The following is a 72,089-nucleotide window of genomic DNA, read 5'->3' as shown; positions in this document are numbered from 1 at the left end:
AACATTTTTCTCCCCCAACAAGTCCCTAAAATACCTTATGTCATCCAATTTATCGTGGCGAACTCAGGGTTCCTCTGAATCTTTGTGGCCACGGAACCAAAGCATTGACTTTGGATAAAGCTTACTCCCAAAGCACATTCTTTCCCATGTAAATGCACGGAAAGAGGCTGCTTGTGTCCGAAATAAATTGAGTTCCCGGCAAGATCCGCCGGAGCGATGCAGTGAGCCTGTATTCAGGACAGTGTCATCAGGATGTGTTTATTAGAACCGATGTCCATTAACCGTAATCAACAATCGAATCACGAGCGAGTTCAGGCATCGACAGAGTTATTTAGTATTCTTATGTAAGAACAACTCGAGACTTCGGGTGCATACACAGTAACTCATCTACTGTTTTATCTTGCTTCTAATATGCCACTCGGATTGCTCTCGAATTAGCTCGTCCAACCTCCATTCCGTGGAAAAAACAAAACAATCGACCCCATGTCATCTACCGCGACGCGCAATCCTGTAATACCCGATCGCATTCCATCATGCGATCGAGCATCGGACAGGAAACACTCGAACACTCAGAAACCAAGTAATTTCAGTCAACGAGTCGCCGGCTGATCGGCGGCGCACCTCATTCCTCACGACGCGGACGATAAATAGGAGCACAAAAAACATCATCATGCTCCACCAGAGAATCTACCGAAACAACGTCCAGAACGACGGAATCGAAGCGAGCAACAGCACGACGATGCTCCGGTCGCATAATTCCCATTCGAGACGAACAACGGAAAAAACGCAAGCCGAGTTTATGAGGCGCTCGCTGGGAGCGACCGTACCGTGGCGAGCCGGATTGCCGCGACCGGGGGCGAATCGAGGAGCGGGAGCGGGACGCGAGGAGAGCTTGAGGATGCGACGAGCCGAAGCTCTCCACCCGTCCATCTTCATCGTCTTCCTTCCTCCCCACCCAACTTGGAGGACTACTTTCTCGTCGGGACTTTGCAGAGCCCGAGCTCTCAGTGGCGTCCACGACGAGTGAGATTCCTACTGCCGTCCGGGAAGAGACGAAACGAGGGGATGAAATGACCGCAACGCCCCCTTCTATTTGGATTTTTACCCGAAGCCGGACAAAAGAAATCATTTTCAGCAGGCCGTCAGGTTGCAGCAGCAGGAATTAGCGGCGGCAGATGATGATGATGGGCCCCACGCATGCAACGGCCGGCAAATCCTTTTCAGTCCATGTGCAGCCAATGTCCACCCGCAGAGTGCGGTGCCCGTGCAGTACTGAGCTAGAGTATAGTTTAATACAATATATTGAAAATTTCACAACTTCATTTTTTTCACTTTACACTTATTATGATATTTAAGACGCTCTTTTTCTTCTTCTTTTTTTTTTTTTTTCGAGAAATTTTTGCAACGCCAATTGAAATAGGCCATGCTTGCTCCACGAAGGTGTCGCGACACCAACCGAATAGGCCGCATCGCTCTTGTTTCTCCACAGAGTCTGCAACTTCAGTTGTCACTAAAGTGACTTCCAGTGCTTGTTTCGTGACCGAACGTCGCCACCACTTACCACCTTCTCAGACCCATCAAAGTCGAATATTGTAAGTCTATTTCGGATATATTGACAACACAAGACCATAAATAGGTTCTTCGTCGCTCAAGGAATCCAGCCAGCAAAATTGCGCTACCAAACAACGCCACGCTCGCCCACACACGCCACCCGAAGACTCTGCACGAGAGATCTACACACCCACGAGCGTCTCAAGTGATCAAAGCCGGCCATGTATTGCTAACGTCATCATTGTGTCATCCTAACATCAACCGCCGCTTCGTATGCCACGTCACATGTCATGTCATTGCCACGTCACTTGCCACATCATCTAGCGCATCACTCGCCATGTCATCTATTGACCACCGTGACCTGTGCTAACCATTGTTCACTGACGTTGACCAAATCAGTTTACTAAGGCGTGCATGTTTATGTTCTTTTTTCTTGTCTATCAACAAAAATTTTGTTTTTCTGTTCTCGAGAACAAAAAAAGAATAGAAACGCGTTTGTTTGTGTTTTTGTTCAAAATCTTTTTTTTTGTTCTCGAACAAAATTGGAACGAAAATAAAAACAAAAAAGTTATTTTTGTTTCAAAACACTTTTGAAGAACAAATTTTCTCTCTTTTTCTTTTCTTCTCTCTTTTTTTTTTTTTCTTCTTCTTTTTTTTGGTCGGTCGCCAGCATCGGCCATGGCCAACAACTGGCCATTGAGGGCCGGTGACGCCGTCAAGGGCCGGCGACCTCACCGGAGCGTCGCCGGTGTGAGCGAGGCTCAGGGCGAGCTCGGGCTCGCCTAGATCCGGCAAGGCCGAGCCTCGCCCGGGCCGGCGACACTTTGCCTTGTCAAATCTGGCGAGCCTCGCCGTGGCCGGGCAAGGCTGCCGGCCGTCCAGGGCCGGTCACGGCCTCGACATGGCGGGCAACCAGCCAAAAGAAGAAAAAAAGAAAAAAAGAAAGAAAAGGAAAAGCAAAATAAAAATATTAAAAAATTAAAAGAAACAAAAAAAGAATATAAATTTACCAAACGCGTTTCTATTCATTTTTTATTCCCTAACAAAGTTTACAAATGCGTCTTTCGATCAAAATTGTTCCCGTAACGTAAATAATTTTTCTATTTCTATTCCCTAACAATTTTTAAACACAAACACAAACAAACGCACCTACCAACCCGATTGGTTCTTCACATTTTTTATTGGTTCTTGAGGTATTTAGACATCCTAAATCTATTTTTTGCCTTATTTTATGCATATCAACTTTGGAAGTGCCGATTTTCTTTGAACTATACTATTTTATTGCATATTATGGAAAAATTGGAAGTTACCTATACAGGCCATTTTAAATGGTTCCAATTATATTTTATTAGCTCAAGAAATATCCAATTTTTTCAAAGGATGCCAACTCTGGCGCTATGTCACCAGTGATATTCATGAACCTACTCAAACTATTGGTACAACTAAGGACAAGTTTAATGAACGCTTAGAGGATTGGGATAGCAAAAACTATCAGATCCTTACATGGTTTCGCAACAATTCAATCTCTCTATTAGACCTCACTTTGATCATCTTAATATGACCAAGGAAGCATGGGACTTATTTGCTAGTTAATATTCGACTTCGGATATTGCCCGTCAGTATTAGCTATTATGGAATCTACATTGCATGCATCAAAGGCAGATCAATCTATTAATGATTTTTTATCATCAATGCATGCTATCTAGGATCACTGGCATTACTTGAAGATGCTTGCAAGTTTGCTGAATATCACGATTGCATACGGGTTATGCAATTTGTTATGGCACTTAATGATGTATTTGAACCTATGTGAGCTTCACTTCTATATTGAGATCCACTACCTCATCTTGAGCTAGTTGTCTCAGAGTTGTTAACCGAAGAGACTAGACTTGCTACCTTGACAATGCAACACTTTATATCCTCACCTATAGACACAGTACTTGCAACTCCTAGTTCTTCCTCCATATGCAAACAATATTGCAATAATTGCCATCGATATGGTCATCTTGCATTCAATTGTTATTGACCGCAGTCCAAGCAACCTACAGGGACAAAACAACCAATCCCCATACAGAGGTCCATCTCAACCTGCACGTCAATCCACTGTTGCTGTCATGGAGGGTTCCGCCAAAGACTCATCTGTTACTCTATCATTAAAGGATTTCATTCTATTCTTCGAGAATCTAGTAATTCTCGCTCCATTGTCCCTAGCACTTCCGCTCCATCGGTCACTCAAGTTACTCCCGATTCATAGTTCTTTGATTCTACCTACAGTAATCACATGACTTTTAATTCCAATCTATTTAAGTCAAAATCATTTTGACACTAAAATTGTCCTTATCTAACACATTCTTAGTTCCTAAACTTTCTTTAAACTTGATATATATGGGGCAATTATGTAAACTTAGTTTTGACATTCATTTCTCTTCAAATGGTTGTCATGTGTAGGATCCACGAATGGGACAAATAATTGGGACATGCCGTAAAGTGGGACGTTTGTTTGAACTTGTCTCCTTTCAACTTCTAAACTAATTCATTAGTTGTGCTGTCACAATTTCTTCTGAAACTTGGCATTATCATTTGGGTCATTGCTTCTATCTCTAAATTAGGTCTTTTGATTTCCAGTGGTTATCTAGGTTCTGTTGACAATAAAAATTTTGATTGCTTATCTTGTAAGTAGGAAAACATCATGTTTTATCGGTTGATCTCAATAACTCCATCTCTCGTGCTCCTTTTGATCTTAATCACTCCAATATTTGAGGGCCATCTCCTAGTCCCACTGTGGGAGGATCTCATTATTTTGTGATTTTTGTTTGATGATCACTCTCATTATACATGGCTTTGTCTTATGAAAAATCGCTCTAAACTTATTAATATCTATCATGATTTTGTTGCCATGATCAAAACACAATTTTCTCAAGATATCAAGGTTTTTCGTACCGATAATGTTGTGGAATATAAAGATACGGAGTTTCTTAAAATTATCTCTCAAAATAGTATTGTCATGTATTGTTCTTGTCGAGGAACTTCGCAACAAAATGTTGAGCAAAGTGAAAACATAGACATACCTTAGATGTTGTTCACACTCTCCTCATCTCTTCCTCTTGTGTAGAACAGTTTTAGGGAGAAGCTTGTCACACTACCATGTACACTATCAATCGTATTCCATCACCTACTCTAGGTAACGTATCTCCTTATGAATGCTTATACGGCAATGTTCCAAATTACAATCCTCTTCGAGTCTTTGGCAATGCATATTTTGTGCATCTACTTCCTAATGAACGCACGGAGTTAGAACCTTGTGCTCAATTATGTTGCTTTCTTGGGTGTGGCATTGAGCACAAAAAGTATAGATGTAGGGATTCATTATCTAACCATCTACGTGTGTCTCATCATGTTACTTTTTGGGAACACTAGATATTCTCATCTCTCCATCCTTTTGAGTCATCCCTAACCATTTGTTTCTATAACAATCCTTTGGTGGAACTATTTCCTAAAGATGACACATTTGTATCTTCCTCTTTGGAGTTGTCCTCTTGTAGTCTTAATGCAAATACATCCGGTGATCTCATTTCAGCAATTTCTGACATATCCATGCCATTTGTGGATTCTCTACCCTCATAAATATCTTCTTCTCATATTTGCCATTCTACCTATGTTAGTCAACCTTCTATTCAGTTTTGTTACTTTAATTGTTACTCTACTATTGCCTCTTTCCACGAGTCTCACACATATAGGGAAGCTCGTACCAATCCTTTTTGGCAACAAGCAATGGTGGATGAGTTACAAGCATTAGATAAATCTCAGATTTAAGAGTATAGGATTGATTATGATGAAACGTTTGCTCCAGTTGCATGTCTTACGTCCGTTCGAAGCCTTCTTGCCATCTTACTTAGGAGTATCTGTCTAATTGCAGTATCTGTCAGATTTTGAGTATCTCTCGTATCATAATCTTGTTATTTTGATTTATTGTAATATTATATTACTATAAATAGTCATTATGTAATGTCTATAAATAAGCTCATGTATAGTTCAATACAATATATTGAAAATTTCATAACTTTATTTTTTTCGCTTTAAACTTATCATGGTATCAGAGCCTCTTTCCTAAGAAGCTCTTTTTTTCCTTTCAGAAATTTTTGCAACGCCAGTCGAATGGGCCTCATTTGCTCCACAAAGATGTCTCGGCGCCAACTGAATAGGCCGCATTGCTATCATTTCTCCACGAGGCCCACAACTTCAATTGCCATTAAAGCAACGTTTGCTGCTTATTTCATCATCGATCGCTACCACCACACGCCACCTTCTCGGACCCATCAATGCCAAATACTGTAAGTCTATTTCAGACATATAGCTGGTTGTATTAACAACACAAGACCACAAATAGATTCCCCATTACTTAAGGAATCCAGCCAGCCAAACCACACCCCCAAATGATGCCACACGCGTCCACACGTGCCACCCGTAGACTCTACATATGAGATCCATGTACCCTCGTACATATCACATAATCGAAGCCAGCCATATATTGTTGACGTCATTGTTACGTCATCCTAACATCACCCGCTGCTTCGTCCACCACATCGCTTGCCGCGTCATTGCCATGTCATTGCCATGTCACTTGCCACATCATCTACCACGTCATCTTTTGACAAGAGTTGACCATTGACCGCTCTTAACCATCGTTGGCCTCATTGATTGGCATTGACTAGACCGGTTTGCCTGCCAATCTAACCGATATACCACTAATCTTGTTTCTCGAGCAAGACTCATTGATAACAAGATTGCTATAGCTCCCATTGAGAGTAATGTCAAAATTAACAACAAAGATGGGACTCCTCTTCCGAATCCTACTCTATATCGATAGCTAGTTGGCAATCTTATATACCTCACTATGACGATAGCCTATGTCGTTGACATTGTTAGTTCATGACTATATTATAAACCACTCATTCTACTATAGTTCTTCGCATTCTTCTCTATGGTAAAGGCACCTTATTTCATAGTCTTCACTTCTCTACTTAATCTACCTTGGAGTTGAAGGCTTACCCTAATGTTAATTGGGTTGAAGACCTCTTGATCGTCACTCCACCACTAGCTATTGCTTCTTTCTAGGTAGAGGTGGCAAATGACCAATTTTGCACCCATATTTTTCACAAATGGGTCGAATGTGGGTTATGAAGTTGTAATGGGCCATAACCCACATTTGACCCATTTTAAGTTCAGTTTTATATGAGATTCGAAAATGGGTCATACATTCTGACCCATTTTCGACCCATTTTTAAAACCTAAAAAACATGAACTTCACCTTCTTCAGCCCTTCGACAGCCCTCCGCCGCTTGCCTCCAAGCCGCCTCTGCCACTCGCTGCCATAGCTCACCTCCGAGTCCCCTTTGCCGCCCACCTCCGAGGCTCGCCTCCGCCGCTCCCTCGAAGGTCGTCGACAACTAAGCCCGCCAACAACTAGCGAGGCTCAAGCTCGCCGGCGTCGAGCAGAGCCTCAGCCTTGTCAAATCAGCGAGATCAAGCCTCGCTCGAGCCGACGAGCTCAAGTCCCGCCAGATTCGATGAGGCTTAGCCTCGCCAACAATTAGCGAGGCTCGAGCTCACTGTGGCTGCTCGCCGGTCGGCCATCGTCGTGGCCAGCAGCCGGCTGAAGAAGAAGAAAAATAATAATATTAAATTAAAAATGATATTTTAAAAAATAAAAATTATAAAAATTATTTAAAAATTAAAAATTCGATTTTTAAAAAACATTTTTAAATGAATTATAAAAAATTTCTATTAAATTTGTATTGCATAAAATATTTTAACAATAAGTAGGTTTTAGCAATACGGGTCGGGTTTGGTATGGGTCAGGTATGGGTTATTAGATTTACATTACAAGAATATGGGTCAAAACGGGTGAAATGAGTCCAATATGGGTTGACCCATTTTCGACCCGACCCATACCCAACTCGACCCACCCGTTTGCCACCCTTATTTCTAGGTAACTCACTAATCTTATGGCTTAGTAAGAAACAAATTGTTGTTGCTCGATCTAGTACAAAAAGCACGATATCATGTTTTTGCTTATACAATAGCATAATTATTATGGTTACGATGGTTATTAGAGGAAATGGGTGTCCATCATAACGGTGGGACAATACTTTACTGTGACAATCGGAGTGATATCCAAATAGAACATAATGATGTTTTTCATGAATGCACCAAGAATATCGAGATAGATTGTCATTTTGTACATTCTTACGTGCATCAAGGCACCGTTCATCTTGTCTCCACTTCATCAGTTAATGTAATTGCCAATGTATTTTTGAAGGCACATCCACAAGATGTTTTCACAATCTCTTCTCCAAACTACAGTTGACTTCCTTCATGTCACCTTGAGTTTGAGGGGATGTTAGAAATATATTTTGATATCTATATGAGTCCGCTTCCAAATATTATTCTGAGTATCTATTTGATTGCAATATCCATTAGATTCTGAGTATCTCTCATATCATAATCTTGTTATTCTGATTTATTGTAATATTATGTTACTATAGATTGTCATTCTGTGAAGTTTATAAATAGGCTCATGTATGGTTCAATACAATATACTGAAAATTCCACAACTTTATTATTTTCACTTTACACTTATCAATGCCAACAATTGGAAATAATGTCTCTAGACCGCAATTCTTCAAGCCTGCTGGATTACTTTTACCGTCGTACATTTCTCATGCTCAAAGACAATTTGTATGCAAGTGGGAAATGTTCAAAATGGAACACTTTGTGAATGGTTACCATTAGGAAATCGCAAACGTGTACCTACTAATCCTTCCACGAGATACCGCGTTATTTGATAGAGACGGGTTTGTCACTTGAAGCATTGACCGAAGGATTTCAAATTTCACATCACAAGTTTAGGGCATCATCCTTCGAGCTTGGCACTTGGATGTCTATGGGGAATTTGCAAGGAGCCTACTCATCTCTCTTGTTGATATCATTGTCCCCCTTCCTGGGTTTATTACTCCAACGTGCCTTTAAAGTGCAATTAGTAAGTGGTGCTTAGCTTGGAGTTTTAAAGTTTTTGTTACCTTCACATTTGGATTCATTTTCTGATACTGAAGTGTGCTATTTTCGATAGTCGTTCCGTTGCTACATCGGTTAATTTAGTCTGGCAAGACATCCAGCATATCTTGAGATCAGCAAAACTTGAAGAAGAAAATGCACTGAGCCAGTGCTCTACTTTACTTGAATCCATCTTATCTAGATCACAATTTCACTGCCAAGAGAAAAATTGGCATTTAGTTTACACTCGCGCATTTACATCCACTCCTTAAAAGTTTGTTTCACAGCACGGAAACAACATGATGGATCAGTAAAACAATTGTTTCATTGCATTTCATGCTTCAGAGACAAACACTAGATTGCAAGCCTACTGAGCAATATTGCCAATTAATCTAGAACTAGCTCCACATTTAAGTAAAATTGAAGTGAAATATAAGAAGAAAAGCATGAACTGAATATAATCACAAATCGAATTTACTTAATAATAGTTGTACATGATATAAATGCCCCATCTAAAAGTCATTAAAGCACAATACAAGTGGTGCTCTCTCCCCCTTCCACAAGTAGTCATCTTCATTCTTCACACTGAATGAAGGCATCATATACCTACGGTATAATAATTTTATTTCTTGTCTGATTATTAAGATGAAAATGCAAGTGCAAATACAAGCACGACTATGAAATATTTCTATTAAAAAAATAATACTCTCCAAGAAATAAGTCTAGACAATTCGAATAATATTTGTAAATATTGTATTTTGATATTACATAAATCTACAAAGCATATTGACTACATTCATTATCCTAAAACAAGTATTCAATAGCATTTGGAAAGTTTGTAAGCATCATATCACTTTATGATGACAAATAATTAGGATTCATCCTAGCGTTGACCATTCATGCCGACGTCTATTATAAAAACAAACTAATATTTGAAATGACAAATGGAATGTTAAGCATGGAAAATCATGTTGAGTTTTACAGGTACGATTGCTCCAAAATTGAAGTCATAATAAAATGTTGATTGTAGATACAAAGAATGACATACTTTTCATCAAGGAGAGGATACAAAAGAGCAACACAATGGAATATATCATAAAACTAACCCGCACTGCTATTTAACAAAGACGCATTGTTCATCTCATAGTGGCAAGTCCTGTCAATGCTAAAAGGTAGATTAAGCTGCACGAATACACGGTACTTCTGCACACACCATTGTTAATGATATCGCTGGCCATGCGTGCCATAACCTAGGATGGAAGCAATAACTCTAAAATTAACCGAGTCTCATTTGTAGCTAACCATGCCAAAACCCTTAACGTGGAGATTTTGCCTGGTAGTAAGTTCCAAATGTCTAGAATGATAAATTTTGACGGACTTCTATAGAACTTCTATAGGCAAAAACGAGCGTGGCTTTAATCATCAACCAATAACTCGCCCATCAACAAATTATTCGTGCACTAGGAATAGAAACTGCAACAATCAACTTGGATCTTATTCGATTGAAGCCTTCATTCCTAAGCTGCTAAGTTCTAATAGCAAACACAACATCTACCCTTGAGCACAAGTGTAAGAGGAACTACCTGACTAAGAATCAGTACCTAGCAAAGGCAGTATGATTCGTCGGGCGGCAACGTAAAGGGAGAGATAGAGCGAGTCGAGAGAGACGAAGATAACACGGCATCTTTCAGCGTGGTTTCATCGAATGGCAAAGACATCAGACGCGGTAGCGTGCTTCATTGGGTGGCGAAGGTGAGAATAGAGAGGGGGAAAAACCTTGAATCGCAATAAAACAAAAAGTATGCAATGTTGGAGTAAATGTAAGAAAATTAGTACCTAAATGGAGGTAGAAGGCGGAGCCGGAGAGGGTGAGACAAAGTGAGTCGAAGAGAGACGAAGAGAACACATGATGTCGTTTGGTGTGATTTCCGTGAACGGCGGAGGCAATAGACGAGGCAGATGTGGAAGCGGCGACAGCGGCAGCTTGGTTCGTCGGACGGCGAGCTCCGTCATGAGTCGGAGAAAGAGCAACACGAAGCGAGGGGGAGAGCAAACGGAAGAGAGAGTTGAGAGAGGAAGTCCCTCTTTGCTGAGCAACACATGTTGCCCAATGAACGGGTTGGAATTTTCACATGCCGGCATCCCGGCAGTACTTAATTTTTTCTCCGGAGATCCTCCTATGGTCCAAGAAGAGCCAAATGACAGGATGAAATGACCGCAACGCCCTTTTTATTTTGATTTTTGCCCAAAATAGGAGAAAAAGAAAATTCATTTTCAGGTACTCATACTCAATTTCTTGATTTTGATAATCCAGAGAAAGAAATAACGGACACAGAAATCTGATTATTTGGAATTTGATACCAATTTCAAAAGAGGTCGATATTACGTTAGTTTGGCAAATAGAAAATGACACAAGTAATATCTGAACTTAGACTTATCATATAATGTGATGTCTAAATTCTTAATTTAAACTTTTGGTATATGTTCAATTTAATCACTAAATTCCGACCTTAAATTAATGAAAAGACTAGTTCAAAGATTATATTAAACTTAATACTAAAAAGTTTCAGAGAACATAATAAGCAAATTAAATATTTATGAACAACATTGAACATCCGTATTAAACAAATTAAAAATTCATAAATCACATTACATATTATGCTAAAATTTAAAAAATTATTTGTGTCATTATCCCTTTGGTAAAGAGAATATCGTTCGCCAATTGACTTTATAACCCCTACAATAGCTCATCTCCAAGCTCACCAGGTTCCGCCACATTCCCTGTCCATCCTCTTTCCCCCTCTCTCTCTCTAACTGCAACTGCACTGTCGTCTTCCTGACGTCGCTCTCCTCCATCAAAATCCCCCACCCGCCGTTGCCGGTTCACGCTCCGGCATCGACACGTGTCGCGCTATTCGCCTCTGGGCCGCTGCTTGGCTCTGCGACCGCCCGGGGCTTTGCAGAGCCAAGCAGCGGCCGTGTTCTGGGCAAATGCTCCCAGCTGCGTAAAACCCTGGTTGTGTCTCCAAGCGTCTGATTTTTTTTTTTGTGTCTACTGTGAAGGGATGTTCGGATGGTACAATGTTGTGAAGTGCAGCAGTTATGTTGGGACTAGTTCATTCGCATCGACACGTGTCGCTAGCGAGCCCACGTTTAAGAACAGTTTCAAGTCCCTCTCTCTCTCCTTGGTTTCTCTTTTCTTTACTGATTCTTTCATCCTTTGCTTTTTGCCTTATGGGATCTTATGGGACCATGGACGATGCTCGATTGCAGTGGCGAGCCATGGATGAACCGCTCACAAGTATGCCACCGCTCATCTATGGCCGTCACCGACATCGTTCGGGCATTCTATTGATCCTCAGATATCCATCTTTTCCATCCAGCCATGGACGAATGGCTCATGAGCAACGTTGATGCTCATCACATGTTGTCGGCCACCCCCGCAACTGTTGTCCCGCAACTGTCGTCGGAACCTTGCCAGATCCAAACGTCCATCACCTCCCAAAACCTCACAAAATCTAGCAAGAGTGACCCTAATCTTGGCCACCAAGGTTGAGCCCTCCCCGAATTGGACAAAAGCAATCCTTACCAGCCACAGGCAAGGGCCAAGACCTCCTCACCGGCTTTGACTTGTGCCCGGCTGCTAGCCATAGGCCTAAAGGAAAGGAAAAAAAAAATACAAGAGCAAAAAAAAGGAGAAAGGAAAGAAAGAGAATAGATTTGAAGCTTTTCTTAAAAGTGGGTCCACATGTGACACATGTCGCTTGCAAAATAGATTAGTGCATTACTAAGGTCGCTGTGAAGAAGAGCAAGATTACAGATGAATGCTATTGAAGAAGATGATTCCTTATTCTCTTCTGTATTATGGTGTATTCACCTCAAAAATACAGAGCACCTTTTCAATGGAGTATTCTCCTCTCTGTTCTCTCATAGACGGTTACAATTAATCAATGTTTGAAGAAGAAGTCGCTCTTTATCTATATACAACAGAAGCTTAATGAAAAAACCGAATGCTAGCTGTCAACGTAAAGACTTTAAACAGAAAAGAACTTATTTCACAAAGGCTAAGCTAACAGAATTAACTGCCTCTCTTTTCCTTCTGGAAATTGTTCACGTGATATCTTTTCTTCACCGACTTATCTTCACCGTCTTATGTAGATACACAGCTGGCCTTATTTGACAGCATTACTGGTTACACAATTGCGAATTCTACTTCTTCCAAGCTTCTCCAATGACAGCCATAGACTTGTCTTGATGCAGTCTAACTTCTCATTTCAAGCTTCCTCTCTGTTCCGAGCTTCAAAGAATGAATGTTCTTAACATCCCCCTCAAATTGGGAGGGGATGAAAATCCCATGCCCAATTTGGTACGAAGATTAATATGAACAAAACGTGTCAAAGGTTTTGTAAAAATATCTGCAAGTTGAAGATGGCTAGGAACATAACTAATACGGAGAGATCCTGAGGAGACTTTCTCCCGAACAAAATGGAAGTCTACCTCTATATGTTTAGTTCGGGCATGAAGAATTGGATTGGCTGTAAGAGATATAGCAGACTTATTGTCACAAAATAGGAGAGTAGGAGACAGAAGAGATATACCAATATCACGCAAAACAAAAGCAATCCAAGTAAGATCGGTGAAGTAGATGCAAGAGCTCGGTATTCGGCTTCGTGGAAGAACGAGAAACAGTTGGTTGTTTCTTAGCTGACCAGAAAGGAGATTTGATCCAAGATATGTACAGAGCGTTGTGGATCTTTGGTGTCGCACACCCGGCCAAAGATCCGAGAAGCCATAGAGAGCTGTGGAGCTACGTGAATGAAGAAAAAGACCAAGATGAGTAGTGCCTTTGACATAGCGAAGTACTCTTTTTAATCGATGAAGATCCGCAATTGTTGGATGCTGCAATTTTTGGCACAAGGTATTTGTTGCATAAGCAAGATCGGGTCGAGTAATTGTTAAGTATTGAAGCCCTCCCACAAGGCTTCTATACTCAAGAGGGTTCGAGAGCAAAGTAGTATCATCGTCATAGGAGTTACTCGAAGTGGAAGAGGAGTTGATACAGGCTTACAGGCTGGTCATATGAGCTCTTGTTAATAGATCAATGGCATATTTGGTTTGACAGAGAAATAGATCATAAGGAGAGCGTTTGACTTCAATGCCGAGAAAGTAGTGAAGATGGCCCAAATCTTTCATGTGAAAGTGACGGCTCAAAGTAACTCAATCAAAGTGGTTAGTAAGCGAGCCGAGCTTCTGTCGAACTATGTCATCAACATATAGTAGTAGTAACCGTGTCTCGAACCAGAGTGAAGCACGAAGAGAGACGGGTCAGCGCAAAGATCTACGAAGAAACCATTCTCCAGAGAAAGTTGCTAAATTTGTCAAACCATGCTCGTGGTGCTTGACGAAGGCCATATAGGGATTTCTTAAGTAAACATACACAATGAGATTGTTGAGGATCAACAAAACCAGGGGCTGCTCCATGTAAACTGTTTCATTCAATGTACCATGGAGAAAAGCATTTTTAACATCTAGCTGGTGTATAGTCCACTTCTTCATTATTGCAAATGAAAGGACTATCCGAATAGTGGCATGCTTGATGACCGGACTAAATGTTTCAAGTAAAATCAACCCCGCTTCTTGATGAAATCCCTTTGCAACTAAACGAGCTTTTAATCTTTCTAGACTGCCATTAGGTGTTAGTTTAGTTTTAAACACCCACTTACACCTATAACATGCATCTCGCTTTGTTCTAGGAACTAAGAGCCATGTCGATTCTCATACAAGGCATCCATTTCCTCCTTCATGGCTTGATACCATCCTTTATCAGCTAAGGCTGTTTTGACTGATTTTGGTTCCAAAGGTACTTTATAGTCAGCCAAATATGCATATTTGGGGTTAGGTTTGATGATACCGGACTTCAATCGAGTTTGCATATAATGGACGGGGAGAAGTACACGAAGAAGTGGCTGTTAAGTCCGGTTGAACTTGATTAAAGATAAGTTCCCGACTCGGCAATTTGAGATAGAGCATCTTGTTGCTCAGCAATCGAGTCCGATTCTTGAGGAGAAGTTGATATATGTGGAACACCCTCATATTGTGATATATGAGTGCGATCGATTGTTACGGAAGGAGGTAGTTGAAATGTTTGTTGTATGATTAGTGGAAGGGTTGTCCACCGAGGTTGTATTTGTGGAATCAAGAAGATTAACCACATCTCGCCCATTGATTATACAAAGTTGTGTACGATCATAGTCGATATTACCTTCCTTTTAAATGGAAAGAAGGTTTCATCAAAGACCACATGGCGACTAACATAAATTCGGCCATTAGTAGGTACAAGGCAACGATACCCCTTATGCCTTTCACTATAGCCCGAGAAAAACACAAGTGAGAGATCTAGGGTCGAACTTGTGTTGAGCATAGGATCGAAGACACGGGTAACAAGCACACCCAAACACCTTGAGATGGTCATAGCTAGGCTGCTTATTAAAAAGTCGGAATAAGGAGAAGCCATTTGTAATTTCGGTGTAGGAAGAATGTTGACAATATAGTTGGCTGTTATGAAGGAATCTACCCAGAATTTCAAAGGAACTCGAGAATGATACATCATGGCTAACCCCAACTCGACTATATGGCGATGTTTCCTCCTCGCAATTCCATTCTCCATTCGGTGTATGAGGGCAAGATGACTCGCTTTATGCCACAATTCTGTAAATGACTTTGAAACCTTTTACTAGTAAACTCTCCTCCACCATCACAATGAAACATTTTGATTTGATGATCAAACTGTTTCTCGACTAGTTTCTGAAACATGACAAAGATGTCATAAAAGTCGGACTTTAGCTTCATTGGATAGACCCAGCTGTGCAGCGAGAAAAAGTATCTACAAATATGACATAATACTGAAAGTTCTGTGAAGATTTCACTGGTGAGGGACCCCAGATGTCACAATGTATCTTTTCTAATGGTATAGTAGATGTAGAGTCTGATAATGGGAAAGGTAAGGCTGCACTTTTGCAACTTGACAGCTGCTGCAAATGGATTCAGACTTTGTATTACAGGAAATCAAGTCTTTATTCTGCAAATGCTTTACTATATTGAAGTTTGCGTGGCCAATCTTTGATGCCACATCTCTGCTGTTATTGCTCTATGTCTTCGAGTAAAGTATGCTGCTGTAGTTTGAGGATCCACACAAAGTAAAGTCCTCTAAGTTTCCTTCCGAGCATCTCTGTCTTGTTGGTTTGGTTGTCCTTTATATAGACACCAATTTTATCAAAAATAAAAGAACAGGGATAGTCATCAATCGGTTTTTGAAACAGAGAGGAGGTTCTTTTTTGATTTCGAGGCACAATCAAGACATCATTTAGGGTAACGTGTTATTTTCGTATTCAAGCGAGTATTACCAAGTATAAGTAATAGGTAAACAAGAGCCATTACCTATCATAACTGTGTCATTTCCAAAGTATATCGAGTAGAGTTGAGAAGAATACCGGGATCAGCACTAATATGTCTTTGTTGCTCAGTATCGGGATACCACTCACTTCCTCTTGGATCCTCTAGATGAAGCGCCGCCAAAGCAAGTTGGAATTTCTTCAGCCCGATATGAGTTATCGAAACGATACCAGCACCGAAGAGCACGTGTCCTGGTCTTTTACAAATCGACATTCTAAGGATGCTTTCTGTTGGTTTCTCATTTTGCACATGTTTCTGTGGCATCAAGACTTGAGTCGGATAGGATTTAGTGTCTTGATACCTTTGTGAATAACTGGCATATGGACGAAACCCCTATCCAGGACTAGAATAATCAATCCTCTGCTTGAATTGTTGATCGTTCGTTCTGATTCAAATTGTTTGGTCCGTAGTCTGATTTCTTCGAGTATCCATAACTCCGGCCTGCATTATTCATTGCACGGCTTCGACCAAAAAAGCGTCCTCCTCTGTTGCCACCTCTTTGACTTCCAAAACTTGAAGTCTGAAAACTGTATTCTCTTTCAGAATTTCCTTTCAGTTGTGTTTCAGAACTTCTTTGTCCCAAGTAAGCCAGATTAGGGTTAAATTGATTCATCGAATATGTCTTTAATCTTGTTTCAAATCGTTCAAGCTGTGCTATCACTTCATCATAGTCTGGCTGGGGTTTCAAACAGTAGATAGTAGTTCTGAAATTCTCATACTCAGGCCCTAAACCCTCAAGAACACCAAACATTTTAGTTATCTCATCTATAGGTTTTCCAATCGCATTCAGCTGATCACAAATGGACTTATACTCCCTCAGATAAACGAAAGCGCTCTATCTCGTTTTTGACATGCTCGTAACTTTCCTCTTAGTTCAAACTCTCGAGCTACCGATTTCCCGAGTAAAACGATTAAGAAGGGTCTGCCATACCTCATAAGAAGTTTCTAAACCAATAATCAAGCTCGAATATTCTCGATACAGCTCCACCGATCCAGGATGAAACTAACCGATCAGTCCTTGTCCAATCAGTATAACTGATTTATGACTTCTGTTTCACAATCTTGATTTCGGTGTTTAGGATTCGAGGAGGTGAAGATATTTCACCATTGATGAAACCGAAGAGTTCTTGACTTCGAAGGAACTGTGGCAGAAACCTGCTTGCCACAATAGGAAATTATCTTCAGCAAGTTTAATCGTGACAAAATTGGAGATGTTAACATGTATTGGAAATGGATACTTCGTGTCCTTCCCTGCCATTGCTGCACTTTGAGAGATTTTTGATGACAGAAATCGATTTTGTGACTCAAAACAGGATTACTCGTTGATCGAGATGATGATCCGTTCGTGATACCAGCAAGGTTCAGATCTTACCAGGGAACAGAAGAATCAAATGCAAGATTCTTGTGAGAACTTTCAGTAAATCAGTACACGAAGATGATCAACAGCTACTTTGATCTGCTGCGATCATTGAAATCCAGATGATCGATAACTGCTCTGATACCATGTGAAGAAGAGCAAGATTACAGATGAATGCTATTGAAGAAGATGATTCCTTATTCTCTTCTGTATTATGGTGTATTCACCTCAAAAATACAGAGCACCTTTTCAATGGAGTATTCTCCTCTCTGTTCTCTCATAGACGGTTACAATTAATCAATGTTTGAAGAAGAAGTCGCTCTTTATCTATATACAACAGAAGCTTAATGAAAAAACCGAATGCTAGCTGTCAACGTAAAGACTTTAAACAGAAAAGAACTTATTTCACAAAGGCTAAGCTAACAGAATTAACTGCCTCTCTTTTCCTTCTGGAAATTGTTCACGTGATATCTTTTCTTCACCGACTTATCTTCACCGTCTTATGTAGATACACAGCTGGCCTTATTTGACAGCATTACTGGTTACACAATTGCGAATTCTACTTCTTCCAAGCTTCTCAATGACAGCCATAGACTTGTCTTCAGTACAGTCTAACTTCTCTGTTTCAAGCTTCCTCTCTGTTCCGAGCTTCAAAGAATGAATGTTCTTAACAGTCGCTACACCAACTATACCTAATTATTTCTCAATATGTATCGGTGACCTAATTTGAGACTTATGGCAACTCTTTTTCCAGCATTATACAGTTAAGGTTGCATTTCTTAAGAATTAAGGCAGAAATTGAAGGCAATTCAAGGAAAGAAAGAAACAACCAGAGTAACCTATCCACATGATCAGCTCCCTGATTTCCTCCTCTGTGAATTGAACTGCAGATGGGTCGATGTCGTAGTTGGTCGAGTTGATTTCATTGGCAGCTTTTCCCCACTTTTTGGACGCACTTTGAATTGGTAGTTGCTTTCATGCATAGAAGCACCTAACCAAGTAACCATAGCACCCAGAGGGTACAAAAACCAAATAAAAAATAAAATGGATTATTCATTTGCTCCGCAGAAGAATAAGAAGAAGAGTCCATGCTAGTGCTACGGGTTATCCATTTTCAGTCCACGAGCCCCCTGAGATTTGAGTAATTGAGGTTCGAAGAACACTCATATATCCCCGAGCTCAGAGAGATTTCCAAATGCATTCCAAATCGAGAGAAAAGACAACCAAGAGTCGGCGCCTAAATATTGCTAGAGACCTACTAAATAGGTAGGAACATATGCTGAGAAAATTTAACATTGGGTGAGTCAGCAAACTGGCATCTCTCCCTGGGTGAGTCAGCAAACTTGCATCTCTCCCTCTAATTCGGAAGAATATTCATTTCGCCAAAAATATGATGTGTCTGGAAAATATTTTTCAAAAGCCATCTTTTAGGAAAATGATAAAATTTTCTAGTATTCGGTTAGAACTTGAAAATAAATTTTAAAAAAAAAATACTTTCCACCGTTCGATATCTTATTCGATTTTCCTTCATGCATTCATTTTAATCATTTTTTATTTATATATATATATATTGTGTTCTTTTTATTTTTAAATTTCAAATTTTTAATATTTTATTTCTTTTTATTTCTTTTTATTTTTTTTTGGTTATTTTTTATTCCTTTTTTCCTAGCTTCGCCAAAGGGCATGGCTCTGGCCTCGCTACCATCTAGCGATGCTTATATAAAGACCGACACGGACACGTGACACGTGACACAATACTGACACAATACGTCGACACGTCATTTCTTAAAAATAGAGAATTTCGACACGTTCCGACACGTTATATATTAGATATATTTTTATATATAAATACATTAATAATAATAATAATAATAATAATAATAATAATAATAATAATAATAATAATAATAATAATAATAATAGTCTAGAATTAATTCACACAAAAAATATTAAATAATATCATTCATTATTTTAATTTGTTACAATAATACACAAAACTTAGAGGAAAAAACATTGTTTAAAGAAAATGCTGAAATGATATTTTTAAATTTATTTGTTTATCAATAGCATTTTTTATTACTTCTTTCAGAGTAAAAGACTTTTAAAAAAATAAAACTGAAAAAAAAAAATTGACCCGTGGGTATATTTATAGCAATTTTATTATTTCTTTTGTGTATATTTATATTTTGACCCTTCAAGTATTATAAATTTTTAAAATTGACCCCGTGCGTGTCGAATCGCGTGTCGGAATTCTTGACTCGAGTGTCGAAGCGTGTCGGAAAGAGTTGACCACGTGTCGGATTTTTCGACACTCGTTGACCACGTGTCGGAGCGTGTCGGACACGTGTCGGAGTGTCGGAACACGACACGGCGCTCGAGGAGAGTGTCCGTCGCTACATAAATGCTTACTATAACAGGGCCCAAGCCTCACTGCCTTCTAGCATTGCCCAAGCATCAAGGCTCGAGCCTCACAACCCTTTAGCAAAGCTCAAGATGGCTCGAGCCTCACCGCCTTCTAGTGACGCTCAAGCACCGCTAATCTGGCATGCTCATGGCCGATTGCCAGCCTTTGTCATGGCGGGCAATTGACGGAAGAAGAAAAAGAAAAAATAATAAATCAAAAAATAAAAAATAAAAAATAAAATAAAATAAAAATTATTAAAATGAATGAGGATAGAAAGGGTAGTGGAAAGGTTTTCGCCTTTCTAAAGAGTTTCTCCACTTTTGAAGGAGTTTTCTTTGTTGATAGGAAATGTTTTCCTTCATTAATTTATTTTCCCAAAAATTTGTGATTTTTCATGATATTAATTATATTTAAAGAAAATTAAGGAGATAAATTTGTTACAAATATATCAATTTGAATTTTTTTGGTCAAAAAATTAATTTGAGATAAATTTATCAAAAGTGTAATAATTTGAAGTTTTTGTGATAAAAAATTAATTTAAATGAATTTATCACAAATGCACCCTCGTGCATTTTGAAGTTTATTTGTCATATCAGCCCTAATTTTTTCCATATGACTTCCACACAAAAACCTGACAAATAGCTGTAGCTACAAGCAGAGAATCTTCTCCTTTGCTTAAGAATGTTTGCAGCAACAGCAACCAGTACATATCTTCCAAAAAAACAGCAACAGCAACCGGCAACCTCCTTTGTTTACCCCGCGCTGAAATTTAACAGGAAGTTAGGGAAAATGTTCGTGTTGGAAACCAGCCGGTGCAAAGAAAATAGTTCCATCGACGAAGCCATAGCTGGTAGCCTTCAAATTAAGATCTTCAAATCAGCCGACATCTCTCTTTACCTTACAGAGAAAGATGTCAGACATTGTCAGAAGTAGCAGTACAACGTTCCGCCAATAAGATTTTACAAGATTATCCTGTCACGGCAACGAACGTGACCTTATTATTGCATACAGCATTTAGATTGCAGAGATAAGATGCTCTATTACATCTCCCAAAGATGAGAGCCAATGTTCTGATTGATATCTACAGGGAGAAATGCTCCATTTTCCCACAATAGCATTACTCTTCACCATGAGATTATGCTCTATTAGTTCCTGTAGTTGCTGTAACAACGTCTTAGTTACAACTAAAAGCCAGAATTAAGAACTGAGAAGCACACAAAGCATTTAGTGTATAGGACTTCCAACCTCATCACGGAGAGCTTAGAGACTGGGGAAGAACTTTGTACGGGTTAAGTATGTGATTGGGGTCCAGCAAGTTCTTGACAGAAGCCATCAATTGCACCTATACAGGCAAGAGTATTATTCACCAACTTGCACAACTAGATACAAGAAGTATCCACCCTCGACTAGAGGTGATCATGAGGGAATTTTTGCCTGGGCCCGGCCAAAGATGTGTGGGCCGGGCTTTATCATGTATGGTCTTTGCCCAAGCGCACCCATTTACCTCGCAGGCCTGGGCAGCCGAGCAGGGTTGTTCACTTCTACCCTTGAGACATCTAAAGAGCATTCTTTCTCATGAATTTTTAGATTGCCCAATAGGCTAGAAGATCTTTCAGCTATAGAAATAAGTGAAATAACATATATATTGCTACCAATAGAAGTGTCTATCTAATATAGATAATGAATGGATCATGTTATGAGAATGTTATGAACTGCTAGGAAAAATGAAGTATAAACATTATGGGCATGACTCCAGACAACCTAAATGTTGGGGGATAATGGTTGTTCAACACAGTTCGGGCACAAGTCAAGGTCCAACACCTGACACTCGTCCTTACCATGTTAGTTTTCCGTTATTGTGGCCTAGTCTCTAGTTATGGCCGCGCTTCACACGTCTCACTTACACAAGAGAGTGAACTTTAACAAATACGCTGGATTCACATTAGACCGTTTCTAGACAGCTTAAACTTCTGGGGCAGAAAATGGTGGCTAAACACGAGCAATAAATCAGAAAACCATTTTTTAGGCAGACCTTAAACTATGCAAAACGCAATGCCTCCAAGCAACTAAGTTTCAAGGGAAGTTATAAACATCCCAAGCTTCCAGCTCTGGGCCATTTTCTATCACTAGTCTTTGCCGCATCCACTTTGTGTTAGATAGAGTTCTAGTGCCATATACAAGTATTGCCCATGCCACAGTACAGTTGATATCATCTGCATATAAGTTAAGCTCCAGATGAACCTTAGATTCTCGACTAGATCTCCCGTTTCTTAAATGGTAGACCATGTCCAACAAAGGATGACCATTTTTTTCTCCTTGCCCTAATATGCTGCAAAGAAGCTTCTGAGTTTTACCTGATCTTAACTATCTAACCCAGCTGCTTTGATTTGCAATCGTCGAAATATCAACTACTATGGAATGTCACAAATACCTAAGAGTGCAATTCCAAGTAATAAACCCCTACAATTTATGTACCAGTACCACTGCACAAAGCTCAACTTACAGCTGCAGGTGACTTGCTGTAGAAAATCTTATCAGCTTTCATCAGTCCCAAGCCGTGCTCCGCACTAATACTTCCACGATGCTTAGAAGTCCATTCGTAGACAAAAGGTTCAATCTGTGCTAATACCTGCAACGCACCTCTTCTTATGAGATTGTATTCAAATGCATAGAAGCTTTCTAAAGAAAGACAAAGGAGATTACAGCATCATCATATTGAGGACATGAAATATTGAGATGCAGGTTTCCATCTCCGAGGTGCCCATATCCCACGACCCTGGCCGAGTGACCTAGAAATTCGAAAACCAATAGAAAGTTAATTATTGGCTAATTATTCATGCTCCGGCATCCTTGGAAGACTATGACAAGTGACAAAATGCCGGTTACATTCATGGAAGAAGCAATTCAAATCCTATGTTATTAATCATCCATCACAGTGGGAGTGTCAATCTCAAAACCGATGGCTATAAACATCTTATGACGATTTACACAAGTAGCTTGTTTTCACTCTTTGAAGTTCACCTTCAGGTTCATAGTCCATGACCTCCTAAACATTTAATGCACACAAGGAATTCCAGTAACATGTTACGATGTATGATGGAGATGAAGTTAGACAATGCACCAGCTTAGGATTCTTAAGGATTTCAAAAAGTAGTATCTTTTAGCCAACAGAACACCTGCTAAGATACTGCAACCCCATGGTTCACATTACATAACGAAATCACTGTTTTCATCCCACGTCAATATTATAGACCTGGAAAAAGAATATCATGGCACTGAAGGATTGAATAAGTAACAGCAATAAGTTCTCTCACCAAGTTTATTCCGCATTTCCTCCACAATATCATAAATCTTTTCAACAGGTATTGACAAATCATATTTGTAGACAGCCCCTGCTTTCATCAATGCTTCTGGTATACCCTGCGATGCACCACAGAAAAGTGGCAACCTAAGCATGCAAAATCAGTTGCAAGCAAAAACAATCATCTTCTTGCACTCATAATTATATCCACTGTAGCTGACTTTTTATGGGAGGTAATTACATGAACTTTTAGTTCATTTCTATTTTTAACAAGTCTTGACACAAATTATCGATCATGAAACCTGGAAATTCATCTTAATTACAAAAGGAGAGACAGTGTTTAGCCTGTAATAAGCTTCAACCCATATAAGCTTTTCTCACACCATTGTTGAATATTTTTTATGTATCTTCAAAAGAGGGAGAACAACTGAGAAGACAGCATTCCGACAGGGTTTGTTGTATTCAAGCAGCAATCAATGCACCTTTATAGTCATAGCCTTCAATTTTTCAAATACAGGATATTGCAGCTTCAGATGCAAACAAAAGAAAGAGAGCTGTCAATTCAAAAAGAGGGAAAGAAGAGCCGATTGGTCGACCAAACAAACATCTGGGACTACAAGAAACGCTTGTCATAGAGTTGACAAGAGAAGGACAGAAAGTAAAAGCTCACGTAGAGGGGAAAATCTAAGTGTATATATATGACATAACATAGCCCAAAGTCCTATTTCTCATAGTTGAAGATCAAGAAACAATCTGTGAATCATCTTAAATTCATGAATAGCAAACCAAATCAAATTGAAAGATTCAGTGAAATGATTTAGTTTTCTTATCACAAGTACACGTCATGTTTCATACATGTTAATAAGTATCACATTTAAGGATAAAGACAGAATGTTTGCATACCATTTGTTCAATAAGCAGATTAAAAAATAAAAAATTTAGTCATCTTACTGTCAGATTATTAAATATATAAGATATGCCATGGACTATACCCCAAAAAAAAAAAAAAAAAAAACACTATATTATGCGATGCATAAACTAACAAATTGTGAATTGATAGACTCATTAAACTTATATCACGTTAGTAAAACTCGCTGATGATACAATGGACATGCGTGTGATTCCAATATATATGGATTCATCGGATAAACCCAAATTTTACAGGCCTTAACTCTACTCGGATCGAAGTAAACTATGAATTGCAGAATTGATGGATTGTGATAAATATGGCTATTGCTACTCCCAATATATGTAAGCAGAAACTTGACAATTAAAAAATCACAGAGAACTGGAAACCTCACGAATATTCCAAACTGATGATGCCTGCTGGATGTCTTGTGCAACAACACCATCTGAAATCAAGCCTTCTTCCATGGAATGAACAAGGAAAGCTTCAAGCTTTTCTCTGAAATTATCCAAATTGAATATTATGTACGAAAGGTGATAAAAGAACCATAACCTTTTCTTTCGCTATAGCAAAACCAAACTATGCATGGCACTATCAAGTTACCACCAAATTGCAAACAGAAAATGTCCAGCACACATATGCTACTGCAATCTCTTATGCTTAGGTGACAAGAAAAGGTCAGCAATGCAGAAGGCCAAATTGCAAAAGGTGTGGTTGCCTCTTTACAGTGAGCTTCCATTTTTATTGCAAGTCCAAGATTTGCATAAAGCAGGTCAGGCACTACATTCTAGATGTAGTGTTAATCTCAAAGGGAAATTAAACTTGAGCAGCAGAATAACAAAGTGATGAACTTTCATCCTAAGTTTGAGAAATCTGATTGCCTGCAACTTTAAAATCCAGGAATGAATATCTATACTCTGCTTTGATAAGATCAGCAAGGATTCAATTTGTCTTTAGCTTGGAATCCCCATTGAAGTTAGATTCACTTTTTCCTCATTGAAGATAATCATATTGGAGCCTTCGCAGCTCTACAGTTAATTCAGACTAACAATGAAGAATATTCAAAGGTAATCTTGCCATCCTAGCCAGTTACAATAAATCATAAAAATAAAAATTGTGCAGTGACCAAGGCAAGGAGTGTAATTTTCCAGTAGATGCAGGTTATAGTGCATTAGAGGTTCATGTGGACTTAAATGTAACACCTTAATTTGAGCAGTAAAAGAAGAGATTTACCTGTCTGAACGTTCATCGCTGCCTGTCGTCTCTATCAGAACATAAAACTTGTGCAGTGCAGGTAATGGATTCCGGACTCCTTCTAAATGGTTTAGTGCCTGCCACAAACAGTGAAATAACTTGGCTTAAAATTACCATAAGGATCTACTTTTACTTTCAAGACTTGCTTAACAGTAATAAATAGACTGTCAAGCAAAATGATGTTAATTTAGACTTAGTCCATCTATAACAGTCAAGTCATGTGTTTCATAGTCATAAAATAGCATGCCAAGAAGGGGGAAAAAGGACAGAGGAAGGTTAAGAAACACACAATCTATAACGGGAAACGAAGAGATGGTCATAAACCTAGCATCTTCTAGACCAAGCAGTGGAACAAACTACTGAAAATTACCTCAGTGACATGTAGTGCACCGTAATGGAAAATGGATGACCTAAAAGTGGAAATTATTTACTATGGAAAGTGGAAGCAAGAGCAGAACACTGTAAGACATAAATGGCATATGATGGCAGCTCTAGCAGCCACATTCGATCCTGTTGCAACTTACAACTCCATTCCAAGACAGGCGATATATTAAAATTCAAAGGATAAGATAGAAAAGTTACTTATGTACAAAATAACTGATGTAATACTTAAAAGTGCAGAAAGCTTACAAGATCCATTGCCTGTTCATCCAAAAACTCAAAAGCGGAGAGAACTTCTCCCAGTTTCCTCCTCGCTTCCAACAATAGTTTCTGATGCACAAGATAATAAAAAAAATGGTACTGACTTGTGCTCAATTAAAAGATGCGTTAAGACCATGGGACATGGTATGCCCAGATTATAAGCTTAAGGTCTAGATCAAAATGTTGTCATTCTGGAATATGTAAGTCAATCTGTAGAAGAAATTAATTGTACCTGGCAGCTTAAATAGTCTGTACATGCAAGAAAAGCTACATTAACTGATGATAACTTTGGAGGAGTCAGAATTGACACCTTCGTAACAATTCCCAGGGACCCCTCACTGCCTACAACATCAAATAGAATCATCGTTTGGCAGCATACTATCCTATTAATCATATGGGTTGTACCATAAATTTATCAATTGAAATGGCCCATCGTATTGATATACCTATAAACAAATGCTTCAGATCGTACCCAGTGTTGTCTTTGCGTAAAGTACCGAGCATGTCAAGCACATCTCCATTAGCTAAAACTGCTTCAAGACCTGCAACACAGACCTAAACTAATTGTCCAGAAACAAACAAAAACCTGGCAATGTCTTCAAATAAGTTAAAATCAGACACTATATTGCAGCAATGAGCTCAGGGATAAAAGCAATAGAAGTCCTAAACTTTTTGGCAGTTAGTTGGTTAAGTCCCAAACGTTCTACTATAGGCAATTGAGTCCTGAACCTTTTGAAGGATGTGCAACTGTTTGTTTTTGTTCAAAAATCAATCATGATTTCAACCATAATCAAGGAGAAAAACACATGGCTTTTAGCAATAATTGAGCAAAGAAATTGAATTTACGAATCAATTGAAAAATAAAACCAGAATGTCATTCGAATCAAGGAAAATTCATAATAACGAGAGTTGGGTTTTCCTTCCTATTTACATAATATTTGAATTTTCTTTCAATTGATTCCGTAATCAAGTTCGTACTCTATGATTCAGAAAACTTGTGCTTTATCCCTTGAATATAGTAAAAAATCATGCTTAATTGAATATAAAGCTGATAACCAAAAGGGTCCTTTCCCTGGTGACCAAATTACACTGATGATGAGATCAAGCCTTGATTGCAACTCTTTCAAGAGGTTTGGGACTCAATTAACCAAAACAGAATGATTAGGACACAATCGACAAAGAGTGGAAACATTTATGACTCCAGTTGCACAATCCTAAAACTTCGCAGAAACTTGCTTTGGAACTTACATGAATGCAGATTTAACTATTGCAATCCACGTAAATTGAAACCTTCGAGAAAGTAACTACACATCCAGTGCCATCGTCATAGATATGGGAAAGGAAGAGATGATAATCAGAAAAAGAAGAGACTAAGTACTCTCTTTCAAAGAAAATATACATTTTGAAGATCTACTTACCGAGTACATTAGCATGAAGTGAGCCATATCGAGAAGGCGCAGCCCACCAGCATTTGTCGAAACATTTCCTCCAATTTGGCAGCTTCCCTTAGCACCTAAGTCCAGTGGCATAATAAATCTGAATGGAAGCATGATGTACTTAAAGACAAAGTTGATGAAGCTCTGCCACTTTCATAAACTTTGTATGTTTGTTTCCAAAAAATAATTCATATCCGGGAATTCCTAATTTACAACCTGGAGCAGGATGATCGGGAAATTGACTTTCATGAAGAAATATTTAAGCATATGAAGATACGTTTAGCACTTATTTGGTTTGGGGAAAATAGCAGAGTTCACGGTCCACACATACACAGTCTGCCATTCCCTTCAAGGAAATTATATCTATGCAACCATATATGATCTGTCTTTCGTTTCTGTTATTGGCATCATTCACAAAACCACTCATTCCCCAAGGTGCAGAATCCTCTGTGAACTCTGCAGAAATAAAGTAATGCTAATAGCACTTACCCTTTGCTGTCTAGAAAATTCACCAAGCTTTCCAGTATGCACCCTGCTTCAGAAACCAGTATACCACTGACCTATAAAGCAATAATATAGAATTTTAAATAATTTGAAGCAAATATCTTATGAACATCTTATCAATGAGTTCAGCATGCCAAACTGCTGAATAACAGAGCTCACATAGCTCTCAAAACCCAAAGCAGGAGATGAAGTATCAGGTTAAAAAAAAAAAAATGCACCTAATAGGATAATTTTAGGAGAAAAACCTTGAACTAAGAAGATTGATGCTAAAAAGATTCAATAATGAAGTCTCAAAATCATATAGAGAGAATTCAGATCTTGGACAAAAATATAATGTGTTATTTGAAGGAGAAGAATCAACATAAAATGACAATTCCATCATGCTGTATAACGTACCTCATCAAAAGATAAAACTTTATTCATTGAACCTAAGTTCACAATCACCTGCGGAATAAATAACCAAAAGCCATTCAGATTGCAGGCAATCAAACTACATAAGGCATACTTTCAAAAGATTAAGCTGATAAATTTAGTTTTGAAGACACTTATGATTTCTAATCAAGGTTGTCCACTTTTAGTGCTCAAGCTTCACTTTGAGACATTTACCATATTTAAAACTCCATAAGTAATGCAGTTGTAGGACAATCGCCCAATTTTTCGCCAAACACGTGATGAGGGCATGGGTCAATAATGGTTCACCTTCAGGATCAACAATAGGCAACAGAAACCATTTTTCTGCAAAATCTCTGAGAAAATCAGAATCCAAGTTGGATTCCACTAGCTGAATTTCTCTCTCACAGCCCAAATTCAAACACTCCTCCCATTGATAGAGATTCGGCTACTATAGACTTCAGTTTGGTAAACAACTGTGCATTGCGTGATTTTGATTTTTTTTTTTTTTTTTGGTCACAGAACTCTGTAAATTGTCCTACATCCAACAACTTATAAAAATTTTAAGGATCATAGATACTATCAAGTAAAATTCAATCACTGAAAAGAACCCTCAAAAGTCAGTTCGTAAGGGTATTGAACCACCACATTTCTAAGTCAGCACACTCTCAAAGGCCATCTGGTTATATGGTGTTTTCTATCTGCCGGTCATTCATGTCAAAACACATCAATGCAAAAGCACAAGTAGAAGTTCCTAGCAACTTCTAAAACAGATTTTCTTTGGTAAGTTGTAACATTATAAAAATAGAAAATAACATTTCACCTGTACTCTAAAAACATTTGTCCACTCTCTAGGACTACTGAAAAACATTAATATCCTCTCAAGTCTCAATAGTCAATATCTTCAGCTATAAACAGATATTCAGAATGGAGATACTTGTAAAGCAATGAGAAAAAGAAATCCCTAAGATTCTCACATGCTTTTCACAGTTTGATAGGAAAGAAATATGAGGCGGTTTGATGTGGGAAAATTTCAAGTTTTGTAAATTACAAATCTTGTTCGTAATGTTTATCTTTTAGGTACAAGAAGGACATTTTCATATACAAAACTGACGTTTGGTAAAAGAAGAAAATAGGTGAGAATGATGTGATGGTGTCAAATAACTTCAGCATGCGCCCTCTTTTCCTAGTGCCATCTGCCATTTTGACTAACTGGTTTTTCTTGCTGATTAAGGAAAAATCTCTGTTCATAACAGAACAGGCATTCATAATTAGATGGCAGTAAGTTAAAATATGATAAAGAGACCAAAAGGAGACTGGTGAGTGCATGCACAAGCATGCATGAAATGAATTCCATTTAAAAAAAAAAAAAAAAAGAGTATCATATCAATAATAGGTGTACCTCATCAAAAACGGGCACACTTCCTCCAACAAGACCAGTGTTCCCACCCTGGGGAACAACAGCCAAGCATCTGGAGTTACAATATTTGAGAATTTGAGAAACCTGGGACAGAAAATTTTCAAAAGCATTCAATGAGTGAACTATATGACAGCATGAACAAAGCAGAAGACTGAATAAGAGAAATATTCAAGGCAGAATCGACATCGTGCATGTTCAAATGTACAGCAAATCTATCAAGACTGAATACTGTTATAGTGTGCCTACATGTGTGCAGGTGAACAAGTGGGACACGCGGACGCGCATGCACGAACCCAGAGAGAGAGAGAGAGAGAGAGCTGTCTTATATTTGATACTTGAGAGTCATATGATTATGAACCAATATAACCAAGCACAAGGTAAATGCAACTTACAAAATCTTCAGAGGAAGAGAGAGCAACTGTCTCATACTTGAGACTTGAGTCATATGAATCAATGTAACCAAGAACAAGGTAATATGCAGCTCACAAAATCTTTCAAAGATATCTACTATCGCACTGAAATTTCAGAGGTTGAATGCAGAATGTTGTATCATCGAGAGAAAAACCAAATATATCAAGAAGAAGAAAGAAATGGACCTCTTCAGTGCTCCGAGGCAGAAGCAGAAGCTTACTCGAACCTTTGTACTTCCGCATCCAATCCATATTTGCAGCCAGTAGAGCATCTTCATCCTGGATAACATTTTTATCCCCCAACAGGTCCGTAAAATACCTTATGTCATCCGAATTTATCGTGGCAAACTTGGGGTTCCTCTGAATCTTTGTGGCCATGGAACCAAACCATCTACTTTGGATAAAGCTTGCTCCCAAAGCGAATTCTCTCTCTCGTAAATGCATGGAAAGAGGCTGCCGATGTCCAAAATAAAATTGAGTTCCTCCGCAAGATCTGCCAGAGCAATGCAGCGAGCCTGTATTCAGGACAATGTCATCAGGATTTGTACGTCCATTTAACCTAATCGAAGGTCAAATCACAAGCGAGTTCAGGCATTTATGGAGTTAATTAGTATTCTAATGTAAGAACAACTTGAGACTCCAGTGCATGGACAGTCAACGATTGTCTAATGTATAAACTTGCTTCGAATTAGCTCGTCCAATCTCCATCCGTGAAGTAACATAACAATCGACGCCATGTCATCATATGATCGAGTATTGGACAGAAAACACTCGAACGCTAAGAAAACACGTTATTTCCGTGGACCAGTCGCCGCCGGTCGCCGGTCGCCGGCACACCTCATGTCTCGCGACACAGATGATTAATTGAAGCACAAACGCCATCATGCTCCCAGTAAACCTCGGACCGGACTCCACGCACGAACGCACGCAATTGCTCCACGACAAAATCTACGAAAACATTGTCCAGAACAACAGAACCGAAGCGAACAGCGCCGCGATACTCCGGTCGTATAATTCCCATTCGAGACGAACGAGCTTCCAAAGCGACGATCTCGGTCAAGAAACTTGCCATCGGGACACAGAACAACGCTCGAAACAACGGAAAACGCAATAGATGCTCGCTCGAAGCGACGATACCGTGACGAGCTGGATTGCCGCGATCGGGGGCAGATCGAGGAGCGCGATCGGGACGCGAGGAGAGCTTGAGGATCCGGCGAGCCGAAGCTCTCCACCTGTCCATCTTCATCGTCTTCCCCACGCAGCCTGGGCTTCCTCGTCGGGAATTGCAGAGCGCGAGTTTTCCGGTCGTCGACGATGGGGAGATCCTCCTGCGGTCCGGGAAGAGCCGAAAATGGCGGAACGAAATGACCGCAACGCCCTTTCTATTTCGATTTTTTGCCCGAAACGGGAGAAGAAAATTCATTTTCAGGTATTTCGTACTCGATTTTTTAATTTTGATAATCTAGAGAGGGGAAAAAAAGACGGATGTGGAATTATTTGGAACTTAATGCCAATTTAAAAACAGGCCGATTTTACATTAGTTAAAGAATCCACAAACTATAATTTAATATATAATGTGGTTTTCAAACTTTTAATTTATTTAATATAATTCATGAAATTTAGCTCAACGTGTAGTGTAATTTTAGTCTTTAAATTTTTAGTACATATTTAATTTAGTCTTGAGATTAGATGAAACTATTTAATATTGTCCTTGTGTTTGTGTGTTTAAACAATGCAAAACCAATTCTCTCTATCTCTCTTTGAATTTCTATTAAATATTAAAGATTAGCACATCATTCGACGAAATGCCGCGCACTCACTTTCATCAAAAACTAAAGCTAGAAAATCTCATATGTATAATGAGATTTAACTAGACGTTAGAACCCTATCTCGACAAGACGAAGGCATCATAAGAAGATTGAATACCTACATTTGCTAAAAATTTTGTTTTGAACATACACACTTTCATGGGAAGAGTATATTCTCAAGAATTACATTGAATATATTCCAAAAAATAGAAATTATATTAAATAAATTAAAAATTCATAAATTATATTATATATTCATCATTTGTGTCATTTTCCCATCAGCAAAAACAGAATATTGTTCGCCAATTGACTTTATTACCCCTGTTGCCAATTTGCTCATCTCCAAGCTCGCCGCGGCTCCGCCACAATCCCTATCCATCCCCTCTCTCTGTCTCTCTTTCTCTCTGCAACTGCAATGGCGTCTTCCCTGACGTCGCTCTCCTCCATCAAAATCCCTAGGCGCTGTTGCCGGTTCGCGCTCCGGCGTCTCCCCTCGACGTCGCCGCCGGCGACGCGCGCCTCGCGCTATTCGCCTCCGGGCCGCCGCGCGGCGCCGCGTCCGCCGGGGGCTCCTTTCTCTATCGGTTTCTCGAGAAGACTGTCTCGGTCTTCCTTCTCCGGCGGCAGCAACAGGAGGAGCTCCGAGATCCCGAGCCTGAAGGACTTCATGGCCGCGCAGTCCGCAGCGTCTCTCGCCGTCTCCGGAATCCAGCCCGAGTGAGTTTCTCTGAACCGTCTTTTTGCTTGCCTCCAGATGTAACGTAGAGCTATCGGAGTCTGACTTGAGTGTCCAGCTAGATTATTCGTGCTTTCGGTTGCTGGTGTTCTCGGTTATTGCGCTTCCCTGTGAAATCCTGGTTTAGTGTGTCTCCAAGTGTTTAGCTTTTTGTGTGCAACGAATGGTTCGGATAGTACAGTTTTCAGAAGTGCAGAAGTTGATGAATCTTCGGCTTGAGGTCCAACTGGATGTCATGAATTTCGTGCTTCGGCAGAACCAGAATCGGTTCTCTTCTAATGACTCGCGAGTACTATAACAATTGGAATTCTTGAACATTCCTTCGACAGTGGCTGTCGACGTATTTACTTGATATTTTTCTCGTTCTAGTTGAGCAATGATACTTTCACTTGATATTGCTCGTGGAAACTCGATTGTCGACATCGGCCCTTTAGTAATTGTCCAAAACAAACTTGCATACTGTGAATAAACCGTATGAGTACAGGTAGCATTCTCCTTTCAGTTTATTTGAGAGTATGCCAATGTAGTACTTTGCAAGCTGTACCTCACTGTGGCATTAACATCAAAAGCGAAACATCATAAAACCGGAAGCTTTGCTGACGGTCAACTGAAAAGTGTGAAAGTTCACAATCATTTTAGTCAGAAAGTTATACGCAGGATTATAGGAATATGCAGCTATTCAGTAATTCATTATAAACATCATATCGGTAGAACGTTGGCATTAGCTCTAGAAAACCATTTAACATCTTATTGCTTTCTGAAAACAGAAGTTCCTTCTTTTTGCCTTGCGAAATATGCAGAAATTTATTTTCAAGAAGAAACTGGAAAAGCTCAGCCTCTTTTTTCTTTCTCTTATTCTTCAATATGAGTAATTCTAAAACTTATAGATGCTTTCTTACTTTTCTTAAATCCACTAGTCTTGTACCAGCTGCCGAAGGTCTTTCAAAAGGTCGAATTTATCAAGAGACTTATGGTTGTCAGATGAACATCAACGATATGGAGATTGTCCTTTCGATTATGAAGAATGCAGGATATAGTGAAGTTGTGGATGTCCCTGAAAGTGCTGAGATCATCTTTATCAACACCTGTGCTATAAGGGACAATGCAGAGCAGAAGGTCTGGCAAAGACTTAACTACTTTTGGTTCCTCAAGAGACATTGGAAGAGCAATGTCAAAATCGGTAGGTCACAGTCGTTGCACCCTCCAAAGGTAGTTGTGTTGGGATGTATGGCAGAGAGGTTAAAAGAGAAGATACTAGATGCTAATAAGATGGTTGATGTGGTTTGCGGACCAGACGCTTACAGAGATTTGCCTCGATTGTTGGAGGAGGTTGACTATGGTCAGAAAGGAATTAATACTCTCCTCTCACTTGAAGAAACTTATGCCGATATCAGTCCAGTTAGAATCTCTAAGAACTCTATTACTGCTTTTGTCTCAATAATGAGGGGGTGCAACAACATGTGTTCATTTTGCATTGTTCCTTTTACTAGAGGTAGAGAACGGTCACGCCCTGTTGAATCAATTGTAAGGGAGGTGGAAGAGTTGTCAAAAGAAGGTGTGAAGGAGGTGACACTACTTGGCCAGAATGTTAATAGCTACAACGACATGTCTGGGCTTGAAAAAGATGTTGAACCTGGCACAAAATGGAAGTTGAGTGAAGGATTTTCCAGCATGTGCAAGGTGAAAAAAACGGGTCTGCGTATTTCAGATCTTCTAGACAGACTGTCCACAGAATTTCCTGAAATGCGATTCAGATACACGTCCCCTCACCCTAAAGACTTTCCTGATGAGTTGCTGTACCTGATGAGAGACAGACATAACATCTGCAAATACATTCATCTACCAGCACAAACAGGGAGTTCGACAGTGCTTGAGAGAATGCGTCGCGGCTATACCCGTGAGGCATACCTAGACCTTGTGCAAAAGATAAGGGAAATTGTTCCTCAAATGGGGATAAGCAGCGACTTTATTTGTGGTAAGAAATGTCATAACATTCTGATCTGATTATGTTAATCTCAAATGTACAGTTCTGTGCTCGCTACTAATTGTTCGGGAATCTTATGACTATGAGGTTTATTGTGAAGCTTATATTGAATCATGAGGGACTAAAATTTTATTGATGTTCAACTTCCTTGCCATAATCTGTCCTTATGATGATCTGGCAGAAATTACCTTCCTTCCTTCACACTGCATATGGAAATTGATTGACATTGGGTCATTCCCCATTAATGTTCACATTTGTTCCTGTTTCAAGTGTGACCTCCAACTTTGCATGTGTAGCTCCAGTTGCTCATTTTCTTTCTGCCTGTCTCTTTAAGAATATGGTTGGTTAATCTCCTCATTTTGACTTAATGTTCTGTCTGCTGTCTGCTGTCTGCTAATTTAGTTTTTGTTGTTTATTGTTCCACATTGCATTCTGTCACCTCTGTAACTGGGGATCTTTTATATGGGTGCATGTAGCTCAAACAAACATAATCCGACCTGACATGAAAGAATTTAAATAACACACAAAAAAGTAGGAATAAACCAGAGATGCAATTATATCAAGTAAATTATGTGCTATTTACTTTGTGCCACTTCACCTAAAAATTGAGATGGTTTAGCAGAGACACCAAATGACATGGTCCAAAGATAAGTTAGAAACACAAGCCATTAATGGTTTGGAAATGAGTCGATATGCTTAATCGTGGCATTATGGATGGCTAATATGCCATGCTTAATTGTGGCATTATGGAGGCTAATGTGCCATTCCAATGCTAAAACCTACAAGTTATGTTTTCCTTCTTAAATTTCTCTTCTAACGAGGTTGTAGGCTTTCTGATTCTTTTCTGTCCCTTCATTTCTTTGGCTCACAGGCTTTTGTGGAGAAACTGAAGAGGAGCATGAAGACACACTTAGCCTTGTAAGAACAGTTGGTTATGATATGGCATACATGTTTGCTTATAGCATGAGAGAAAAAACACATGCTAATAGAAACTATGATGACGATGTTCCTGAAGAAGTCAAGCAAAGGAGGCTGAATGAACTTATTGAGGCTTTCCGTGAGAGTACAGGTCAGTGTTATGATTCCCAAATTGGAAGCATCCAACTTGTATTGGTTGAAGGGCCCAACAAGAGAGCTCCTGACACTGAACTCATTGGCAAGAGTGATAGAGGCCACCGAGTGTCTTTTGCAAAGCTCCCCGTCATTGATCGTGCTGATAATTCTACTAGCAAGAGAAATCCTTCCGTTGGTGACTACGTAGAAGTCTACATAATGAAATCTACACGAGCTTCGCTATTTGGTGAAGCTCTTGCCATAACCAAGTTGAGTTTATTCCACAGAGTCCAGGATGAGGAACTGGTTGCCTGTGAAAGCAGTGCTTAGAGAATGCTAATGTACCGATGTGCATATTGAGTTAAATTACGTCTCGGAAATGTCATAAGCCGCTCGAGGATGGCTCAGCTGTTTTCTGTTGTCAATTTGGAACGAGCCAGCCGATGAAAAACTCAAATTGAGATGATATGCGGTACAAAATTCTTTGATTGCAGATGTTGAGCAGATCAGAGTAATATATAGAGCAGAGTCGAATGACATCTGCCTTCGTCTGCACTCTTATTTGGGAACTGATTTTGCAGCAATCGCGCACCGGAGAGAGCAATTCTTTTGAGCAAGTATTGCCCGCCCCGAGTGCACGTGAGTCAACCTCGTATGTGTCGTTAGTTCAGGACCACCTCATACAGGAGGGCACGTGCCCCCGGAGCAAGTCGGTTTGTTCAATCTTTTTAGGTTATATTCGCACTGATGTGTACTTGTTTCAAATTTCCCTTTGTGCTCTTGCCTCTGAACAGTCGGTAAGGAGCAATTTTGTCGAAACCATTGGATTATGATAATATGTAAGCTTAGCATTTGACATTTATCAGGGTGGTGATTGATTGGATTTAATATTGGAATTTTATTAGGGGAGTGTTAAAGTATTTAAATATCATATCACACACCCATCTAACAATTTTGGTTATTAGAACGGTGGGCATTGATTTCACAAATTTAACCTCAGGCCGAAGTTCAGCATACGCATGAGGAAGTTAATGCATTTGAATACTAAATCATACTGCTATCTAATGCATTGATACCCGCGCATTGATTCAAGAAATTAAGCCCGAGCCCAAATAAAATCAGGCCCTGGGGAACGCTGTATTGCCATAATCAAGTAAAATAACAGAGGCTTTAAGCTAACTCCTAAGCCAGCTCCCCGCCATACCCTATCCCGGTTAGGAGCATCAATTGCAGGGTATTTATTCCTACACTCGCTCTGCCTTATCAAATCTATTATCATTGCAGAGCAAGATTTCTGTGATCTCACCGAAGAGACTCAAACACTCTCTTATAGTTTTCCATATGATGATCAGCCTGTCCATCACATCACCCATGAAGTTGATCTTCCCAATATCGTTCTCAAGCACAAAACGAGCGGACCATCAATCGGATCATGTGGAACCGTCCGTCCTGTCTCCGGTCCAAAAACAGTTGGAAAGCGCAGGCAAAGCGCCTTTTTGCTTGATTCAATCTCAAGGAAGTCCAGAGAAAATGACCCACTGGACCTCGAATAACACACGTTCAATCCTCAGAAGCATGCCTTGTCCGGCCACATCCACAAGCCCACGACGAAACACTCTCATTGATCACCGCCAACACCGTTTCCACACGCGTCGCTCGAGCAAGCAAAAGCAGATCACGCCACGATTCGAAAGCATGGACTCACGCCAATGATTGCCTCTCTTTGCTTAGTATTCAGGACTCATCCCCTATACGTACACGGCCGTATATATATACGTAGGCGGTCGGTCATCATGATGTCGCCGCTGCTTTTCACATACGAGGAGCAGGGACATCACGGTCCAGCTTCATTAAGTCCTTTGCTGCTGATCTAATCATAATGTCCGTCCCAACAGCTTCGATAATTGCTTGCGAACTCTCGCCGTCTGAAGACGGACGGGCTCATCATCTCCGAGAGAGGCCAAGCGCCATTGGCCTGCCCGCCATTAAGAAGTTAAGAGGGTCATGTACTATGAAAAGCGCAGCTTCGAGATAATATATTGTATAATAAGGCCCTTTCGAAAGAAATTATTTTTTTTAGTTAATCAAGGTCTCTCAAATCTAAAGCATGCGATTATGACGTCATAATTAGTGTCCTTGAGAAGTTCATTGACCCGACAAGGAGACACGAGAAAAGAAAAACCCTCGTGCATTTTTTAGCATTTTTTTCTCGTTCCCATTTTCTGATTTTGTAACCTAACTTATTTGGTCTTGACTAAGCACACATATATAGACTGTTAAGTGCATCAGATTCACATCATACAACAATCAGCCTCGACTGCCTTACTTGTTTGTTGGGCTTGACTTTTGTAGACCATGTCATATATAAATTGTTAAGAAAACAAGTAAATTAGGATTGTCATAACTTTCGTATCATACTCACTTAAGTATTATAATTTCTTCTTCTTCTTTTTTTACTTAAATATCATAAATTTGAAAAATCGATCACTTGAATGTCATCGATTTATCTCATCAAAAAAGTTGACGTGGCTTTAATTTATAATATATCATCCCATGTGGTGTGTCAAAAAGCTGAAACCAACACTTGATAAGGCAAACGATGTCGCTTGAGTGTCTGATTGAAGGATAACAAAAGTTCCAATGACCTTCACGAATGATCGTTTCACTATTATAAATTTTTAGAAGCGAACAATTAGGCTCATTAATTTTTAAAAAGCAACCACTTGAGTGATAGGAAGAGAGAGAGTTTAAAAATGGTGTTGTTTGAGGAAGAGAACAAGAGTCAAAAAATGATGTCGTATAACTATGTAAAATTTCTAAAAAAAAATGCACATTGGACTTCAAGTTGTTTTAAAAAAATTCCACGTCGGAATGGAAAATTAAGAAAAAATTGCAGTAGTACAATTTGCCGGGAAATGGCACTCAAGTGTCAATTTTACACTAATTGTCACTTAGGTGAGCAAGAAAAAAAAAAGATTGGCCTCAAATGAGCGCCAAACAGAAATTATAACTCTTCTAATATACTTATCCTGATTGTTAAGCATATCGGATCCGCGTCACACACCAACCGGTCTCGAGCCCCTCACTTGTCCGTTGGGCTTGACTTTTACGGACCAAAGTTTAGATAAAAAGGATTTTCGAGCATACGAAAAGGGTTTGCAATCCCATACTTTACGACCCCACCAAAGCCAAAGAAGAAAAGTGAAAGAAGAAAAGACGTAGGAGAATCCAATCCCCCCTTTTCCGGGGTACCCTCAGTCATGCTGAAGGAACATAAAGAGATTAGCTCTCGATGATGGAAAGAAGAGAAGAGAAACTTGTTGGGGGAAAAGGCGTGGAGGGATGGCGCCACGATGGAGAAGGAACCCTAGGAAGAATCCCAAAAGCTAGAAACACTCAGGCCCCCAAAAGGAGCAAAAAGAGAAAAGGAGATAAGAGGGAGAGACTAGTGTCGTTTTGGATAATGAAATTGTGAGTGACCTTTAAGTTTAAATAAATGGATGGCTCCATCACTTTAGAAACCAGTACATAGGGTCACCCTTAGTAAGTCTAAGAAGAACTCAATCAATCAATGTTATCAGCATTCCATGTTGGCCCACCAATCCATGCTTACCCAACTCGGAATGGACGTTGAATTCTCCAAATAAATGCAAGAACAAAAGAAAAGAAAGAGAAAAATTCTAGAAAGAGTTCGGAAATCGATTATCAACTGTGTTTACCGAACGTCCCAAAGATTATCATTGGCTCTTAACATCTGTCCATGCCGAGAACTTCCTCATCTCATTAGAGGCAAGAAAGACGTACATGCATATCGTATACCTAACTCCTGTACGTACGAACTAGAGAAACACAAAAAAGCATATCTCTTTTAGCACTTGAATCCCTTTTATGACAATAACGTTGTACCTCCATCCTCATACTCCTCCAAATGTTATAATTGGCATCATAGGTATGAAACAAATGATACTACGCCTTATAAGTAGATTACACAATAAAAGATGTCTCTCCATATATGTTGCATCCATTTTTAAGTTCTAAGCGAGTTGAACGCGTCGCATCTACTCCTGATCTCTCCATTCCGACCAGTCTTGGCACCAAGAACACTGAACTTCTCCATGGCACGCGAAAACGCCTGGAAAAACGCGGCTTGGTCCTTGGCAAACATCTCCACGAACGGCCGTGTCCTAGGGCTCGCGTACAACGCATGGTCTATGGCCAATAGCCCTAGGCCACGCGGCAGGTTCTGATAGTACATGTTGTCGAACTTTCCGGGCGTCATTACGTCATTGAAGGCGGCCATGCTGCCACCCCTGGTGGAATTGGCGCACAATTGCCTTAAGCCGGCAACGAACTTGGGATTTAAAGCGGGATCATAGCCGGAGGTCTTGCCATAATTGAAGATCCTGTCGCTGAATTCCTTGCAATGGGAGAACCCGATGGTGTGTCCGCCCAATAGAGCTGCGAATTCTTGCACGGTGAACCCCCTGGACTCGAAGATCTTGATGTTTTCATCAAAGCTCATGGAAATTCTTGGAAGATTTCCTTCGACCCTGGATGCCTTCGACACCAAGCCATCCTTCCTACCAAGCTTTACCGTATAGAATGGACCGCCGACCATGCTGATAAGGTCCCGGGTTGCTTGGGCCAATATATCGGCACAGGAGACCGTCTTAGGGCAAGAGAGCTCCAAGGCGGTCTTGGCGCGAGTGACCACCTCGAACGCATCCCCTGGGAGAGACAGGTTGATGTCGTGGTCGCGCTCCGCCTGGTTGAAGGAGTTGGAGGACACGAGGACGGAGGCGTCACAACCTTCGACCAAGCAGTCGTGGACAAAGAGGCGCAGAGTGCCGGCCGCGGTGGTCGGTGTGGACATCTGCTTGTCGGTGATGGTCTCACGGACGATCCTCTCGAAATCGGGGCATGATTTCTGGTAATAATTAGGGCTGAGCTTGGCTTCGGAGACAGAGATGGAAACGAAAAGGAGCAGGAGGATCAAATGGTGGAAATCCATGCCGATTTGGATCGGGAACGAGAGAGAGGAAGGAGGGTTGTCCAACTTCCTCCTTCTCAAGTTGTTCCTTGGGATGAACGAGGAAGGAGCGCTGGGGAGAAGAGGAAGACATGCAAAATGGATTGAAAAAATTGAACAGAATGGGAATGAAGAAGGTGGAAAAGAGTGGATGGGAGGGATTTTAGGGTTTGTTTTGATAATAGGGGTGATGGAAACAGAAGCAAAGATTATTGTCCACCCGTCGAATTTATTTTTTTGTTTTTCTTGTTTTTTTTGTTTTTTTTGTGTTTTTGCAATGTTGAATTGAGGGTAGATGTGAAAGAAATTCCACGTTTAAGGAACCAAATAATTCGAAGTGTAAAAGAAATTCCATTTGACGTTGCAAGGCATTGACGCTCTTTTTCCTAACTTTCAGAGGTTTTATTGGTTGATTTTTTTTTTTAATGAACATTGATATAAGATTATTCTTCCCCTTGTCTTATTGTAGTTTCAGTTTGCTTGTGAAGAAATCTTAATCTAAAAAAGAACTCTCCACAGAATTTCCTAAAATGCGATTCAGATACACGTCCCCTCACCCTAAGGACTTTCCTGATGAGTTGCAGTACCTGATGACAGGCATAACATCTGCAAATACATTCATTTTACCAGCACAAACAGGGAGTTCGACAGTGCTTGAAAGAATGCGTCGTGGCTATACCCATGAGGCATACCTAGACCTTGTGCAAAAGATAAGGGAAATGGTTCCAAATGGGGATAAGCAGCGACTTTATTTGTGGTTAAAGATGTCATAACACTGATCTGATTTATGTTGATCTCAAATGTGCGGTTCTGTGCCCGCTACTAATCGTCCGGGAATCTTATGACTATGAGGGTTATTGGGTTGCTAGTATTGGAATCATGAGGGACTAAGATTTTATTAATGTTCATGTTCCTTGCCTCAATTGTCCCTCATGGTGTTCTGGCAGAAATTACCTTCCTTCCTTCGCCCTGCGTATGGAAATTGATTGACATCGGGTTATTCCACATTAATTTTCACATTTGTTCTGGTTTCAAGTGTGATCGTCCAACTTTGCATGCGTAGCTCCAGTTGCTCATTTTCTTTTGCCTGTCTCTTTAAGAATATGGTTGGTTAATCTCCTTATGTTGACTTAATGTTCTGTTTGCTGTCTGCCGATGCTAATTTAATTTGCATTGTTCATTGTTCCACATTGCATTCTGTCACCTTTGTAACTGGGGAATTTTTATATGGGTACATGTAGCTCAAATAAACATAATCCAACCTGACTAAGAAACTTAAATAACACACAAAAAGGTAGGAATAAACCACAGATATGATTATATCAAGGTTATCATTGTTGAGAAAGCATTCCTTAAGTTGTTTCGATGATTGACAAAACTTAAAGACTTTGTTTTTAATAAAAAGTATTTTCAGGTGAAAAGTCTGATTAGATGTGCTCAGACGTTATCAATCAGAACCAAAGTTGTGGCTTGATTACTTCCTTTTTTATACATTTTCTAATCATATAGGAAGGAGTAAATCAACCATGCAACGGCTAGTGGCAAATTAGCTTGATTCCTTACTATATTTATAAGGAGTTGCAAAAGAAAAGTCTTGCAAATATCTTTTGGAGATTCAACTTTCTTGGGATTTCTTTCTAAAGGCGAAACATTCTTTCTATTTGTAAACACTCGACTTTTTGGAAACCCGATCTATTGTATGGGCGAAAGAAATTATGGAAAGCATCAATCTCAGCAATCTTAAAGCCATCATATATTCTCAACTAGATCCAGGCCAACAAGTAGATTGGCTAGATAAGTCCTCCTGGAGATATGTCCAATGGTTAGCTTGGATTAGGAGGAGTATAAGAGGAGATTTCGAAACTGAAGGAAATAGAATTCGCATTCACGAGATTTGAAGCTCTTAATTCTGAGATTTAAAGAGTGTTTGTGATCTCATATATTCATCTTTGTTGAGCGAAACTGTGTAATCCTTTAAAGGTTAAGAGTGTGAGGAGTTTTATTCACTCAAACTTGAGTACTTACAACTCAAGACTTGAAACCTCTTATCGGTTCTTACTAATGAATTCCAACCAATAAGTTGTGGTACAAGAGAGTGGATGTAAGCTTACAAAAGCTGAACCACTATAAACTTTTGTATGCAATTCTCTATCCATAACTCCTTTTTATTGATTGTGTTAGAATTATATACCTATAAGATCTGATCACTTCATCAGAAATTGTCTCGTGGCAATATTTATTTAAATTCTTTCATCTTCACAAAATTACCTTTTCAACCCCCCCCCTCTCCCCTCTAGGTGATAATCATGTGCTATTTAATTTGTGCCACTTCACCTAAAAATTGAGATAGTTTAGCAAAGACACCAAATGACATGGTAAAAAGATAAGTTATAAACACGAGCCATTAATGATTTGGACATGAGTCGATATGCTTAATAGTGGCATTATGGATGGCTAATGGGACCATGCTTAATTGTGACACATGGAGGCTAATGTGCCACTCCAATGCTAAAAACTACAAGTTATATTTTCCTTCTTAAATTTCTCTTCTAACAAGGTTGTAGGCTTTCTGATTCTTTTCTATCCCCTCATTTCTTTGGCTCACAGGTTTCTGTGGAGAAACTGAAGAGGAGCATGAAGACACACTTAGCCTTGTAAGAACAGTTGGTTATGATATGGCATACATGTTTTGTCATAGCATGGGAGAGAAAACACGTGCTAATAGAAACTACGATGACGATGTTCCTGAAGAAGTCAAGCAAAGGAGACTGAATGAACTTATTGAGGCTTTCCGTGAGAGTACAGGTCAGTGTTATGATTCCTAAATTGGAAGCATCCAACTTGTATTGGTTGAGGGGCCCAACAAGAGAGCTCCAGACGGTGAACTCATCGGCAAGAGTGATAGAGGCCATCGAGTGTCTTTTGCAAAACTCCTGGTCATCGATCGTGCTGATAATTCAACTTGCAAGAGAAATTCTTCCGTTGGTGACTACGTAGAAGTCTAAATAATGAAATGTACACGAGCTTCGCTATTTGGTGAATCTCTTGTCATAATCAAATTGAGTTTGGTCCGTAGAGTCCAGGATGAGGAAGTGGTTGCTTGCGAAAGCAGTGCTTAGAGAATTCTAATGTACCAATGTGCCTATTTAGTTAAATTACATCTCGGAAATGCCATGAGCCGCTTGAGGATGGCTCGGCTGTCTTCTGTTGTCAATGTGGAATGTGCCAGCCGATGAAAAACTCAAAATGAGATGATGTGCGGTGCGAAATTCTTCAGTAGCAGATGTAGAGCAAATTAGAGTACCGCAACAGAGGAGAGTAGAAAGACATCTGTGTTCGTTTGCACTCTTATGTTGGAACTGATTTTGCAGCAATCATGCACCCGAGAGAGCAATTTGTATACCTGTGTGGGTGGTGATTAAGATTTAATATTGGATTTTTTATCAGGGGCATTAAAGTATTTAACTATTAAACTACACACTCATCCAATGGTTTAAGTCTTTTATACATTGAACAGTGATCTCACAAAACCTCATATAGCGTACGCTTTAGTCTCAGATTATAGTCTAACGTATACATGATGGAGTCTTGATGTATTTGAATACTAAATGATGGAGTCTTGATGTATTTGAATACTAAATCATGCCATGATCTATCGCAGTTTGATACATGTGCATTGATCCAAGAAATTAAGCCCAAGCCCAAATAAGATCAGGCCCTAGGCAACACTCTATTATCATAATCAAGCAAAATATTAGAGATGGTTTTGGCTAACTCCTAAGCGAGCTCCCCCTCCCCCTCTTCTCCAATCTCGGTCATGAGCATCAGTTGCAGGGTATGTATTCCTATACTCGTTCTACCATACCAATTCGATTATCATTGCATAGCAAGGTTTATGTGATCTAGCAGAAAAGACACAAATATCCTCTTATAGTTTTTCATATAATGATCGACTTGTCCATCACATCACCCATGAAATCGATCTTCCCAATATCGTTCTCGAGTGCAAAATGACGGACCATCCACTGGATCGTGCGAGACCATTGGTCGCCCTGTCACCAATCCAGAACAGTTGGAAAGTGTAGGCAGAGCCCTTCGCTTGATTTAATTTCAAGGAAGTTTAGAGAAAGACCCACTGGACCACGATTACGCATGTTCAATCCGCAGAAGCGTGCCTTGACCAACCACATCCATAAGCCCACGACGAAACTCCCCGTTGATCACCACCAACGCCGTTTCCACACGCGTCGCTCGAGCAAGCAAAAAGCAGATCCCGCCATGATTCAAAAGCATGGACACTCGCCAATGATTGCCTCTCTTTGCTTAGGCCTCAGGACTTCATCCCCTATACGTACATGGCCGTATATATACACGTATGTGGTCGCCCATCATTATGTCGCGGCTGCTTTTCAAATACGAGGAGCAGGGACATCGCGGTCCAGCTTCATTGAGCCCTTCGCTGCTGATCTCATCATAATGTCCGTCCCAACAGTTTCGATAATTGCTTGTGAACTATCGTTGTCTGAATACGGACAGGCCTATCATCATCTCCGCGAGAGGCCGAGCGTCATTGGCCTGCTCGCCATTAAGAAGTTAAGAAATTAGAGGACTGTCGATTACTATGAAAAGCGCAGCATGGAGATAATATATTGTATATGTTCTTTCTCGATTCTCCATCATGAGATATATAATAAGGGCCCTTTTGAAGAATATTATTTTTTGGAGATAATTAAGGGCTTTTCTCAAACTTAAACACGCGATTATGACGTCATGATCGCGTCACCCCCACCATCATGAGGCCACAGCGTTTGCATGTGCTTCTCGCGCCAAAAGGGGCGAAAAGCCGCCCCGTGGATTGGTGTTCTTGAGGAGTTCACTGACCCGACAGGGAGACACGAAAGAAAACCCTGGTGCATTTGTTAGCTTTTCTCCTCGTTTCCATTTTTCTGATTTCGAAACCTAACTTGTTTGGTCTGAACTAAGCACGCCTTTACCGACCATTAAGTGTATCGAATCCACATCATACAACAATCAGTCTCAACGGCCTTACTTATCCGTTGAGCTTGACTTTTGTAGACCACATCACATATAGACCATCAAAAGGATAAGTATATTAAGAGAGTCATTATTTTCGTACAGTACTCACTTGAGTGTCATAACTCTTTTGTTGCTCAGCTGAAGTGCCACAAATTTGAGAAATCAATTATTTTGAGTGTCATCGGCAATTTGTCTTCTCAAAAAAGCCAATATGGCATTTATTTATAATATATCATTCAACGTGGCTTGTCGGAAAGTTGAAGTTAACACTTGAGAAGGCAAATAATATTGCTTGAGTGTCTAATTGAAGGATGGTGGAAGTTATAATAACCTTCACAAATGATTGTTTCGGTGCCATTAATTTTTGGAAGTGAACACTTAGGTTCATCGATTTTTAAAAAATGACAACTTAAGTGACAGGATGAAAGAGAGTTTGAAAACAGTGTCGTTTAAGGAAAAGAGAGAGAGACTGAAAACGGCATCGTCTAATTGGGGAAGATTTTGAAGAATTCCACGTCAAAATCAAAATTTAAGGAAAAAAACTTACGTAGGACAATTTATTGGGAAATGACACTCAAACAATCAATTTTATATTGATTGCGGCACTAAAGCGAGCGAAAAAAAAGTTACAATCCTCAAGTAAGTGCTGCATGAAAATTATGGCACTCTTGAGATACTTATCTCAACCGTTAAGCGTATCGAATCCGCGTCACACAACGACCGGTCTCACCCCCCCTTACTTGTCCGTTGGGCTTGACTTTTACGGACCAAAGTCTAGGATATAATGGATTTTGCAGCGTACGAAAAGGGCTTGCAATCCCATACTTTATGACCCCGCCAAAGCCAAAGAAGGAAAAGCGAAAGAAGAAAAAGGCGTAGGAGAATCCAATCCCCCCTTTTCCGGGCACCCTCAGTCATGCTGAAGGAACATAAAGAGATTAGCTCTCGATGATGGAGAGAAGAGAAGAGAAACTTGTTGGGAAAAAAGGGGCGTGGTGGGATGGCGCCACGAAGGAGGAGGAACCCTAGGAAGGACCCCCAAAAGCTAGAAACGCTCAGGCCCCCAAAAAGGAGCAAAAAAGAGAAAAGGAGATAAGAGGGAGAGACTAGTGTCGTTTTGGATAATGATTTGGCCCAAAAGGAGTGAATCTTGCATACGAAGGAAGCACCGCCCCTCATCAAGAGCGTGCCAGACCCTTTGATGAACTGAGATATATTCCCTCCCTGCTTTAGAGATCCTTAATGGAGTTAGGTAACATACACGAAATCTCGTTTCTGTTCGCCCTAATCAAGGAACTGATTTGCCCCGCTTTCGGGACTCGCGGATGAGATGGGGGTGTGTAATTGCGTCGAGCCAAGCCAATTACATTGCTGCACGCTCGAGCTTGAGTCAGCTTGCATGCCTGACTATCGGGACTCAACTTCGGCTCGGTTAAATATATGCTCAACTTCGACTCGAATAGGAAATCATTATACAAGAGTTCGACTTGACTCGACTCAACTAATATGAATCTATAGACTCTATCACAAGAAGTTCGAAAAGAATGTGGATACATTAGGTAGTTTTTCCATTGCTGTTGTATTTTTTTTTTTTTAAAGAAATAATGCCAGCTCGATAAGGCTCCTAAGCCTATTGAGTTAAGTATCTACAAGTTCAAACTCGGCTCAACAAGATACTCGAATCCTCGTGGTACTTAAGAGTGTTGCAAAAACATCATGCATTTCATTGTCGGCATTGAAAGAACAACCTGTGCACATCAGCAAAGGGGTGCTGGGACAGCCTATGGGTCAGCCATGCCGAACTTGATTGGTAAGCGAACCATTTCTTCCTTAAATCGTCTATTGACTGTCATCCACTTTTGTTACGTCAGAAATTGATTGACTTAGAGCACCAATGGAGAGTTTTAAAAGTAAAAAGTAGGGCACAATTCGTGGAGGCAGGTGATTCGGTGTATGATCCATATATAAGATTTTAAATCATGAATTCATGGTCTGTAAAATGAGTCGGTATCATACAATGTGAACTCCAGAATCTATCTATCTAAGGTTGGCTTCCTTCCTTCATCATTAAAGACGGGAGCAAAATTCGAAACCCTTAATCCTCTCACAAAGATAACTCAAATCCTAAATTCATAAGCATCTTTACATGTCGTAATTTCAATAATTCTTATGTAATGTTGCCCTTAGTCGAAGCATTTGGAAATCATGGGGGCAGTTATAACCGATTTGTGTGACCCAGTTAAAAAGCTCGTTAGGATTGAATAAAGGGGGTCGAGTTGGTTGATATCATGTGCGTGCTGCATTCAAAAGTCAACGCCAAAAGGAAAAAGGTGAAGAGTGAGGATGAACTGGCGACATAAGTCAAGGGCCCCCACGTTCTGCCACGTGGTCTCGAATATTACCTCAGGCCGTGACATTCAACTGGCCCTTTTTTTTGTCTTTATTTTTTTCTCCTTTTGCTAGTGTACACATGAATACGCCTTTTAATTTGCTGTTCTAAAGTTCATCGCTCTCTCGTTTTACTGCACATAGATACTAACATCCCTCTCGGACAAAAAGATACCCATGTGAGACCACGCTCATTTATCTTTTTAAAAAGAAAATGACAAGATCTATATGATCAATGATTGTGGTCGATTCATATAAATCCATATCTTGATCGTTGATTAGGCATAATAGAATACTAGATACCTGCATCAAGAGGAAATGAATAAGAGGAAGCCCAACTCCACCCATTGAATGATAAGATGTTGCCAAGCGACGCAAGCTTAACACTAGCAATAATATCATTTCTTTAAAATGTCCCATATCAAACAATAGGGAAATTGTCAACTAATTCATAAGCAAATAGCAATCCCAAATGATCCCCATCTCATGTGTTTCCTTAGGGTGCACATGACAATGCTTTTGTTCCTTTTTTTTTTTTTTTTTTTTGTTCTTTTGCTCTCCAAACTAGAAAAAATAGACAATTAATTTTTCTATTCCCCAAAATAGAAAAGTGGCTAGGAATAAATTTAGAACATAAATAAAAAGTAAAAAAAAAATAGTTTCTCATTCCCGGAAATAATTTTAAAAATAAGTATTTTTTCCTTTCTTTTTTTCTTTTCTTATTCTTCCTCTTCTAATCAGCCGATGGAAACTGTCACCAATTGCTAGCCCTCACCACTTGCCATTGTCAATCGTAGTAGCTGCCAGCTAAAGGAGGAGGAAAAACAAAAAAGAAAAAAATTAAAATTAAAAAATATATATTAAAAAAAATTTTAAAAAAATCTACAATATAAAAAAATTAATGGGTCGTACCAAACGTATTCATGTTCTTATTCTACTTTCGTGAATATAAATTTTATATGGTTACCAAACACATTGTTTTATTTAAAATTTATTTTAAAGAATAAAAAAAATCTATTTTGGAAAAAAAAAATTATTCATCAAAACAAATATGTTATCAAACACACATTTAGAGTATCACTCAGCCTATGTGAATGGGCCGGGTCCTCACACGACGTCGGGACCTTCTCCGACAGATGCCTGGTCCGCGGACAAATTAGGCCCCTACTTAGACAACGACAATGGAAATGCACTTGGGGTGGAGGATCGACCATGTTCACGACCGGCAGAACGATTGTCGCTTATGCCGTCGTTAATCACACGTATCTCCTCGCTTTTATGTTGATGTCAATCACGTCCCAAAAAGCGCTCCGAAAGCAGACACGAAGTCGGACACGAACCGGGAACCACCCCACTGTCGGCGCAGGCCGCGAACCCCGGCTTCGTCGCGCGAATCGTGCGAAGCCAGCGCAGCATCAGGGACGGGAAAAAGAAGGGATCGGACGGCAAGGCGAGGGGGCCAAAATGGTCAAAGCACACGACGGAAAGGCAGCCGCCGTCGCCGTCTCCACCGACGCTAACGGGGGACACGGGGGGGGAGCGAATCGCGAGGAGGAAACGAGATGACGGCGGTCGACGGCGCCGCTTGCGTGATGTTTTGGGTTGGGGGGGATCGTGCGGGGCACGTGCACCGACGCCTTCGTCTTTTGGGCGTGCATGCGTGGGGCCCCTTCCCCCCTCCACCGCTGATCTGATCAGGGTGCAGGATGCAGGAGGACAGTGGTGGGGCCCGACGCAGTGGACACCGTAGCCTCACGTGTACTACCGTCTCCCTCTCTCCGGCCCGTCACATGGCGCCATTTCATTTTTTTTCCTTTTCGGTCTGAGAATGGCACCATTGACCCGTGTAGCTTTCAATGTCTCGAGAGTCGACAGCTTTCCACAGAATCATTCACGAGAAACAATAATTAATTTTCATTGATTTTATGTATTGCATAAAATATTTCCCCTCTTATCAAAAATAAAATAAAAAAGATCGTTTACAATGAGTTTACAAGTCGATTAATTTTTAACTATAAAACCACCGAAGAGTCGAAAAACAATTTCATATTAACAATTTTCCTTTCAATAGATAAGATTAAAATGCTAAAGACATCATCTGATATATTTCATCAATTATACATATCTCTCCGAATTACACGTATCAAGAAATGCACACATCCCTAATTGATTATGACCACTATCATGTTATCTTCTTATCTTTATCCGATTCTCTTTTCACTTTATTAATTTGCAAAATCTATTTTTTTTTTAATTGCATTTTCGGAATTCTTCTAGAAATTAAGGTATATAGTGTGGTGGTTGGGTACGGCGTGGATTAGAGCAAAAGCACTTGTACGGCGCCAAGTGGAGATGCACTAAAGAGCGATGACAAAAGGTCCCCCCCGCAATCCCGATCCGAATATATAAAGAGGAAAAAGAAGAACATTCAGTTTGGTCATTGTTCATCTCGGACCAGTTGTAGAAAAAGGAACCTCAAATTAATTTTAAACTTGCGAAGCGAGTTTTCCCCTCAAATATCATATAGAACAACCAAAAAAATCTCTAACTTTATCGATTCATACAATATCATCCCTAAATTTCTTTTGTTCACACGATAAGATCTTTAAATCATATGTTCGAATATTCGCCAAGCTTCCCGTTCCGATGATGCTGGCGGCAGGCCTTCTCAAGGGTCCCCCTCCCCCTTGGTTTGTGATGTCTGAAATCTTTCTTTCTTCGTTTGTCGGTGTTTACTAGCCATTTTCCATGTTAACACTTAGTAAGAGGAGTGTTTACATGACGATGACGTGGGCGGTAAGTCAATTCCTCATTCAAATATTTAACGGGTGAATTGACATGAACAAAACAAATAAATGATTCAAGAATTCAATTGCCAACAAAAATAATCTAGAGATGACGTTGCACGAATCGAAAAAGTTCGAAAAACTTTTGGTGACTACATCCCTAATTCGTTTCATATTTTCTTTATCACTAAAAAGGAATGAAAGGTTTTCAATATTGGTTTCTAGTATATGTACATATGTGCATGCACGTGTACATAATAGATGTAATGCCTACGCACGACTTGTGTGCCAAAATCGAGACAGGCAATTCAAATATGACATTGTTTGTATTTGATGATGTGGGGCACGGAACCCATCCGCACTTCTTGTCTACACCAATTTTAGTTCCTTTAATGTCATGGGTTGCATACAACACCTCATTTGGCCAAAAAATAAATTACTCAAAATTAATTTTCTCATTTGTAAGCATTCGGAGCAACCTACAAAATTCAATCAAGAGCGACCATTCTCAGTAAACTAAAGGTGTGTGAAAGAAAACATTACATGGACTCGTTTCATAAATAATGGAATGAATAGAGATGATCATAATACATAATTTACAAGAGGACTAATCATCAAGGAGGTGTGGATCTCACATCTCCTTTTATATGATTGACATAATCTAATAGACTAAGTCACCAATAACCTCTTAAAAGTCCAACATTGAGTAACTTCATTTGTCATTTTAACCCATCGAATTCAATTTCCACAGATCTTGGTCGTTCGTTCATGTTTAAAAGCAATCGGATGTTACACAATGTCGGTCCACCCCATAAGCATAGTTGTGCGTATCTCTAGTAGTTTTCCGATGTGTCCGGCATAGAAAACTAACCGATAGGAATTATTCAGACGTTGAAAGAGTCCTAGACGCTGCATTTATGTGGGAAAAAAAAAAAAGCGTACGCGTGTGAATGCAACTTGAAGTAAATACATAATTCCCTAATCGACATCCATGATTTTGACCTCAATCGGGTCAATTTTCGATTCTTACTCTTCCATCTCGATGATAAGACGCATGAACTAATGGTATTGAATGAGACTTCTATAGGTATGAGATACTTGCTCCAGAGCAATAAATTCTCAAGGGGCCAAAGTCAAGCAATGAATTGATGAGGACCCCATAGTTGGAGGAGATGGTGCTTAAATTTGGCAACAAACTCTGTACAGCCACCATGTCTCCGGTCGCCGTCATGCGGCGGCTGCAGGATCCGAGCATTAATCCATGACGGATACGTTTTCCCGATACATGGGCCCTTCTTCTGCTTCTCTTCGTCCCACCCTCGATTCCATTTTCAGCTAAGCTTCTCGGTATCGTTCGCTTCGATTTTACACTGATGATGTAACGGTGTTTTCATTAGGATTAGAGCTAGCGAAATATCAACCCAGATCAACTGAATCTATATATAGATCTCTCTTATTTTTAAAATGACGACATATTTAAAGATTTTGTGATTTGAATGTAATGTTGTCTCATATTGTGATGTAAGAAGATCCTTGCACATGGGATGCCTAAAAGCTAAACATGGCGACATTTGTAGATTCATTTGTATCGGCTTTTCTTATAATTATTGAAATAATGGAGGCGAATGTGAAATAAACAATACCATGCAAGCTCGTCAATTTGACGTCTAGATACTAGACTTGGGCCAGGTCCCGAATTATTTTTCCGTATTTCATCGTATGCACAGTGGAATGCACGCCACGTGTCCAGATAAATATTATTGAATTCCTTCTCTTGTCATCTTTATCTCTAAAAGAAAAAAAGAAAATTATCGACAGAAAAAAAAATCATCCGTTCTTTAGTTGGATGAAGATTCTCTACTTCGCACGGTGCCTTCCTAAACGTAGCAATCTCAAACCTCAATAATAACGGAACTTTCATAAAACAAAGCATCGAAAAGAATCTTAACCCTTTTTCAATTTCTTCACGTGATGTTAGGTAAATAAGGGACGTGTGACGCGAATCCAATGTCTCATTAACAGGTGATAGGACACGATCATTGAAACACAGTAACGGCCCCCCTTGCCCGCTAAACTCTTTTTTTACAACGCTAGAATCAAGATTGTGTTGCATACTCCCGTTCCATAATGACGGAATGTCTCGATCATCAGATCCGAGCACTACTAGGTTACAACAACAACAGCGACCCGCCCATATCATAATGCCGTCGCACTCGCAGCACATCGAAACCCCCATCAGCCCATGCTCATCATAAAACTATAGTCCTAAAGACAAAATGATGCGCGCCCGCAGAACTTCCGAGGGCTAGGAAAAAGGGGTTTCGATTCCTCTTCCCATCCGTTGACGGATTAGAAAAAAGCTCGAGGCGAAGATGCGAAAAAATGATGGGTCGTTTCCACGCTAAATCGACCTATTATCGACCGTTAATAGATCGAATCATGAGGGGGAATGTGATAATGCTGGAGGAATCCCATCATGCACCATGTACGCTGCCCTAATCATGGCTTCTTCGTCCAACGTTCCTCATGATAATGACTCTCCAAACGGGAGAAAGACTGAAAAAGGAAGAGGTCGGACCGACCCATGATGAAGGCGACCGTTCTAAGCAAGCTATAACCGTTGGGAATATAATGTAATATAATATAATAGTAAACGCGCATGATGTTATCGTGGTGTTGATTAGGGTTACTTCAGTGGTTGAGCTCGGGTTAGGGCGTGGCTGCACCGAGATCTGGGGCCAACTTGGCAACTTGGAAAGACTTCGCTAGAAATTCGGTTTATAAAAAAGGATCAGAAAATTGAAATTTGGCATACCCAGACAGGGAAATTAGTTTACTTTTCATGGGAACTCGTCTCTTCTTCTATTTTTTCAATGTTTTGTTTCTTTGGTTTGATCCGAGGCCTAGTCTCGATAGCTGGAATGGCAGATATAAGTCATATCAAATCGAGCGATGATGAATTGAAACTTTCGCAGGTGTCCTACACATTCAATGCCACTGATCTTTAGTGGACCGATGTCAATAACCAAGTTTTTTTATGTACCTAATGATAATTTCGATATTAGAGTTGGAATGTGTAACAATCCACGTTACGAGAAGGAAAATATATTGATTTTAAGTGCATTTTATTAGAAGAATAATAGTGTTAATACCATAAAAAATTTCAAATTGCACACATTATAATTCCAACACCCATAATTTTTTATATCATCAACATCCATCGTAACACAATTCCCAAAACTTCTAAAATATATTCACTGTAATACTAATACATGAATTTTTGTTATCACGGTTGCAAGTTTTGGGTGTTGATGACATGGTGAAAAATTTAGTTATTTATGGTACAATGAGTGTATTTTTATCACGTTGATACAAGATTGAGAGTTCTGGCAATATCCAAAAAAGTTCGAGGCATCATTATCGCAAGAGACGTAATTAAATATTTTTTATGGCTTTTCGGCAAAAAAAAAAAAAATCCGTTGTACGGCATGCACTTCCATTCCATTTAGAAAGTGGGTGACACAAAAATAAATAAAAAACAATTCGAGCGGGCACTACGACTACTTTTATTTAATATATTTTGAGGGAAAATAAAAAAATATCCTCAATCAGCGGTGAGGAGTGGGTAGTGGTCAGTGGCCAGATTAGGCGGGAGAGGCCCGGGCCCCACCACCCGTCCCTGGGGTTTTCCAAATCTCCGCCCTTCTCGCCGCTAAAAGCATAATTGATAAGGGAAAAAAGAAAAAAAGAAAAGAAAAAAGGCAATTGAATACCAAATAAAAGCCAAATAAAGGGAAAAAAAAAGAAAAAGAGGGAGAGATAAAGCGGCGAAGGACGACGACCGAGGACAAAACTCGGCCTAACTTCACTCGCTCGCCGGCTCACTCGACTCGCTGAGTCAATTGGGGGCGTGGGGACACCCCGGGTCAAACTCGCCGACCGTTCCTCTTCCGTGTTCAGCTTCCCGCCTGACTCGCTCAGGGATTTTCATCATATGCCATGTGCCTAGTTCGTTGACATAATTACGCGAACAATCCATGAATTTTGATTTAAATTGTAATATAATTTATGAATTCTTAATTTATTTAATATAATTTATGAAGTTTAATTTAATGTACAATACTATCTCGAGCTTTTAAGTTTTCAATGTGATTCCTAATTTTTTAGTATTGTTCAGATTAACCAATTAGCTATATGAAAATGTTCAATTTTTTTCTCAAACTTGAATTTATAGAAGGAAAATATTGAATCTTTTCATATAGTCAATGGATTAGATCGATCACATTGAACTAATTGAAAGTTTAAATATCACATTACACATTAAATTAATTTATAAATCATTTCTTCATTTTCCTTAGTTATTTATAGTAATATGATCTTGATTGCTTTGCTCCGCTGATGGTCAGATCCTTAAGACTTAACAAGCCTTTCTTTATTGGTAAGCCAATCGCTTTCCGACTTCACCGACTCGAAGCCAATGAAATTGCCGATGATGAGCCAGAAAAATTTACTTGCTTGATCATATTTCGAGATTTTGGTTGTTGTTGGCATTTGCAGCGTCGTTGTTTACAGTTGCTCTCGGTTTTTCTCTAATAAATATTAAAAAAACTAATTCCAAGTGGCAAAAAAATTAAATTAAAAAGATAATTAAACAAAATGAAAACATAATTAATGCCCATAATGATGAAAAGGCCAGTACGAGGGCTCGGGTCGCAAAGCATCTTCACAATCCCCGGGGAAAAAGAAGGGAATGTGCAAAATCAAGAACAGTTTCATGAGGGCAATTTAAATATTATTTTCTGGACTGCCAACAAAAAATAAAAAAGTGAAAAAAAAAATAATTATTATTTTTGGCTTTTTGGACTGGCAGGAGGAAGCAAGAGGATTCTGCAGAATACTGACTGCTTTGCTCAGTGTTTTACTTTGACCGGATTTTTCCGGTTCTATTCCTCCTTAATAAAACCCTCCAGGATTCCCGGATTGCAAATTACCTTAAAAAAAGGGCAAACGAATGAAAGAATGCAAGACAACAGAAAAGCCAGCGTCCTAATGCATGAGTTTCTGATAATTTGCTTTCATCTTTTGTTCTGAATGCCTGACATTTACTTGACCCGAATAGAGTTTATGTGTGGAGTACGGTGCGAAATATGTTTTATGCACCTCTATTTACGCAAACTTCAATCCATCGGCAAAAAGTCTTGAATGGTGGATTTTATAAATCCCGAGCATTTGAGCAAGGAGCTCCTAGATTACTAAGTTGACCCCATTTTATTCCAAATGATTAAGTTAGCAAAAATGCGGTGTGGAATGTTTTCTATATATCATCACCGATTATTGGACTTAGTTTATTGCTTAATGCGAAAGTCCATTTTATGCCTCTATCGACCAAAGCGAACATACATTGAGATGCATGCATAGATTGTTTAGGGCTCTAAGTGTCCTCACGCTTTAAAATTATTAGATTTTCTATCCAAATTCAATCGGACTAGGCGAGGGATTGCTTGCCCATTCTGCCCTTAGCTTGATCAAGCATAGGAAGATCTAAGTAGGGCACTGAGATGTTTGTCTGTCGATCGAGTCTACATACCAAAGAATGTACAAGAGTACACATAAAGTAACGACTTTAAGGTTCTTGAAAATAATGCGAAAATATAGTGATTCAAAATCCACATTGTAAACAAACGCATTCAACACTCGAGCAACCTCACGATGCTTTAGTTTTTGCAAATGCCAATGTCAATACATGTAGTGCCCAGATTGGATTCTGGAATCTTCTGGTGGTTACTTTGTCAAAATCGGGTGGGGCTTGATTTTTACTCACTTTTATCACTTTGATGACCGAATCTTTATTTAATTGCTGCTTCACTCCCGCTATCGTTGCACCTGATCAATTAGTTTTATTTTTTTAATATATGTTTCGGGTCGAGTGCATAGCCTGGAGATGCGTAAAACACAATTGACACTTTAATTAGCATTGAGAAGGATGATATGATCCTAGTTGGCATTAGTTTTTAAAAGGAAAAATGGCAGAATTAGTCCATAAACTTTAATTTAATATGTAACATAACTCTTAAAATTTAAATTTGTTCAATGTGATTCATAAATTTTAATTCAACATTCGATATGATTCATGAACTTTAGAGACTACATTATACAAATTAAATTTTTTTAAGAGACAATAGTACTTACAAAATCAAAATTCAAGGACCATTTTTGCTATTATTTTTTTTAGGAGTTCTTTAATGATCCGACATTCAATGTTACTTCGAAGTCAAGCAAGTTACTGAACACAATTATATAGACATAGGTCTAGATCTCGAATTTAATAATTGAATCTTGGTTTGACAAATTGAATTTCGTCCACATAATGCTTCAATCAACGAGTGAAGAGAGACAGATGGATAGACAGAAAAGATGTGTTTTGTGTTAGTCGGAAGGAACTCGTGACAAAAATTGACGAGCGTGTTCGAAAATGACGCAACTACCCTTCTGCTTCCTCGCCTTCCTCGGCGGATCACGGTCAACGAGTCAACGGTTCGCGCCCCTCAATCTTTTGCGCCAGAAGTGGGCTTCCCTGCCTTGCTGTTGCCACTCTAGAATGTCCTTTGAGTAAAATAAATAATAATAAAATAATAATAATAATAATAATAAATATGGAGGAACATATGGAAGGATGTGACAACAACATCCCAGTCGCAGTCAATTCTCAAAACCCACCCCCCAACACTTTCTCAAGTTCGGTTAGTACGTGGGACAGATGTTTGCAACTAGGAAAGTTCCACTTCCCTTTTTTTAAATTATAAGAAAATGCAATCGATTGGAAAAAAGAACAAGAAGCAGGAAATCAAAAGGAAAATTAAATTGCCATTTTTTTAATATTTTTATCCCAACTCAATGCGTCCTTGTCAATAGTCTTTATTGTTAAGGTACCCATTTTTCCTTATAGAGAGTGACCTTGAAAAAAAAGAAAATCTATCAGGCGATATATAACCTAATCATAATTGATGCGCGATAGAAGCCGGTCGGATCAGTGGAAAAAAAAAAAAAACTATTGGGTTACGATTTCCTTTTACTCTTAGCATTATTGAGAAGAAAATATCTGTGAGAATTCAATTATTTGGGCATGTGGTGGGACTTAGATAAAAGGATCCAAAATACTCTGGGGGCCAAACGTGGAAAAGAAAAGAAAAAAGACAAAATACCCTGGCAGCTACAAAAATTCACTTGTAAAACCATTGTACTTTTCTACATTAAAAAAAGAAAAACAGGACAGAAAAAGAGAGAGAGAGAGAGGGAAAGAAAAAAATGGCGGTGAACATCCCAAAGATTCTGTTAGCGCTGCTGCAACGCCCGCCAAGAACACACTAATCTCACTCAGACAGACACTGTAATAAAAAAAGCTTCCTTTGATTTAACTTTATTTCGTTTTCCCCTGTTTTTCTGTTTCTTTCTTTTTGCTGTTGCTGATGTTGTTGTTGGCTCTCCCCTGTTCAACCCTTTTTTTTTTTTTTGCTTGTGCTCTTTTTTGGCCACGCAATTTGTCGTGCTGTTCTGTACACCAGTGGTGATTCCCTTCCTGTATATATTCACACTCGCTCCTTGACTCTTCTCGCCCATTGCTCACTGCCGCCTCCTCCTCCTCCTCTGCTCCTTCACTTTCACACCTGTGAACCGTCGTGTCCCTGTCCCGAGGAGGCCAGATGGACTCCGCTTCTCCCTCCTCCTGGACGCCACTAGCTTAAGCCGAGCACCCAGCGCATTAAGTTCTGGCCTTTTCTAGTGTCGAGACCCAACAGAGATCTCTCATTTTCTGGGTCTCTTTCCCTTTCTCTCATTTCTTTCTCTTTCTCTTGTTTCTCTTGCGGGCATTGGGTGGCTGAAAGAGGGGAGAGAGCTTTGGGGGCGTGTGGGAGATGGCAATGGCGGGTGGCTCGGTGTCCAGGGTGGTTTGGCTCGTCGGGCTTGTCTGGGTGCTGGGTCTTGAGCTGATCCAGTGCAGCGTGAGCTATGACAGGAAGGCGCTTGTGATTGATGGGCAGAGGAGGATTCTCTTCTCTGGTTCTATACATTACCCCAGAAGCACTCCCGATGTACGGAGCTCGAGCTTCCATCTTTCTCTAATTTAATGTCTCTCGAGTGAAAAGTTTTGTGCTTTTTTCTGATTCTTTTTTGGCCTTCTTTTATGTGGTTGTGGGTGTAGATGTGGGAAGATCTTATACAGAAGGCTAAAGATGGAGGCTTAGATGTGGTCGAAACGTATGTCTTCTGGAATGTCCACGAGCCCTCTCCTGGCAATGTATGTTGTTCTGAGCACTCTTTTTCTCTCATTTTTGCCATTCCGCTAGCTTATTTTCCACTAATTCATTGTTGGTATTGATGTAGCTTTTTCTTCTAACTGTCGGTGCATGTGTGTGTTACAGTACAACTTTGAAGGAAGATACGATCTGGTGAGGTTCATAAAGACCATTCAGAAAGCAGGGCTCTATGCTCATCTGAGGATTGGGCCTTATGTTTGTGCAGAATGGAATTTTGGGTATTTGCTACTTCTGTTTATTTCTTCATTTTCTGGATCTAGAACGCTCTCACTTTGCTTGCATTCACCATTAATGTGAGCACAATCTGTGTCCAGTGGGTTTCCTGTTTGGCTCAAGTACGTGCCTGGAATCAGCTTCAGAACAGACAACGAGCCTTTCAAGGTCTGTTCAGTTACTTCAAGCACAATTTTACATTCATTTATGTTGTTGTCAAGGAATGCTTCAAGCAAACGGCGAACAACTGATTTTGCCAAATTAAATTTTGACTGGACGTTTGCAGAGGGCAATGGAAGGGTTCACTAAGAAGATTGTCAACTTGATGAAGAGCGAAAATCTGTTTGAGTCACAGGGTGGCCCCATCATTCTCAATCAGGTATTTGTTAAAGATCTTTTGTTCTAACTTTCCTTGGATACTTGTTCTTGTTAACGGGTCGGAATTCATTAAAATGTTAAACCACATCATGCTCAGTCAATTTCCTATCCTACTACGGCAAGAACGACTAGTAATTAAGTTTTATCCTACTAAGATGGGTCAATATATGAGCTGTTTTATGCCATTAGGCTCGAGTCTGCTTCAGCTCTTCTCTAAGATCTAAGATCTAATTTTTGGTCATAGCAGAAGCCAATTTCTCTGACTTAAGTCAAGGTACAGAGTTGAGGAATATGAGGTTATTCTTTTTCTTATTGCTGTAGATTGAGAATGAATATGGAGCGGAGAGCAAATTGCTTGGGGCCGCTGGTCACAACTATGTAACTTGGGCCGCCGATATGGCTGTCAAATTGGGAACCGGGGTTCCGTGGGTCATGTGCAAGGAAGAAGATGCCCCAGATCCAGTGGTGAGATATTATTCTCTCTGACCTCCAGATCTTGGTTTAGTCTCCGGACATTTTGTTTGGGTGTTTCCTTCATGTTTCAATTGACTTACCTTAGCATTTTTCTTCATTCATTTATTCTCTTTGTGGTACTGTTTTGAGTTTACTTGATAGACTAGTATTGTTTAGCGTGGAATAGTATAACTATGGTATGAAGTATGTGTGTCAAATCTATAACTAAGACCCATGTTTGGAGAAAAGTCTTCTCTGCTTCGTGCATATACTTAGACCTGATTATTGATACTGGACACAGATAAACACATGCAATGGCTTTTACTGTGATGCGTTTACTCCAAATAAGGACTATAAACCCACAATCTGGACAGAGGCGTGGAGTGGTTGGTAAGTGAATAACTCCCTGATTGTAAGTTGACATTTGGTAAGGAAATATGTGCTCAATTTGTCCCAATAAGAAATGCAGGTTTACAGAATTTGGAGGCACACATCACGAGCGGCCAGTTCAGGACTTGGCATTTGCCATTGCTCGATTCATCCAAAAAGGAGGATCCTTCATCAACTATTACATGGTTTGTCTCTTTGAGTTCAACTACATTTCCATTTACTGGTGGTTAGTACTAGTCCAATTTATGTATTGCATGAAACAAACAGTATCATGGAGGCACAAACTTTGGGCGCACTGCTGGAGGCCCTTTCATCACTACCAGCTATGACTACGATGCTCCAATAGATGAATATGGTGAGATTTAGCAACATTTTAGCTTTCGATGCTTGAAGATTACTGTTTAAATGTTTTTCCAGTGTTTTATGGGAGAACCTTATATTTCTGAGTCAGCTGTCCAAGCTAATTGTTTCTGTGCTTTTAATTGGCAGGTCTGATTAGGCAACCAAAGTATGGTCACCTCAAAGAGCTACATAGGGCTGTTAAGATGTGTGAACGAGCATTAGTGTCGGCTGATCCAATGGTTACATCTCTAGGAGCCTATCAACAGGTACTGTATAACCCTTTTTCCCATTCTCGAAGACGTGCCATTGATTTACCTCTCCTGATCTATTGCTTTTGCTGTTTCTAGGCTCATGTATACACCACTGAATCTGGAGATTGTTCTGCTTTTCTTGCAAATTATGATACAAAATCTTCTACCAGAGTGATGTTCAACAACATGCATTACAATTTGCCTCCTTGGTCCATCAGCATCCTTCCTGATTGCAGGAATGTAGTTTTTAATACTGCAAAGGTATGAAATTGGGCAAGTTCTTTATCATGCTCCTAAAAGTTTTGGGGAAAGGGATGTTACTTTAGTTGGTGTTTGTTCTCTTACTACGACCAGACTAGATGCTCTAAAATGACAGCTTGATATGATTCTGATTTTAGGTTGGTGTTCAAACCTCACAAATGGAAATGCTACCAGTTAATAGTGAGATGCTTTCATGGGAGAGTTACGATGAGGATATCTCTTCCCTGGATGACAGTTCAACCTTCACAACTGACGGTCTCTTGGAGCAGATCAATGTAACTAGGGATACTAGTGATTACTTGTGGTACATAACTAGGTGAGCTCGAGTTACTTTAGTGCCTCAGTACTACTTTTACATTGTACTAGGAGCTCTCTCTCTCTCTCTCTCTTTCTCTCTCTGGGTCTGTGTCTCTGCTCGTATGGCTGTACGTGGTGTGTACCCCAGTACCAGTTTACGTGTGTGTGTGTGTGTGCATGCACGTGTGTGTGTGTGATACAAGGGTTGTGCACATTTTCTTTTGTTTCCGTCTGCTTTTCTTGGACATGCCAAGGAGTGAATTTTGCAATCTTTTGCCATCAACAGTGTTGGCATTGGCTCTTCTGAGTCCTTCCTACAAGGAGGAGAACTGCCCACTCTTATTGTTCAATCAACAGGACATGCCGTGCATGTCTTTATCAATGGTCAGCTTTCAGGTGCGTGTGTAAATTCTTATCACTATTTCTCATTCGAATGTCCTGTGAAAAAAAATAAAATGATGAGTGAATTGTGTTCTGACAGGTTCTGCTTTTGGGACAAGACAGAATAGGAGATTCACATATTCTGGCAAGGTTAATCTACGTGCAGGCACAAACAGAATAGCACTCTTGAGTGTCGCTGTTGGATTGCCAGTAAGTTCCTCTTTCACGAACTGTTCTCCCTTCCTGTTAACACAAAACAAACAATGACCTGAGGACGTTACAGGAGTAACATAAACACTGTATCCTTAGTTCAACCAATTGTCATAAATTTATTACAGTTAGATGAGCACATCGAAGGCGTGCTTATAAGAAATTAAGATTCCTTGGACAGTCATTATAGTTGGAAACATTGCAAAACAATTTTGTCATGGTCTAATAAACAAAGTCCAATCCAACTAACTGGAGAAGATAAGTGACACTCTTGTCAGGACTGTGGAAACTTAGTGTGCAAGCCGAAGAACTCTGAATCAGACAGTCTTTCAGAACTCATAATGCTGAAGGATGCTAAATCTACTTGCATGAGCTTCCAAATCTAATGAAAGATTCCCTCATTTGGTTTATAATACCACTCTTACTTGTCACCTGAATGATTCAAGTTTCTGTTTATTGGTTTAGAATGTCGGTGGACACTACGAAACATGGAACACTGGCATCCTTGGACCAGTTGCATTGCACGGGCTTGATCAAGGAAAGTGGGACTTGTCCTGGCAGAAATGGACCTACCAGGTTGAACAACCTTCTGTTGTTCTCATTCTTTCATTTGGTTTAGAAATTTCCTTAATCCTGCCTCCATGAACAGGTCGGGCTTAAAGGAGAGGCTATGAATCTTAACTCTCCCAACAGCATCTCCTCAGTTGATTGGATGGATGCGTCATTAATTGCACAAAGACAACAGCCACTGACCTGGCATAAGGTATTGCATATTGAAGGAGATTACTGAGTTAAATCTGTTACAGATCACTGAAGTCTCTGATGACATTTTAATTGCAGGCTTATTTCAATGCCCCACAAGGTGATGAGCCATTGGCCATAGACATGAGTGGTATGGGGAAAGGTCAAATATGGATAAATGGACAGAGCATTGGAAGATATTGGACTGCATATGCCACTGGTGATTGTAATGGATGTAATTATGCTGGCACATTTAGGCCTCCCAAATGTCAGCTTGGTTGTGGACAACCAACCCAGCGATGGTAAAGTCCTTGTTCATAACATCACCTAAGAGTTAGAAAAAGAAATGTCGTATTTAGCAGAGACAGAGATATGAAATTGACCTCTGTCGCTCATGGGAATTTAATTCTTCAGGTACCACGTGCCACGATCTTGGTTGAAGCCAACGCAGAATCTCTTAGTTATCTTTGAGGAACTTGGAGGTAATCCATCCAAGATTTCTCTGGTGAAGAGATCGATGACCAGTGTCTGTGCGGATGTGACCGAATTCCACCCAACTCTTAAGAATTGGCATATTGAGAGCTACGGAAAATCGGAAGAGTTCCACAACCCAAAAGTTCACCTGCGGTGCAGTCCAGGTCAATCAATAAGTTCAATCAAGTTTGCGAGCTTTGGAACTCCGCTTGGCACTTGTGGCAGCTACCAGCAAGGAGCTTGCCATGCTCAGAGCTCATACGACATCTTAGAGAAGGTACTAATAAATAGGGACGGGTAAATTTGTAGATGTTCTAGCAATATATAACAAACAACGAGCTGGCATGTTTAACCCTATCAATGACCTGAATCATTGCATTTAGAGTAAAAAAGTCCATTCACCGCATTCATACAGTTAAATAAATCTCTGGCATTCACAAGAACTCAAAGCATGAACATGCACCATAGAATGCAATATGCCCATGTTGAACTGTGTTGAAAGATGAATTTTACTTTTTTGCATGTTAATTCAAGTTCCTCTATATAATTGCAGAAGTGCATCGGAAAGGAGAGATGCTCGGTGACGATATCTAACAGCAACTTTGGGCGAGACCCATGTCCGAATGTGTTGAAGAGATTGTCTGTCGAAGCTGTTTGCACTCCCACGGAATGGAGGGGCTAATTAGATACCAAGACAGAATCACGTCTCCTCACTTAACCATACACTGCCAGCAAGACAAACAAGAAAAAAGAATAAAAGGGGTGCCAGAGTCTGTTGTAGGCTTAAGTTATGAGGTAAATTAACTAGTGTGTAAATTAGTGATTGGTAGATGATAGGTGAAATTGTGAGTTCCTTGGGGTTCTGCAATTCGGGGCCCTTAGGCGAATTCTTTCCCGGTCCCCGGGCTTTTAACCGGACACGCCACTGGGAAAATGAGTTCATTTGTAGTTGTGTGAGTCCATTTCATTTTCTGTATTGGCTGGGGACGAAAAATGAGGACCCAGTTAAGAGGTTCATGTTGGGAGTGGATCCTGGTGTGACCATTTGCTGTTGTTACCCTTGTGCAGTTCCTGATGAATTGTTAAGCTTTTCGGCATTCTGAATTCTTGGCTTCAACATGCTTCGTGCATTTAGCTATAGCACAATGTCTCTGTTTTAAGGTATTGGGTACGCGCGACCGATGTGAGCAATCGAGTAAAGCAGCAGTTCGACCCTAGCACGGTTACGGAATCATATTTCCTTTCTCTTGATAATGAAAACTATCAGGATGCTGGCCATCCATGAGCAGAAATTTCATGATCTGCCAAATTTTAGTGGAGGGACTCACCTCTTTTCTTTCTTCCCTTTTGTTTTCTGAGGAAGATGCCGTAAATGAGGTCCAACGGGAACAACTCACATGGATTATAGTGTCTTTGGAACTCGTTCAGCTCCTATCAAACCTCATCTCAGATCATCTGGCAATATTGCGTAGAAGCTCCATCCATGGCTGGAACACTTACCTCCACAAGACTTGGCATGCATTATCTGCTCATCCTAAAGACTCCCAAAGTAGCACGATATGCAAAATGGTCGCTCGGGAATCACAATTTTACGGAGATGGACGGACCAAGAATTAAAAAACAACACACACACGGTGAAGATCCTATGCATTCGATTCTGACCAATTCATCACAAAAGCTAATGGTATTCTTGAGACGCTACAGCAGAAACATACTGGGAATTTTGGTCAGCAGTTTGATGGCTCTTGAACACGAAGAGCTTAATCAGCTACACTGACCCATTTGGGCAATTCTTCCACAAAAACTACCTGTTCTATCACCCAAACAAAGTCACCTGCTACCAAGAGTTCACTAGCATACTGTTGATATCGCCATAAAAAAATTAGAGTAACTACCTTCGAAAGTCATACTACGATTCTAGTTGTAAACTAGGACTCGCTGGCTCCCCTTTTGGAGCAGTGTAAACATCAAAATATACTTTATGAAAAAATAGAATTCAAGAAGAAAAAACGAGTGATATGGACAAACTTGTCCCTCTTAATTTCATACAAGAGCGGAACGACGACTATATATGGTTCCATCTAGTGCAAAGAATCACTTTTTTTTTTTTTTTCTTAAATAACGAATTTGCTTGAAGTACTAGCAAACTTAAGATGGTCCGAAAGGAGAACATGAACCAAGCGAACTTCTCAACATTGTGGAACTATACACCAAGTATTCTTCTCATCCAATAATCAGCGAGTTGGCCAAACATAGCACTGCATTATATATTCAAGTAATGCTATATGAAGATGTTTTCACAACTCTATCATACTAAGTGTTGTGATAGATTGTTGCGGATATTAAACAAGTGAATCGTATTCGGAGGAGATCATGTAGCTAACGCTTATTTGACCATAGGTTCCCCAAAGTCCCCCATATCCACATAAACTTTGCGCTCTCTCTCTCCCTCCCACCCTCCCTTTCCGCACGCCACCTTGGCCATGAGCCCGCCATCTTCCTCCATCCCTGCTGATGCCACCGCCCATCCTCCATCACCAACGCCCCATCCCCACAGCCGGCTTGCCACGTTCCAAGGCACAACCGTATACAATTTGGAAAAGAAGTCTTATCAAACAGCACCCGGTTTGATCGATGAAAGTTGATAAATAATTTTTTTTTTTTTTTCATTTGGCCAAAAGAATACGATAACAAGTCTTTTGAAAAGCAAGTTCTCTAATCAAGAAAATATTACATTTACTAGTTCGCCACATCATCTATACACCATTCAATTCAGAACGCGACATGTGCCACGTTGGGCTCACTTTGCAAAAATCTTATCCTTTCCTCTCTCTTCTATTTTTTATTGTGTGGGGCCCACCTTGCATTAATCTCTCTCTGTATATCCTCCATAGCCCAACACTGAAGCTCCAATGGCCATGGGCTTTTGCAAGCTTGAGCTCAAGTGACACCATAGTGGCAAGATGTCAAAGTTCAGGTGGCCATGGCTATAAGCTCGAGATATGACAGCCATGATTGTGACCTTGTCCTCAATTCGCCATGGCTGCTGCTAGCTTGAGTTCAAGCTAGTAACTTCAAGCTCAAGCAAGAACTCTGCAACCATGGAAGCTGGACACTCCATATTGAGCATTCATGTCCCTTTAGTGTCTCGATCTAGTAGCCATGGATAGGAGTTTTTTGCTATGAATGAAGAGATGGATTCTTTTGTCTCTTCATAAAACTAAACTTGGATCTTGTGTAATTGCTCGAGTAAAAGAATTGTTGGATGCAAGTGGGTCTTCAAAAGAAAAGTGAAAATTTCAAGAGGGTAAAAGAATTGTGTAATTTCAAAGCACATTTGGTAGCAAAAGGTACCAAAAAGTTTTAATCATAAAGAGGGGATCGATTTCAATGAAGTATTCTGTCTCATTGCAAAATATAATTTTATTTTTGTGAGTTCAAAGCTTAGCCACACTATGGCCACAAGCTCGAAGCACAAGTGGCCGTTGCCACGAGCTTGAGCCCGAGCTCGAAACTTTAGCGGCCAAGGCTACCCCAAGCTCCAGGTTCGAGGTTGAGTTCCATGGACAAAACAACCATGAGTCTTGTGCTCAAGCTTGAGCTCTAGCCATGGCGAACACAGGAGAAAAAAGAAAAGCAAGTGCTAAATAGAGAAGATGGGCCTGACGCGAGCATGACTAACAAGCTCTAGGCTTGAAGTTGAGCTATGTGGCCATGGTGGCACAAGCCTTGTGCTCAAGCTCCATAGTGTTAAAGATCAGAAGTATAAGAAATGAGCTCGTGAAAGTGAATGAGGATGAGGAAACAAAGCTCGAAGAAGTAAAGCCTACACAAGCAAATTCAGTAAATGTTGTTGTTATATCAAAGAGAAAAGAAGAATATTCTGCTGCTACAAGAAAAAGAGTGAATAAGAAGTTGACAGCTACAAGTGCACATGGAGTCGTTAATGCAACTAAGAAGAACGGAGGTGATGAAGTCAGAAGCTCAACTCTGGCCTCCATTAGAAGCGCAACTCAGGGCTCCGCACGTTTGAATATAAATGAAGCTTTATTACTGAAGAACAATTATTCTGTTTTACAAGACTAATAGAATAAGCAACAACTTTTTCTTTCTGTTAATTTTGTTTTTCGTCGTCTTCTTCTTTTGCTTTAGATCATGTAGTATAAATAGAAAAAGAGAGAAGAAGCTAGAGATTGAGCTCTCAGATGGATGTCTTCCTTGAACTGTTCATTGAATACAGAAGATAGAATACCACAAACACTCTTGATTCATCATTGTTCTTCTTATGTTCATTCCAATTTTCCTTCACATGGTATTAGAGCCATCTTGAGAGCTCAAATCATCTTTGCTGGCTATACCACTCAAAGCAATACAGAGTTTGCAAAATCCATACAAAGTCAAGGTAGATCAAAGCAACTTCCGAGTTCTCATTGATTGAATTGTTTTTTGATCTTGAATTGTGCAAGATCAACGGGTGATCGTGATTGTGAACATACATCATCAAGGTTTCTGAGAGCACAAAATGATAGCAAGAACATAGAAATATCATTTTCCGATTCATGTCAATATATCAAACTTTGTTACGATAAAGTTAGCTGAAGATAACTTGTTACTTTGGCAAGCGCAGTTTCATAGATTCTTTTTGGATTCATCAATGGAGAAACACCACCACCAGCTCACACGTTGCAGGTTGAGGTTGAAGGTCATGAATCTGAAACAGTGAATCCTGATTATACAGATTGGGTAAAAATTGATCAATTGGTATCATCATGAATTAGTGAAGCAGTATCTAAGAATATTTTGAGCTTGATTATCGGGCTGGAAGCTTCACATGAGATGTGTCAAACACTTCTTAATCGCTTTACGCAAAAATCAGTAGCTAATGAGTTTGAACTAAGAGGAAAGTTACAAGCTTGCCAGAAAAGAGATCGAATATTGTCTGTTTATCTCGGGAAATTTAAATCAATTTGTGATCAGCTTAATGCAATTGGGAAACCTGTAGATGAGAACCAAGATGTTTGGTGTTCTCGAAGGATTAGGATCAGAATATGAAAGTTTTAGAACTACTATGTATTGCCTAAAACCTCAACTAGACTATGATGAGGTAATCTCTCAACTTGAAAGATTCGAAACCAGGTTACAAACATATTCCTCAAGTCAATACAATCTTAATCTAGCCTACTATGGACAAAGAAAGTTTGAAGTTATGCATAATTCTAGTTTTAGAAACCAAAGAGATAATAATCGTGGGGGACACAGTTATGGTGAAGGACGTGCAATAAACAATAGGAATCATGGGTATGGTTATCCTGGAATAGGAAGAAGTAAAAAATACAGGATAAGTAACTTGAACCAAAATTAAGAGGATCAGTATAACAAACAGTCAAACAATTGGTCTAACTATGGACATGGATTTTGATCGTATGCAAATCCTTCTCAAAGGTACCAAGCTACCAAATCATATCCATCCTAAAATTCAGTGTCTAACAAGTGTGTGTAGGATGAGAAAATAACAAATAACATTCCTTTGGAGTGTCAAATCTGTAAAAGACCAGGACATGCTACCCTTCGATGCTGGTATCACTTTGATAACTCATAGTAGGCTGAAGAAATTCCAACGGCCTTAGCAGCAATGCACCTTGAAGATTCTCAGGGCAATGAATGGTATCCAGATACTGGTGCCACAGCTCACATCACCACAGATTCTGGTATTCTTCATAACTATTCCTCATATAATGGGATTGATACTATTATGATAGGAAATGGTTAATGCTTGTCCATTTCTTGTGCTGGTGATGCCTTATTACATACAAAAGTCAGTTCTTTACCTCTAAATGATGTGTTGATAGTCCTTGAAATCAAGAAAAATCTACTCTTTGTTTCAAAACTAACATATGATTATCCCTGCTCATTTGTTTTTAATAAAAATGGGGTGTATATGAAGGACAAATGCACCAATACAACAATGAGGCTAGGAAGGAAAGTCAAGGGACTTTATCGAGTTGATCCAAAAATCACAGAAGCCTTCTTCACTCAAATACATAAAGCTGTAGGAGAAGATGTGTGGCACTAGCGGTTAGCACATACCAATTTCAAAACATTGAAGTATATGCAGAATCAACATCTAATCCAATGCAATACAATAACTCAAAACATATGTAGAAGCTATTAGATTGCAAAGAGTTTTGCATTACCTTTTCCTTTGTCAGATTATGCATCTACTATTCCCTTAGAAAAGATACATTGTGATGTCTGGGGTCTTTCACCAGTTGAGTCATTTCAGAAATTCAAATACTATGTCATCTCTATGGACAACTTTTCTCGATACGGTTGGATGTATCCAATGAAACTGAAGTCAAAATTTCATGACATCTTTGTCATGTTCAAGAAACAAGTAGAGAATTAGTTTGATCGTAGAATCAAAGTCTTTCAATGTGATGGAGGAGGAGCATTTACTAGCAAAAAGTTTCAAAATTACTTACAACAGTGTGGCATTGAACAAAATGTCTCTTGTCCCTATACACTAGAGCTGAATAAGATTTTTGAAAGGAAACATCGCTATGTGGTTGAGTTAGGAATAGCTATGCTCTATCATGCTAAAGTCTCATTAAAATACTGGGTGGATGCCTTCATGACAGCCAACTACATTGTCAATCTACTTCCCACACCAAAGTTGCACTTGCACTCACCCTACAACAAACTTTATCAACAGAAACCAAGCTATGAACATTTGAGAGTATTTGGATGTGCATGCTATCCATGCCTTAGACCATATGCACAACATAAACTTGATCCACGATCACTCACATGTATATTTTTGGGGTACAGTGAACGTCACAAAGGATATCGTTGCCTTTTGCCTACTAATGGACATATATATGTTAGTCGCCATGTGGTGTTTGATGAAAGAGTCTTTCCTTTCACCAATTGACTAACAACAAAGTACAATCAATGTACTAATTTGTACAAACAATGGGTAAATGAAGTTACTTTTCTAGACTCCACGAGTATAGAACAAATGAAGTATCACTCAAATGAACATATACGACATTTACAGGATAGTGGAATATTGGAAAGTATCCACATCAATACATTAGATCCTGCCGCAATGTCACAAAATTCACATCTCTTATAGTCACAATTGCACTCAGCCTATGAAGAACATGCAGATCTTATTCAAGCACTTGAACTACCAATTGAGATCACTACAGCTCAAGTACAGTTCAATCCTCCATCTAATACACAAGGTACACTCTTTGTTCATCCTATGCAAATACGACTGAAATCTGGGATTGTAAAGCCAAATCTTAGATATGCATGTTTGGTTGAATATAAGGTTCCTATTGAACCAAAATCAGTTAAGTTAGCATTGGTAGATAAAGGCTGGTATCAAGTAATGTAGGATGAAATGGATGCTCTATATAAAAACCAAACTTGAGAATTAGTTCATCGAACTAATTAAATGAATGACATAGGGTGTAAATGGGTGTTTAAAACTAAGCTTGCATCTGATGGGAGTCTTGACAGGCTAAAGCCTCGGTTAATAGCTAAAGGATTTTATCAAGAAGAAGGAGTTGACTTCATAGAAACATTCAGTCCTGTTATTAAACATGTTACTATTCACATTGTTCTCTCTGTGGCAATGATGAAGCATTGATCAATACATTAACTCAATGTTAAAAATGCCTTCCTACATGGAACGTGAAATGAGACAGTGTATATGGGCACCCACCAGGTTTCACACACCCTAAAAAATCTCAACATGTGTCTCTTTAAGAAATCTTATATGGTCTTCGACAAGCACCACGTGCTTGGTTTGATAAATTTAGCAATTTTCTCTTTGAAAATGGCTTCTTTTGCAACACAACTGATCCCTCACTATTTGTGTTTCATAATGGATCGGATACAATACTTTTGCTGCTCTATGTAGATGATATTGTGCTAACTGATAGCTCATATCAGTTATTTTCCAAACTAATCAAGTCTTTGAGTCTTCAATTCCATATGAAAAATCTTGGCTACCTTCATTACTTCCTAGGGATTGAAGCCAAACATACATCACAAGATCTGTTTCTTTCTCAAACAAAGTATGCTCTTGATCTTCTTACTAGAGCTAACATGAAAGACTGCAAACGTATTTCCACTCCTCTGTCTTTGAGATAAGCCATCATGGCAATTGATAACATTCTCTTGACCAATCCACTTGAGTATCACAGTCTAGTTGGTGGACTTCAATACCTCACCATAACTTGCCTTGATCTTGCCTATGCAACAAATTTCTTATGTCAGAAAATGCAGCAGTCAACATTAGGAAACTTTCATAAGCTTAAAAGGGTTATTCGATATGTTAAGGGAACTGTTAATCTTGGTATTTTCATCCATTCTAACAGCTCCATGAACCTATATGGTTTTTCTGATGCTGATTGGGCTGGATGTATTACCATTAGGTGATCAACCACTGGTTTCTGTACATATGTTGGT

The 72,089-nt window shown here is 39.7% G+C and overlaps 5 protein-coding genes and 1 pseudogene across 6 annotated transcripts in view; 2 read left to right on the top strand and 4 right to left on the bottom strand.

Annotated features, from left to right (window-relative positions):
* The window catches only part of LOC120288224 (D-2-hydroxyglutarate dehydrogenase, mitochondrial-like), a 9,465-nt gene extending 8,702 nt beyond the window's left edge, over positions 1 to 763 (bottom strand). Inside the window, 3 exon segments of the mRNA XM_039301834.1 lie at positions 1 to 47; positions 50 to 227; positions 692 to 763. The exon segment at positions 1 to 47 is cut by the window's left edge and continues 99 nt beyond it. Coding sequence (XP_039157768.1) covers positions 1 to 47; positions 50 to 227; positions 692 to 763 — 297 coding nt within the window.
* The window catches only part of LOC104419693 (D-2-hydroxyglutarate dehydrogenase, mitochondrial), a 46,134-nt gene extending 45,075 nt beyond the window's left edge, over positions 1 to 1,059 (bottom strand). The window contains exon 1 of one of the 2 annotated variants that reach the window (XM_039301999.1): positions 828 to 1,059. In XM_039301999.1, coding sequence (XP_039157933.1) covers positions 828 to 936 — 109 coding nt within the window. In that variant the 5' untranslated portion in view covers positions 937 to 1,059. The remainder of the gene's footprint in view (positions 1 to 827) is intronic. The other variant, XM_039301998.1, reaches the window with a different exon arrangement.
* A 19,397-nt stretch (positions 1,060 to 20,456) lies between these two features.
* On the bottom strand, positions 20,457 to 31,416 carry LOC120286001 (annotated as a pseudogene).
* An 832-nt stretch (positions 31,417 to 32,248) lies between these two features.
* On the top strand, positions 32,249 to 36,550 carry LOC104419692 (CDK5RAP1-like protein). The gene is made up of 3 exons (XM_010031431.3): positions 32,249 to 32,606; positions 33,543 to 34,600; positions 35,481 to 36,550. The coding sequence occupies exons 1-3, from the start codon at positions 32,305 to 32,307 to the stop codon at positions 35,990 to 35,992; spliced, it is 1,872 nt and encodes a 623-aa protein (XP_010029733.2). The 5' UTR covers positions 32,249 to 32,304; the 3' UTR covers positions 35,993 to 36,550.
* A 2,860-nt stretch (positions 36,551 to 39,410) lies between these two features.
* On the bottom strand, positions 39,411 to 40,852 carry LOC104419691 (peroxidase 41). Its single transcript, XM_010031430.3, has one exon. It carries the CDS (start codon positions 40,671 to 40,673, stop codon positions 39,690 to 39,692), a length of 984 nt encoding a protein of 327 aa, XP_010029732.2. The 5' UTR covers positions 40,674 to 40,852; the 3' UTR covers positions 39,411 to 39,689.
* Positions 40,853 to 58,503: 17,651 nt separating this feature from the next.
* LOC104419690 (beta-galactosidase 3) lies at positions 58,504 to 64,725 on the top strand. The gene is made up of 19 exons (XM_010031429.3): positions 58,504 to 58,992; positions 59,103 to 59,198; positions 59,323 to 59,435; positions 59,532 to 59,598; positions 59,717 to 59,809; positions 60,130 to 60,273; positions 60,563 to 60,651; positions 60,731 to 60,836; positions 60,919 to 61,006; positions 61,141 to 61,259; positions 61,341 to 61,505; positions 61,643 to 61,821; positions 62,089 to 62,198; positions 62,284 to 62,393; positions 62,859 to 62,969; positions 63,043 to 63,156; positions 63,234 to 63,436; positions 63,549 to 63,885; positions 64,162 to 64,725. Exons 1-19 carry the CDS (start codon positions 58,816 to 58,818, stop codon positions 64,288 to 64,290), a joined length of 2,550 nt encoding a protein of 849 aa, XP_010029731.2. The 5' UTR covers positions 58,504 to 58,815; the 3' UTR covers positions 64,291 to 64,725.
* The last annotated feature ends 7,364 nt before the right edge of the window (positions 64,726 to 72,089 follow it).

This window comes from Eucalyptus grandis, chromosome 9 (assembly GCF_016545825.1).
Source record: "Eucalyptus grandis isolate ANBG69807.140 chromosome 9, ASM1654582v1, whole genome shotgun sequence".
Lineage (NCBI taxonomy): Eukaryota > Viridiplantae > Streptophyta > Magnoliopsida > Myrtales > Myrtaceae > Eucalyptus > Eucalyptus grandis.
The sequence above is the reverse complement of the archived record's forward strand: the minus strand, read 5'-3'. Positions and strand labels throughout refer to the sequence as shown.

Excerpts from the sequence above, each read along its gene's own strand:
- LOC104419692 (XM_010031431.3), top strand. The coding sequence starts at position 32,305 with ATGGCGTCTTCCCTGACGTCGCTCTCCTCCATCAAAATCCCTAGGCGC. Across the intron at positions 32,607-33,542 it reads GTCTCCGGAATCCAGCCCGA|TCTTGTACCAGCTGCCGAAG; the intron begins GTGAGTTTCTCT and ends TAAATCCACTAG. Across the intron at positions 34,601-35,480 it reads AAGCAGCGACTTTATTTGTG|GCTTTTGTGGAGAAACTGAA; the intron begins GTAAGAAATGTC and ends TTTGGCTCACAG.
- LOC104419691 (XM_010031430.3), bottom strand. The coding sequence starts at position 40,673 with ATGGATTTCCACCATTTGATCCTCCTGCTCCTTTTCGTTTCCATCTCT.
- LOC104419690 (XM_010031429.3), top strand. The coding sequence starts at position 58,816 with ATGGCAATGGCGGGTGGCTCGGTGTCCAGGGTGGTTTGGCTCGTCGGG. Across the intron at positions 61,260-61,340 it reads CTCTAGGAGCCTATCAACAG|GCTCATGTATACACCACTGA; the intron begins GTACTGTATAAC and ends TGCTGTTTCTAG. Across the intron at positions 61,822-62,088 it reads TACTTGTGGTACATAACTAG|TGTTGGCATTGGCTCTTCTG; the intron begins GTGAGCTCGAGT and ends TGCCATCAACAG.